The following is a 72089-nucleotide window of genomic DNA, read 5'->3' as shown; positions in this document are numbered from 1 at the left end:
GCACACTTAAACAAAAATAACTTTTAAAAGCCCCTTTCTGCCATTAGCACTGTGGTTCAGCTGGTTTTAACCAAAGGCCATGGTGGAAGCCTATAGGCACTGGTATCCTCCAACCATAATTTATGGATGGAAACACCATTAAAGTATTTACAAACATACTTTTTTTCCTTTTTTTTATTTACGTTACCTTCCTTCGAGAGCCCGTCCTCTCTCTGTTTACTCAACCCAGGCTCCTAATTGCACCATGCCCCTACCGCTCTATTTTCTAAATTCTTTTTTGGAGGGCGCTGCAGTTGGAAGGTGCTACATAGCTTGTTTCTACCATTTTTCTGTTTCTGCACACTTTATGTTTTTATTTCTACTCTTCCATGCTAAAATGATCATTCACTATGATAAGACAGTGAAGTAAAGCAGCCAAAATAGCGGCCAAGTGCATCACGGCGTAATCATGCAGATGGCAGCCATCTTGAAATGCTTTAAAGCCATTACAAGAGGCCTCCATGTGAGCACGTGCGATGCAGTGTCAGCCATTTTGGCTATTTTACATTACCATTCCAACATGGTCAATGCCTATTTCAGAAAAGAAAAACAAAGATTAAAAATAAACAAACATTTGCAAAGCCAATAGGTCAGCATTTGCCTGTAAAAGACGCAATATTGAATTTGCTGATTCTTGTTATGAGCTCATATTGGCATAATCAGCTCACATCTTCATAATGATAGGACTGTATTGGTGTAGTGACCGTGGTGTTGTTCACACCACAACCCATTTATTAGATTCAACCTATCAACCTTTGATCAGGTCTCCAACAAAGTTTCCCTTCATATAATATAACCAACCATCTTAACCATAACTACTGAGTGACTGTCAGTGATTCTATAATCAGAGTCAGCATATATGTTATGGTCAAGTTAAATACGAAAAGGGTTTTTTAAATTCTAAAACTTTTATCACCATAGGGTGAATCTGCCAAAGTATCTTCAAAAGTCTTACAGTGCACATTCAACCACCTCAGAATTGTTTTTAGTGTTCAAAGTATTATATTGAGAGCATAAACATAAGATAGTATGACATGCGATACAAGTATACGGTATGCTGTAATACAAACATTTCAAGTAAATGGTAACCTGTGCCATATAAGTGTAACAAAGAATACTTCTCACATACATATAATGATACATTAGAGTACATAAGTAAAGAAGAATTAAAAGTAGAATCTACCATCATACAAACGTAGGTGGGAGTAGCTAAGACGAGGGTTCTGCATGTCAAAGAGTCCCTACATTGTAGGATGTTTGTTCTGGAATATGAGTTAACCTACAGTATCGCTTACATCATAAGAGCACACGTAGGACGGAAAATATCAAACAGTAAGGGGGAGGAGGAGAGTGTGAGGGGTAAAAAGAGGCGATTGAGCAAGAGCAGGTGAGTGGGTCCGGACAGACCCTAAGTCGGTGGTGTGAGTAAATCATCCAACTTCAATGTTCTCCTCAATGAAGCTATCTAGAGAGCGCCAAACAGCATTGGACTGTGAATGGGGTTGCATAGAATGGGCCCCTCTAAGGTGTGAGATCCACGCCCACCAAGTTTGGTGAGAGAGATGGTTGAACGATTTCCTCTCAGAAAGAATAACTTTCAATGCAATAGTAAGGAGGGGATCTAAAAGAGCCATATCGTTAGCATGAAGATTTAGGGGCATATTTACTAGAGAAGTGGCGGAGCGTGGCGTTAGCCTCCTTGGCTTAACGCCACACCCTGCCACTTCGGAAACACAGGGCTGAACCATATTCACAACAATATGGTGCAGCCCTGCGTGTCCCCCTGCACTGTCGCTAAATTTAGCAGCCGAGCGCCAGCATAGGCACCATTGCACCTTAGTGCAAGGTTGTCTGCATTAAGAGGAAATTGGTTATGTGCAGGAAGGTGTACCATAAACAATTTTTAAATGGTGTTTTGAAACTTGTATGTGTGCTGCTTAATGCAGCACACATGGATGTTACAAAATTATTATTTTTTAAATAGATTGTTTGTGTGCAGGAAGGGACACCTTCCTACAAATAAACAAACCAGCACACATAGAAGTTGCTAATGCCGCACACATAGAAGTTGCAAAACTTCATTTTTTTTCATTGATTGTTGATGTACAGGAAGAGACCTCATCCTACACATAAACAATCAAAGGTCTTTTACTGTTTCTATGTGTGCTGCACAATGCAGCACACATTGTCCCGGCATAAACGAGGGGAAATTAAACATTTCTCCTCATTGCGCCTGTTTATGATCAGGTTTTTCCTGGTCTTAATTTGGCGTTGCGCCATATTTACGCTGGCCTTGTAAATATGGGGCAGCGTCCAAAGTCCGCCTGTTTCATGCTCAGTATAGCATGAGAGGGGGACTTATTTATAAGGCAGCGTTAAGCCACACTTAAGTGGCTTAATGCTGCCTTGCAAATAAGGCGAAGCACATATCACCGCAGGAACGTCACTGAGGGTGACATTCCTGTGGCGATAGGGGCTTGTAAATATACCCTATAGAATACTCTGAAGCCCAGGGACCTAAAGTTATTATAGGAAAATATAGGGTTAAGGGGAAGTGAAATATCTCTGAAAGCCTTTCCTGGATTGCGCGCCAATATGAACCAAAAGTGGATAATCAAAGAACATGTGTTGGTGTGTGCCAGAATGTTGGTTACAGTTCCAGTATTTATCAGAATCCTGTAAACTCAGTTTATGGAGTCTGACAGGGGGGCAATGACGTAGGTTCACTGTAAAGAATTTGGATTGTATGAGAGAGGGGGCGATTCTGTTGTGTAAAGCGAGAGTACCAATATTTCGCCATTGCTCATCATAAATGTGTTGGAAGACATCAGAAAGGAAATGTTGAGTCCATTTGTTGTATAGGATGGAAGGTTGTGCTGTGAGCGGGTCTGAAAAGAATTTATAAATTCTTGAGGCAATGTGCCGTGAGTGTGCCAACTTGCGAAATTTAATGGTGGGGATGGGACTTTGGTGAGAGTAAGTTTTGAAAGTTTATTTTAAGAAAACTATAGAAGGCGATATTGGAGTGGCCAAAACCTATCCGCCAAGGTCGAGAAGGGAAGCGGGTTATCATTGGTGTCATATAAATGTCTGATCAATGTAATGCCCCAGGAAAGCCATGATTTTACAATCTGACTGTCTCACTCCATTTTCATTTTACGGTTATGCCACAAAGAAGAACATCTGGAGTTATGAATATGTTACGACAATTTTATTTATTTTATTTAGAAATTTATAAAGCGCTCAGCTACCCCCGACGGGGGTGTCCCGGCGCTGACAACAGGAGAATGCGACGGTCAGGGAGGAAAAGCAGAAGAGGAAGATGGAGCTAAAGGCGAGAGAAAAGCCAGGTCTTCAGTTTTCTTCGAAACAGAGGCTCCGATGTCGCAAATCTGAGTTCCATCGGTAGTTGGTTCCACAATCTGGAGGTAGCCACGGCAAAAGCCCTACCTCCCATGAGTGCCAGACGGAATCGTGGGCAGAACATTAGGCGAAGATGATTAGATCTCAGATTCCGTGTCGCCTGAGTCCATCTGAGTCTATGCATTAAGTATTTAGGACCTCGGCCATTAAGAGCTCTAAAGACAAGAACTAGAGCTTTAAATTGAATGCGATAGTTCACTGGTAACCAGTGCAGTTTGGCCAAATAAGGTGAAATCGAGTTGCGATAAGGGATGTTACAGATCAGCCTGGCAGCCGAGTTCTGTACTATCTGCAAACGATTAATGAGGAACGCTGGCGCCCCGATGTACAGACTGTTTGCGTAGTCCAAATGAGAAGTTATTAGGGCATGGACTACTGTTCTGCGGGACTCAAGAGGCAGGAAAGGGATGATTTTTTTTATCATGCGGAGTTTTCCAAAACAGGAGGAGGAGACTTAATTGATTTGTGTTTTACAAGAGAGTTGGGTATCAAATTGAAAACCCAAATTACGAGCAGCCTGAACTTGTGCCGGGGGAGGATTAAGTTCAGCTGGCCACCAGATGTTGGAAGGAATGGCAGAATTCTGATTGAAGAAAAGAACCTCCGTTTTGTCAGCATTCAGTTTTAAGTTGTTGGTAGACATCCAGGAGGCGATGTTAACCAGGCAGTGGCGAAAATTAGCAAGAGAGCTTTCAGAGTGATCCTTGAATGAAAACACAAGCTCAGTATCTTCAGCATAGAAGATCACTCTGACGCCCCAAGATTCGACCACCTTCGCCAATGGCCTAAGATACACATTAAATAGGAGGGGGCTCAGGGCAGAACCCTGGGGAACCCCCCATATCAATGGTTTCTCCGTGGACACAAATGAGCCAAAGGTGACCTGTTGGAATCTGCCCGTCAGAAACGACTTCACCCAGGCCAGTGGAGTCCCGCCAATGCCCACTTCCAGGAGACGATTTAGTAAGATGTTATGGGAGATGGTATCGAATGCTGCGGATAGGTTTAGGAGGACCAGCATGGCCTCCTCTCCTCTATCCACACATTCGCGAATTGATTCAGTTGCTTCAAGCAGCGCTGACTCAGTGCTAAAGTTTGGCCTGAATCCTGACTGGGTGTCATGTAACAGATGATTTGATTCCAGGTAATCAGACAGTTGCTCCTGTACCGCCTTCTCTAACACTTTTGCTGGTTTAGGGAGAAGTGAAATGGGCCAATAATTACTAAAACATAAAGGGTCGGCACCCGTTTTTTTCAAGATTGGTAACAACACAGCATGTTTCCACAGAGAAGGAAAAAAGCCCGATTGCAACGAAGAATTCCATATTTTTAACAGAGGTTTGATCAATATCGGAGCTAATTCATTCAGAATCTGAGCTGGGGCAGGATCAAGGGGGGAGCTGGATTTACATTTAGAAGGAGGGACAAAGCGTGATCTTCAGACAGTGGTTTAAAAGAGGTAAATGTTGTGGCGCAAGTGAAGTCATTGGCTGAAGTAGTAGCTTGGGGGGTCTGTTGAATAGCTGCCGAAATGTTCACAATTTTCTCAAAAAAGAAGTCCGACAAGCCATCGCTAAGTAGTTGGCTAGGGGTGACAGAGCATGCCATAGCAAAAGGGTTTGCAAACTCCTTAACAATATTAAAGAGCGTCTTGGTGGAATTTTCAGCTTTTTTAATTTTGTCCGTAAAGTACTGTTTCATGGCAGTACGTTTGAGTTTGTGAAACTCTTTAAGAGCTGATCTATAGATGGCTATGGACTCCGGGTCATATGAGCGGCGCCAAGTGCGTTCCAGTTTTTTACATTTACTTCTGTTTTCCGGTAACAACGTTGAAAACCAAGGGGCTGATGGCTTAGAGCGTAAAGAGGAGAAGTTCTGTATAGGGGCAATTTGTTCAATGGCGGCGGTAAGATCATTATTAAAAGTAGCTACAGCTACATTGAGATCATCATCAAGAGGATCAGAGCTGTTCCTAAACAATTGTTCCAGAGCCGTATAGGTAACTTTATGCCACTTTCTACCCTGGTCTCTGATAGTCAGATTCAACTTAGGTGGTGAAAGAGTGGATATTTCAAACGGAATCAAGTAATGGTCAGACCACGTGAGGGGCAACGGTGAAAGAACCTTAAGGTCAGACCAGCTAGAAAAAATCAAATCAAGGGTGTGCCCTGCAGAGTGAGTGGGGCCTATGACTTTTTGGGTTAAATTCAGACCTTGCATAGAGTCTAAAAGATTTTTGGCACGAGTACAATCATGTACATCAATATGGTGGTTGAAATCTCCTAGTACCGTAAAGTGAGGATGTTTAAGGGAGAGATCAGCAATGGCCGCCAACAAAGCGATAATTGCGGGCTGGGAAACATTAGGGGGGAATATACCAAGGCGCCTGAAAATATGGCATTGGAGGCATCTGAGATGGAAAAATAGAATGCCTCTATGGAACCTATATTAGAGATTTTCCTCGAGGTAATGGTTAAATGATTCTGTAAAATAACCGCAATACCACCTCCAGACTTTCCTCCCTCGCGGCTAATTCCCGTTAGGCGATATCCAGGGGGAGTGGCCAGAGCAATATCTGGATTAGAGGAGTCCTTGATCCACATCTCTGTGAGAAAAAGTAAATCCCAGGACGTTTCAGAAAGTAGTAGCCATATGTCACTAGAATGACACGGTAGAGAGCGGCAGTTTAATAAGCCAGCCGTAAATAGTCGGGTAGGCATGGGAGGAGTACATGTAGGAAGAGGGCTGGATTTATTATTCATAACGGAGAAGGTGCAATGCTTGCATTTAAAATGAGGCCAGGAAGGCGAGGTCAAATTACAGCGTACCTGGGGAACACAAGCTTCTTTGTTCAAGGCCATCAGCTGGGATCTGGACCAAGGGTGTCTTTGGATAAGATGAGAACCGGCAGCATAACTGGCCCTAGGCCCGGGACTGGCACGGACGGGCGCAGACGGGCTTGCCTTTGGCGAGCCTTCGGCGCGCCCGCTGCGCCCGTCCGCTGCGCCTCCTATGCCAGGGAACCATTTTATGCTGTGTGGCGGGAGGGGCCGGGCACTAGACCGCTCTCCAGCTCCTCGCCTCACTCAAGATGGCGCCCGAAGTCGACACCTCACGCAGTACCTATTCATCTGCAATGGGCGCTTCGGGGAAAACAGAGGGTTCCAAGCAAGTGAGTAGCAGCTCAGCGTGCGCGAAACTGAATAATAGTAATACAAATCTAGCTTAGTAATAGGCGAGTAAAGTGCAAGTGCAGTTAAAAATTGAGTAAACTTAAAAACACAATCTCAACACACGCTCTTGCAGGGTCCCGGCTTCCGCCTCAGGACCGACACATTCATCTGTAAATCAACGAGTGAGGGGAAAATGCTGAGTATTTATGCTGTGTGGTGGGAGGGGCCGAGCACTAGACCGCTCTCCAGCTCCTCGCCTCACTCAAGATGGCGCCCGAAGTCGACACCTCACGCAGTACCTATTCGTCTGCAATGGGCGCTTCGGGGAAAACAGAGGGTTCCCAGCAAGTGAGTAGCAGCTCAGCGTGCGCGAAACTGAATAATAGTAATAAAAATCTAGCTCAGTAATAGGCGAGTAAAGTGCAAGTGCAGTTAAAACTTTAGTAAACTTAAAAACACAATCTCAACACACGCTCTTGCAGGGTCCCGGCTTCCGCCTCAGGACCGACACATTCATCTGTAAATCAACGAGTGAGGGGAAAATGCCGAGTATTTATGCTGTGTGGCGTGAGGGGCCGAGCACTAGACCGCTCTCCAGCTCCTCGCCTCACTCAAGATGGCGCCCGAAGTCGACACCTCACGCAGTACCTATTCGTCTGCAATGGGCGCTTCGGGGAAAACAGAGGGTTCCCAGCAAGTGAGTAGCAGCTCAGCGTGCGCGAAACTGAATAATAGTAATAAAAATCTAGCTTAGTAATAGGCGAGTAAAGTGCAAGTGCAGTTAAAAATTGAGTAAACTTAAAAACACAATCTCAACACACGCTCTTGCAGGGTCCCGGCTTCCGCCTCAGGACTGACACATTCATCTGTAAATCAACGAGTGAGGGGAAAATGCCGAGTATTTATGCTGTGTGGTGGGAGGGGCCGAGCACTAGACCGCTCTCCAGCTCCTCGCCTCACTCAAGATGGCGCCCGAAGTCGACACCTCACGCAGTACCTATTCGTCTGCAATGGGCGCTTCGGGGAAAACAGAGGGTTCCCAGCAAGTGAGTAGCAGCTCAGCGTGCGCGAAACTGAATAATAGTAATAAAAATCTAGCTTAGTAATAGGCGAGTAAAGTGCAAGTGCAGTTAAAAATTGAGTAAACTTAAAAACACAATCTCAACACACGCTCTTGCAGGGTCCCGGCTTCCGCCTCAGGACCGACACATTCATCTGTAAATCAACGAGTGAGGGGAAAATGCCGAGTATTCATGCTGTGTGGCGGGAGGGGCCGAGCACTAGACCGCTCTCCAGCTCCTTGCCTCACTCAAGATGGCGCCCGAAGTCGACACCTCACGCAGTACCTATTCGTCTGCAATGGGCGGTTCGGGGTAAACAGAGGGTTCCCAGCAAGTGAGTAGCAGCTCAGCGTGCGCGAAACTGAATAATAGTAATAAAAATCTAGCTCAGTAATAGGTGAGTAAAGTGCAAGTGCAGTTAAAAATTGAGTAAACTTAAAAACACAATCTCAACACACGCTCTGTTAAATGGTAGCGGCAGTTTCAGTCGGTATCCTTTCAAGTATTTGCCCGGCGGTAATCGCCTCTCATACCACTCGATAATTTACCAATAAAAGAGGCAGGCGCTGGAGACTGGAAGGCAGGAAACAAGGTTTTATTCCGTCGGAGCAGAACACATCAGATCAGACAGCAAGGTATCGTCACGAGGTGCTCTAACTGCATCTCTGAGACCTGGTCTCTTATACACTGGTTTATTGCTTTATTATACATAGTACATTCTTGAGATTCCCTTGATGTGCGGGGAAATATCCCCTGAAGCCCCGGCTCAGATCCGATCCCACACATGGTTACAGTAGAGGTTCCCACCCTACCCGCAGTGGGAGATGGCTATCGCGCAGCAGGGAATTCCGCTAATTCCCGGGGGTGTGTGCAACCGGCCGGGTCTCAGGGGGTAGGGGCTTTGATTCTACTGTAATCCCTTTGATGTGGGGTGTTTCCCTTACAGTAGGGGCAATAAACTGCATCCGCAGGGCTAGGTGATGGCCTGGGACCAGTTCAGACAATGGGGCGCAGGGGAAGGGGGGTTATCAAAGGAGAAGCATGACCATGTATGGGTTGTCGGTCGGAAGTGGTTCTGTAGCAGGGTCGCGCAGAAGGAGAGGGTTTATGGCCTGTATGAGAGAGCGGGGATGGCCGGCGCGCGGGGGGATGCTCGCAGCGCCAGGGTAAAGCGCTGGCGGTCGAGAGTGAGCGGGGAGAGAGAGTGGGGTGCCTAAAATGGCGGCCGTGCATTTGCTATGCGTGGCGCTGGGGAGAGGCAAGATGGCGCAGATAATGTTCAGTTTGCACGCTAAATTTCCACAGTCCTCCCTTTTAACATGTCTCGCCAGCTTGCCTAGTTTGGATCTATCCCCATAATACCCCGTACCTCCACCTCATTCAGAGCTTTCATCCGCTCAGTTTCAAAGTCCAAAGTCTTAGGGCAGATGCAGTTCATAAAAAACGAACATAAAGGTGGCAGACACTGAATCCCCAAGCAACATCCACATAGTATCATGATTGGTATGAGGATAAATGAAAACAGCCTCCATCCCCAACCTTTAATAGCGTCCCAAAACCAACTCCCCAGCGACCATTCTTCTTGTTCTTGATGGACCTCTGTGGACAGTCTGTGGAGGTGTTCAATTGCTTTGTAGACTGAGGGTGAGTTATCCGGTATGTAGGTACAACAGCTGGACCCAATGATGCGGCATGCTCCTCCGCGGTCAGCCAGAACCACATCTAGAACAAGGCGGTTCTGGAGAGCCACCAGGCGGACGGCCTGAAGCTCAGCGGTGTTGTTGGCGAGGGCGCCAGCTGTAATGTTCATTGCTGTTTCGACCGCCTGGGTTAAGTGGCGGATGGCACGGCTGTTTGCCATCGGACCCCAGAGCGGAACAAGACCCTTTACTGCGTCCATGAACTGTGCTCTGGTGGAGTCGGTTTGTACAATGTCTTTGGCACGTTTCTGTCGGTGATGGTTTGCTGGAGCCACATACGTCGGAGGAAGGACAAAGGCGATGTAGCAGGTGCCTCCCCAACCTTTCGGGAGCCAGGTGTAGGCCTTAGTACCACACACGAAGTACATATTCGGGGAGGCAACAAAGGAAGGTGGGTCAACTGAGTCCAATGTTCGGGTGATGAGGCAGGAGCTGTGGCCCACCAGCTGTGCCCCCAGGCCTTCGAGGCATACAGATCCAGTGATGTTGATGACGGACAGGGCCACTGTTAGGGTGGCGGCTGTCCGTTTTCGGAGGTAAGAGAAGGTGGGTCTGGCTGGATTGTTGAACACTTGCATTTCAATTCGTTCTTTGGCGGGGATGTCCATGTGAAAGGAAGTGTTCGATCTCAGAGGGCAGAAGAGGGCGGAGGTTCTACCAGTTTTGTTCAGCCAGAACCCATGGTAGAAGTGTGACATGGTTCTGCCGGAAGTGGCATTGTCCTTGTAGCTCTCCTGCAGGAGGATCAGCCAGGCGAGGCAGGAACCATGGACGGAAAAAGGTGAAGGGATGAAGGGGATTGAGTGCCCAGTGGCATGGGGCAGCAATCCACAGATCCAGCAGTTAGTGGCGTTGGTGGCAAGATTGTGTTGGTGGAGTAACTGCACAAAAGAGTTATTCCAGAACTCCTTACGCCTTTCTCGGAGTTGGGGTGAAAGTGAGATCAGATGGTGTTCTTTCGTGGTGGTAGTTTGAACGGTAGTCAGCAATGTCTTATGAGCGGGTGTGCTCTCCTCCATGATCCAGAAGGTGACCACGAGGAGAAGGCAAAAGAGAAGGGAAATGAAAAGTGCTATTGTCTTAAAGCTGTGCATTCGGTCAGTCTTTGAGTTTTTGAAGTGGATCTTCGGACGTCCGGTTGCTTCCATCATCTTCATGTCGGGCGCTTCCATCACCTTCAAGAGACTCGGTAGCGGGCAGAACCACAGACTTTGTTTTAGTTTCTCTCCTGGTGGCCTTTGAGGTGCCTAGGCTACCGTTCTGAGATTTCCACTTAGCCTGTGGTCTGCTTAGCCGAAGTTCTCTCCTTTCGTCGCAAGTTATACCCTTCTTTGGATGGCACAGTGGGATCGGGATATTCAATCAACTCAAGTGTCTCTGTATCCGGGCAGCGGCTCAGGGATGGTCGGTCTTTGTCCAGAAGTTCCTCTTGGGCGGTGATGTTGTCCGTGGTTGTCAGGGTCGGTGATACCTTCTTGCAGTGGTGTGCGTGCAGCCAATTGCGTTTCCCCTCCACTCGAAGAGCTGTTCGGGTGGTGATCAGGACTTGCAGGGGGCCCGTCCACCGGGGCTCCAAACTCTTGGTGCGCTGGAAGTTACGCACTAAGACGAAGTCACCGGGTTGGATGTCGTGTCCCGGGCCCCTGGAAACATCGGGAATGGCGTGCAGCACCTGCTGATGGATAACAGACAACGTTTTAGTTAGATTGTACAGATAATCAGACATGAGGACGTCCGGGACGTCGTGGATGGATGTCGGTTTTGGTGCAGTCCAAAGGTTCATGGGCCGCCCGAAGACGACCTCGTAGGGGGTTAAGTGGTGTTTGGTGGGGGTGGAACGCATTGATAGCAATGCTAGTGGGAGAGCGTCTGGCCATCTTAGTCCTGTGGTGGCGACTATTTTTGCTATCTTAAGCTTCAATGTGGCATTGTGTCGCTCAACCAGGCCTGCAGATTGGGGATGGAAGACCGCATGGAACTTCTGTTTTACACCCAACCCTTTTAAGATGAGTTGGATAACTTCGGCTACGAAGTGGGGGCCATTGTCGCTCCACAAAATTCGACAAAGGCCGTATCGGGGGAAGAATTCCTTCAGCAGTACTTTTGCAGTAGTCATAGCGGTGTTGTCATGGGTCGGGTAGGCTTCCACCCACTTGCTGAAGGCACACACAACGACAAGCACATACTTTAAACCTTGGCACCTTTCTAGCTGGACATAGTCCATTTGTAGGACTTCAAAGGGGTGATTGGGGACCCCAAACCCTCCCCGGGGTACAGCAGTTCCTTTCCCAGGGTTGTGTTGGAGGCATACTAGGCATTGTTGGACCAGACGTTTGGCTGAGTCTGATATTCTGTCGTTGTGCCAGACTTTGGAGATGAGTTCGATCATGGGGGCAGACCCTATGTGTGCGGGGGAGTGTGCCATGGTCAGCATGGGGATCAAGTATGAGTCGGGTAGTAACCATTTGTTCGAGTCTTTAGTTCGCCAACAACCGTCATCGTCCTTCAATCCCACCCGGGCCCATTCAGTTAATTCGTGTGGTGTGCTGGCTAGTTGGATATCCCTAATCGTTTCCCTAGCATCCTTCCATTTCTCAGTTTGTGACCTGGTCACGTACATGCGGGTCGTGGACCTATTCTCGGCTGTGGTTCGGGCAGTAATGTCAGCTAGTGCATTTCCCTGACCTATAATGTCTGTCACCTTCTTGTGTGCCTGGCATTTGATCACAGCTATCCGTGTGGGGAGGAGGACTGCTTCGGTCAGGGCAGAGACTAGATCTCCATGCAGGATGGGTGTGCCATGAGAAGTCAAGAATCCCCTCTCTTTCCATAAGTGCCCGAAGTGGTGAACTACCCCAAAGGCATACTGACTGTCTGTGTAAATGTTTGCGGTTGTCCCTGCTGCCAGGATGCAGGCTCGTGTGAGGGCAATTAGTTCAGCCGCCTGTGCGGATCGCTGTGTGATGCGGGCTGTCTCAACAACTGTTCGAGCTGTGGTGACTGCATAGGCAGCTGAGGTGGTGCCATCAGGGAGCTTGATGCATGAGCCATCCACCCACAGTTCTCCGTCAGGGTCCGGGAAGGCAGTATCCCGGAGGTCAACCCTACTCTTGGTTTGTTCGTCGGTGAGGGTCACGCAATCATGTATAGGGGATGCATTGGGGTCAGCGTCAGGGAGAGGTAGTAGAGTAGCTGGATTCAGAGTGGTGCATCGTTTCAATGTGATATGGGGCGCAAGCAGAGTCAGTTCATACCCAGTCAGTCGTGCGCTAGTCAGGTGTTGAGTCTTGGTTTGGTTCAGGAGGGTATCGACAGCATGGGGTACCAATACTGTGAGGGGGTTCGAGAGCACGATCCCCTCACTTTGCCGGATAGAGACAGCAGCGGCGGCTACTGCTCGAAGGCAGGCGGGCAAAGCTCTGGCTACGGGGTCAAGAGTGGCAGAGAAGTAGGCACAAGGGCGTTGCTTAGGGCCTATGGACTGGGTTAGGACAGACAACGCACATCCCTCCCTTTCGTGGGTGTAGAGGGAGAAAGGTTTAGTGTAGTCTGGGGTTCCTAGGACTGGGGCCGAGCAGAGGGCGTCTCGTAATTCTTTGAAGGAGGATTGACATTCAGGTGTCCAGGGGAGGGGGAAGGGGACATCCTTAGCCAGCAGGGAAAGCAGAGGCTTTATGGTAAGACTGAAGTTTGGCAACCACTGTCGACAAAAGGAGGTGAGGCCCACTAGGGATCGTACTTGCTTCTGAGTTTTGGGAACAGGGGTTTCTAGGATGGTTTGAATTCGGTCAGGGGTAAGTTTCCTCCCGTCTTTGGATAGTAGGTGGCCTAGATAAGTTACCTGGGGCTGGCAGAATTGCAATTTCTTTCTGGAGACCTTGTGACCGTTCTCCGCAAGGAAGCGGAGGAGGTGAATGGTGGCTGTGACGGCGAGAGGAGTGGTGTCGGCCGCCAAAAGAATGTCATCAACGTACTGTATCAACACCACTCCATCGGGTAGTTGGACTGCATCCAGTTGCCTCTTGAGGGCTTGGCTGTAAATACTGGGACTCTCAGTGTAGCCTTGGGGTGCCCTGCAGAATCTGTACGAACGGGCTTTTAAAGTGAAGCCGAACAGGTAGCGGCTGTCTGGGTGGATGGGGATGGAAAAGAATGCGTTCTTGAGGTCAATAACAGTAAAGATGGTGGCAGTGGATGGAATCAGGGTGAGGATGGTGGTGATGTCTGAGACTACGGGGTACTGGGGTATGACTACTTTGTTAACCTCTCGCAAGTCAACAATGAAACGGTAGGCTTTCTCATCCCCCTCGCCTTGCTTCTTTACAATGGGTAGGATAGGGCTGTTGCAAACATTACTGACTACTTCTTCTACCACTCCTGCCTCGACCAGGGACTCGATGATTTCCACCAATGCCTTCTCGCCTTCGGGTGATATCCGATACTGTGGAAGCTTTGGGAGCACTGCGTCCGGTCGGACGGTTATGTGTACCGGGTCGATCACCATGCGCCCTACATCTGAGTCGGTTTTAGCCCATAGATGTGAAGGTAATGTGTCGAGTAGGGACATATCAGCATCGGTTATAGAGAGCATACGCCGTGTGTGACAGGGTCTGGACAGATCTGGGTTATCGTGTAGGATGACTCGAACTCCGTCTGGGGAGCATCTGATGGTGGCTCGAAAATGCTTTAGCAAATCAAGTCCCATAATAGCATCGGGGGTGTTGGAGGAGAGCAGAAAGGTCGTGTCAGTGGTGTTGTCTTCTAAGTCAAAGGAGATTGGTGTTGATAAGGGGTTAGTGGAGGGCGTTCCGTCAAAGCCTATTGAGGTTACGTGTGAGCCAGACAAGGGTGCCCTAGGAATCAGTCGTTTAGATAACGCACTACGTGTCGCCCCAGTATCTACCAGGAATGGAGATTTTGTGCCCAAGACCTTAGCGGTGACGTAAGGACCTTGCTGGTCAACACGGAGTTCGACTGGATCCCTCCCTTGCCCCTGGCGGTCCTATGCGAAGTCATGAGTGCTCTCATAGTCGGACTGCTGACACTGGTTTTGGCGGGGGCGATCAAAGGTGTTTGGTCTGCCTGGCCTGTCGTTGATGGTGTTGTTCGTGTGCCCTCGTCCCTGTCCTCTATTTCTGGGGTCATATGCTGTGTCTCTGGGGTCCCTATTCTTGTTCATTTCCAGAAGGACCGGGCACTGGGATTTCCAGTGTCCGAACCCTCTACAGAACGCACATTGATTTCCATCTAAGTCTCTCCGTCCGTTGTAGGGTGCAGGTGTATGGTCTCTAGGGGGTAGCTTTCTAGGGGCGGTTGGTTGGTAATTCTCTTTCGGGGGTTCCCTTCCTATGGTCACCCCTTGCAACTGTGCTATCATTATTCTCTCCTTCAGTTCCTTTTTCTTCTTCTCTGATGCCCTATCGTTCTCGTTTTTCTGATTTTCGTAGTATTGGGCCATCTGGAGAATCGCTGCGGGTTTGGAGGCTGCCCAACTACTCTCGCTGGTCTGTAGCTTCTGGGAAACTTCCTGTGACAGACCCTTTACATAATTCTGGACAAAGAGGTGGTGTCCGGTTGCGGTGGTCATGTCTTGGCCACTGTAATCGGAAAACACAGTCTCGAATCGGGAGAAGTATTCAGACACATCTTCCTGGGGTTTCTGGCGGCAAGCCGTCACTATCGACCAGTCTACCTTTCTTTCTGGGATTAGAGTCTTCAGCTTTTGTACAATCTTGTCTGGGAGCTCTAAGATGGCTTTCGGGGGTTTCTGTCCTGGTTCTCGCTGTTTATCTATGGTATCGAGTTGTATCCAGGTATATCCGAACGGCTCAGCGTGGTCAACTTTCCGGATTTGTTTCCACACATCAGCCGGCAGGCATAGCCCAAAGAACAAGTCGATATCTGCTAACGTCATTATCGTTGAGCCTAAGGCTGTACCCAATTCAGTGTAGAAGGCAGTCGGGTTCTTTCTCAAGTCGGGTAGAGTCTTTCTAAAGGTCAAAATATCTTGCCGGTCCCACGGCTGGTAGACCCAGTTATATACAACCCTTCCCTTCGCATCTTGGTGGTTGATGTCGTCGTGTGTTCCCTGACCCCGTGGGGGGACCCAGTAGGGGGCAGCTTCTTTAATGGGCATCATGGCATCGGCCCTTCCTCCCTGGGGCTTAGTTGCTATGGGGGTTTCTGTTGTGGTGGTCTGTCCATGTTCTTTAAGGTGTCGGTAGACCTCGAGTGTACGAGTGAAGAGGTTCGTTACATCGCCCTCTCTTTCTTCCCCAATGTCTACCTTCCTATATAGGGCCGCTAAGCCTTCGGGACCTTTATCGTGGTACCTATCCTCATATGCATTCAGGGCGTGATAACAGAGCCGTACGACGAAGTGTCGTCTGCGGCTGTCGGCATACGAGTTATACACGTCTGTTATATACTCCTCACTTTCTTTTCGTTCCACCAGCGTCCCTACTATCTTGTCAATTCCTGCTCGTTCATCCTTAGTTAGTCGATTCATTCTGGTGGACTCTCTCTTTCCTATCTCATGGTCGACTAGCGTTGTAGTCGACGTTGGGTTCGGCACAAGAGGCTCAGCCGGCGCGGAGGCCGTGAGGGCCGAGGCCCTTGTACTGCTTTCGCTCGTGTTCGGGATTGTGGGTGTTGTATTATTGATTGGGAGGGTGCATACGGAGGGGGCATGTAAATGATCGGAGGACCTAACAGTAACTCGTCATTCGTTCGCTGCTTGGAGGACAACTCAGGGTAGAGCAAAGAAGGGGTCCTAACAGCGTACTGGCCTGAGGTTTCGGGTTCCTGTCTTAGTTTAGTTTCCCTTCTCTCTTTTATGTCTTCTTCTAACTTTCTAGCGGCAAGGTGAGCTGCCTTTCGTAATTCCTTTTCTGCTTTTACTTCTTCCCTCTTTTTCCGTTGCGTTGCTTCTTTGCGCCACATGCCGATACTGTCAAGCATAGTAGGCGTCGTCTTATTGCTACGCAGAGCTATTTCTAGCGCTTCTATCTTATGGTCGTCGAAGGATCCCATCAGTGGCCACTGACTTTCGGGGTCCGTCTTGGTATATTTATGCCACAGCTTGCTATAGGCTACGGCGACTAGTCCATATTTAGTGAACATGTCCTTATTAGGGGTGCCTTCCAGTGGAGCCGGATGGTTCACCTCTAATAAGCGGTCCGGGCAGAACCAACTACCAATCAGTGGGGAGAAGATAGGCATGACGGGTTTCAACGGGGACAAAAGTCAGCACTACCTATCTTTTCACTGCTTGCAAAGACTAGACAGAATATCTCTATTCTTCGTTATTTGTAAGCAGAGAATACCTCCAAAGAACCAATATCGAACAACTAGTGTTCGGACAATCAATCAATCAATCAATGGGGAGATAAAGATAGGCACGACGGGTTTCAACGGGGACAAAAGTCTGCGTTACCTACCCTTCACTATTTGCAAAGACTAGACAGAATATTCCTATTCTACGTTATTTGCAAACAGAGAATATCTCAAAAAGCACTATTCTTCAAAACAATCAATGTTCGGACAATCAATCAATGGGGAGATAAAGATAGGCACGACGGGTTTCAACGGGGACAAAAGTCTGCGTTACCTACCCTTCACTATCTGCAAAGGGAGAGAGAGAGAGAGTATTTCTACTCCTCCCCGTTTGTAGACAGCGAATATCTCAAAGAGAACAATCAATGAGCACAATCAATGAGCAATACTAGTATTTCCAGAGCATTAAACAATCAATCAATTATTTCTCAATTTGTCGTGTATCACGACCTTACCCGGACCGCGTGGACAGTTTCTCGTCTTCCGCCTCCAGCGCCCGATCGTCCTCTACTCTCCGTATTTGCCGCGGCACTCCTGATGGTTCCCAGTCAGGACCGTAGATCACTCGAGAGAGGTCTGCTCGGAACCAGTGAAGTTCGGATGATCGGCTGCCAGACGAGGGTCTATTGGGCAGGAGCTCTCCCGATCGTTGCAGTCGTTCACTCTGTCGTCGGGACCTCTCCCACTGGATCCACGTGTCGCTGATGGGCCCCACGTTTGGGACGCCAATTGTTAAATGGTAGCGGCAGTTTCAGTCGGTATCCTTTCAAGTATTTGCCCGGCGGTAATCGCCTCTCATACCACTCGATAATTTACCAATAAAAGAGGCAGGCGCTGGAGACTGGAAGGCAGGAAACAAGGTTTTATTCCGTCGGAGCAGAACACATCAGATCAGACAGCAAGGTATCGTCACGAGGTGCTCTAACTGCATCTCTGAGACCTGGTCTCTTATACACTGGTTTATTGCTTTATTATACATAGTACATTCTTGAGATTCCCTTGATGTGCGGGGAAATATCCCCTGAAGCCCCGGCTCAGATCCGATCCCACACATGGTTACAGTAGAGGTTCCCACCCTACCCGCAGTGGGAGATGGCTATCGCGCAGCAGGGAATTCCGCTAATTCCCGGGGGTGTGTGCAACCGGCCGGGTCTCAGGGGGTAGGGGCTTTGATTCTACTGTAATCCCTTTGATGTGGGGTGTTTCCCTTACAGTAGGGGCAATAAACTGCATCCGCAGGGCTAGGTGATGGCCTGGGACCAGTTCAGACAATGGGGCGCAGGGGAAGGGGGGTTATCAAAGGAGAGGCATGACCATGTATGGGTTGTCGGTCGGAAGTGGTTCTGTAGCCGGGTCGCGCAGAAGGAGAGGGTTTATGGCCTGTATGAGAGAGCGGGGGTGGCCGGCGCGCGGGGGGATGCTCGCAGCGCCAGGGGAAAGCGCTGGCGGTCGAGAGTGAGCGGGGAGAGAGAGTGGGGTGCCTAAAATGGCGGCCGTGCATTTGCTATGCGTGGCGCTGGGGAGAGGCAAGATGGCGCAGATAATGTTCAGTTTGCACGCTAAATTTCCACAGCTCTTGCAGGGTCCCGGCTTCCGCCTCAGGGCATATTATCAAGCCCATCATCGCCGCTTTAGCGGCAGTTTTCTGCCACTAAAGCGGCAATAATTTTAACTCCGTTTCTTGACAATATGCCCCATAGTTTTTTCTTTATTGTTTCTACTGTGTATGCCATGCCATGTCCCAGTTTGGGTTGGAATTGGTGCATTGAACAATATTGACTTTCCATGGTAATATCTGATTTCCTTTGCAGACTTCAAATATCTTCATAAATAAGGTTACCTTAAAATGAAACAGATGAAGGGGCATATCAGCAACAACCGGCGATAATTATCGCTAAGCGCACTTAGCGCTAGGATCATTATCGCCGGCTAGCGTGGATTTTTATCGCTGAGATAGCATGCTATTAGAAACGCTTATCTCAAAAGCGATAAAAGTCCTCACGCTAACTGCCTAATGTGAGATTATCGCTGGAAACCCAGCGATAATCTCACACAATGTGGCGTTAGCTTGATGATAGGGACTCACAAACTTAGCCATGATATCCACCTTCCATAGGATATCATGGCTAAGTCAGTCCTGAAGCAGGCGTAAGGAAAGTAGCGATAACAGGGGTTATCGCTACTTTTCTTGCCACTATGCTTCATAGCTTGGGGCTTGATGATAGGAGAAATGTCGCTTAGCGACATTTCTCCTATTATGTCAGGTCAGGAACGCCCACTTTGCATCTCATTAGAGATGCAAAGCTGGGCGTTAGGAATCCCTACGCTAACGCAAGTTTTCACACGTTAGCGTGAGCTTGCTAATTAGGCGATAAAATTATCGCTGCTTTTCGGCTGAAAACGGCCGCAAAAGCGGCGATATTTCTATCGCCTCGCCTTGCTGATATGCCCAGAAATCCCTTCATCTCCAGACATTGGCAGATCCTGTTCAGGGGGCCACTTGACAAGCGGGACCTTCTGTGCTTTGACCATGGGGCTTGGGGTTCTGTGCCACGGGTGTCCTGGCGCTTCCCTACTACGGGTCTGCAATCTGGGGCAAGCACAACCCTTCCAGCCTCTGACTCTCAGGGTACTAAGGGCGAGCAGTCACAAGCTTCTCAGGGAGGTAGGGGGGGACGCTCGAGTTCTCTGCTCAACAATCAACCATCAGATGCCATAAAGATAATGCACCGCCTAATGGCTATCTTTGCAAGAAAGAAAGTGCCTTACTCGCACAGTTGTACTAAGTACCACATATTTCAATAAATCAGTAAACATACGCAATCCAGTGACTGGGCGCTATCTCGTGTAGGCGCTCACCCACCCACCCCCTCTCTGCTCCCTCCCCCAGGTTCTGTATTCCTTCTGTCTAAGAGCAATCGGCAGTAGCGTGAATGAGGCGCAGGTGCAGTTTTGCTTACCCACAGTTCAAACATCCAGTCCTACCTCACTCCTTTTACAGGATACGTCAGTTCTCGAGAGTCCCTTCTGCTGCCACCGTGCACCCGGTGCAGCTTTCCTTCATCCTTGAAAGAGCCTCGAAGCGCCTTCACGGGCATCTCTGTCAGAGTTTGTTGAGGCCGGACACAGCGCGCGCTCAGCAGTGCATCCCCAGCCTCTCCTGTGGCCACGCGCCAGAGCTGCAGGGATGAGGTCAAAGGCCTGATGCTGAGGCACGTCACAGACGGTACAGCCTGATCGGACCAGAGGTAAGTGCAGTCCCTGGGGCCTCAGTAATCAGCAGTTGTAGCGCCTGTATGGGTCTGTTGTATTTGACAAATGTATTCCGGATTGGGCCTTTTGTGGAAATGCAAGTGCAGGCCTGATGGGTCCAGTTTGGCATATTTCTATTCCTAAGTGTTGTTTGCAGTTTGTCCTCCAAACACTGCCTTTGTGGAGAGCGAATCTACTCACCTCAGGCCGCACTGAGGCTGGGCCTGCAACATCCAAAACAGAGGTACAGTAAAGGTGTGAGGTTTCTGCAACTGGCTGCCATCAGCCACAGGGAAAGAATAATAAGGGACAGACAAAAGGGCAGTTCCCACCTAAGGACTTCCTCACCTTTCACAACAGAACCTACAATCCCACTCCTCGCCCCTATGGTGCATTAAAGGAGCGTTCCCAGCAAGACTTACCTGCAGCTCCTTACTAACCGAAAGGCTCATAGGATTTCCAAAGACAGCTTCTCTCCATTCCTCTCCAGCCACAGGAATGAAAGCGATCCACTGACCCAGGCTCGGAGCTCAGTCACTGCTCTCCATCCTGTGCTGGACAGGGCCAGGGATTTTCAAACGGATCCTACAGGCTACTCTCGCACACTCACATCATGAGTGTCTTACACTTTCTAAACACACACTTAACACACACTTAGGATGTCAGCAGAGACATCCATCTACTTCAACGCTTTTTTGCTGCTCTTCGTCGGGCTTCAATTCAAGGGTCTGTCTCTTTTTGTAAGAGGAGCCAAATCATGTCTCTTTGATTTTGCATGGGCCATGGCACAGGCCCCCTTCTCTGGCAAAGCCAAAGATGTAATCCAGTGTGATATATTTTATGAGGGGATGTATTCATCGCAGAACACCACCAAGTATCAAACTTCACGGGACTCTGGGGCATATTATCAAGAAACGGCGTTAAAATTATCGCCGCTTTAACGGCAGAAAACTACAGCTAAAGCGGCGATAATGGGCTTGATAATATGCTCTATGGAAATCCAATTGAAGCCCGTGTTCTGGAGTCAACATGGGCTTCTACTGGAATTCTCTGCGGCATATTATCAAGCCCATTATCGCCGCTTCAGCGGCACTTTTCTGCCGCTAAAGCGGCGATAATTTTAACGCCCTGCTTGATAATATGCCCCTATATTTTTAAAGCTGTAGACATCACAAACATCTCAAGCGACACTGCTGAGGTCCATGATACAGAAAAGTGTGTGGAGTTGTTATAGATCTTAAATAAAGGAGATAGATTCTGAAGAAGTGGCCAGTTGAAAAATGATAATCAAATGGTAGACCAATGATCAAAATCTATCATGGAACGGTCTCTGTGCTATTTTTTTCTTTAATTTTGAGGAATTTCAGATAAAGATATATTAAGATGCAGGACCGCATTCTAAATTGTACATATAAAAACCTTTCAGGTCGCTTTTTTCTTCCAATTTAGAACTCGTTAGGTCTGTCTTGCGAGAGCTATTGACATCACATGGTAGACACCAAAGCAGACAATACAGACCATGCACACTTAAACAAAAATAACTTTTAAAAGCCCCTTTCTGCCATTATCACTGTGGTTCAGCTGGTTTTAACCAAAGGCCATGGTGGAAGCCTATAGGCACTGGTATCCTCCAACCATAATTTATGGATGGAAACACCATTAAAGTATTTACAAACATACTTTTTTTCCTTTTTTTATTGACATTACCTTCCTTCGAGAGCCCGTCCTCTCTCTGTTTACTCAACCCGGGCTCCTAATTGCACCATGCCCCTACCTCTCTATTTTCTAAATTAGTTTTTGGAGGGCACTGCAGTTGGAAAGTGCAACATAGCTTGTTTCTACCACTTTTCTGTTTCTGCACACTTTATGTTTTTATTTCTACTCTTCCATGCTAAAATGATCATTCATTATGATAAGACAGTGAAGTAAAGCAGCCAAAATAGCAGTCAAGTGCATCATGACGTAATCATGCAGATGGCAGCCATCTTGAAATCCTTTATAGCTATTAAAAGAGGCCACCATGTGAGCATGTGCGATGCACTGTCAGCCATTTTGGCTATTTTACATTTGATTGATTTGATTTTATGATTTTATATAGCGCTGAATCACCCCGAGGGGTATCTCTGCGCTTGTAACAATCCTACTGCATCGGCGAGTTGATTAGAAGAGATAGATTTTAAGAAGTTTTCTGAAATGAAAGATGGTCATATCAGCACGGAGATGTTGTGGTAGTTCGTTCCAGAAAACCGGGGCCAGATAAGAAAAAACTTTACCGCCAGTACGCGATTTTTTAATTCTGGGGAAAGAGAGTAAACTTTTAGATCCTGATCTAAGAGAACGTAGAGGGGTGTAAGTAGTTATTTTGCTAGAGAGATAGAACGGGCTGAGACTGTTTAAGGCCTTGAAGACCATGCAGCCTATCTTAAATTTCACTCTTTTCCTTACTGGAAGCCAGTGGAGCTTAGTCTAAAGGGGCACGGAGGGAGTCCTGGGCGGGGCTCCCGTAACTAGGCGGGCCGCTGTGTTCTGCAGAACCTGAAGTTTATTTAAGGAGGCTTCATGGGTCGAAAAAAGCAGAGCATTACAATAATCGATTCTACTCATGATCAAAGCCTGTATCAATGTTTTCCTAGTAGCAGGAGGAAGCAAGGGAAAGATTCTCCTGAGTAGACCCAAAACATAGTAGCAGGTGCCAATCGTTCAGTTGACATGGGCATCTAAAGTGAGCTTTTGATCGATTTTCACACCAAGATTTTTGATCACTTCTTTAGGAGTAGGGGCTTTACCCAATTCCTCAGGCCACCAAGTAGGGGACCAACAGATGGTGGCACCTCAAAACAGCATAATCTCAGATTTTTCAGAGTTTAATTGGAGGAAATTACTTTGCATCCAAGAGGCAATAGCCATCATACTCTGGGAGAAGATATGTTGGATATCAGATCTGTTTTTGTCAAAGGTAAGGAGGAGTTGGGTATCATCTGCATAAGAAATGGGATTAAAACCCAAACTTCTCATAAGTTTCGCCAAAGGGGTCACATAGATGTTAAAAAGAGTCATGCTCAAACATGAGCCCTGAGGGACCCCTTTGGTAACCCGGGGAGGGGCAGATTTAAAAGGGCCCAGGGTGACTGTCTGTGTTCTATCAGTTAAAAAATCAGTCAACCATTTCAGAGCGAGTCCCTTAATTCCCAACTCCTGTAACCTCACCAACAGAATCTGGTGGGAGATAGTGTCAAATGCTGCTAAAAGGTCAAGCAGCACCAAAAGTGCTGCCTGACCATTCTCCAGTGCCATCCTGATATTGTCAGTCACCTCTACTAAGGCAGTCTCCGTACTGTGTTTGGCCCGAAAGCCCGATTGAGAAACATCAAGGGAATGGGTTGACTCAACAAACGCCGATAGGTGTTTATTAATGTGTCTTTCTATACGCTTGCTCTGCAAGGGAAGCATAAAGATGGGGCGGTAGTTGGTCAGCTCAGAGGTGTGGATTTTGAGGGTTTTACGGATAGGGATAATTTGGGCATGTTTCCATTCCGACGGGAGACTCCCAGAGCTCAAGGAGCTATTGAGAATGGTGCAGATGGGTAATGCAAGTTGGGCCAAAAATGTAGAGGATACTTTAGCGGGAATAATATCGAGAGGGGAACCAGACTTGGTACATTACAGAAGAGATATAACTTCTGTAACAGCAACAGTGGGGAAAGTGTGTAGTAGAAAGTGTGTATTCGTATGGTTAGAATAACCTACTATAGGGAGGGAGGAAGAGGAATTTGCTGAAATGATTTTCTGGTAAATATTTTCAACTTTCTGAATACAGAAGGAAGAAATGTTGTCACATAAGGATTGTGACGAAATGTCACTAGTCTCACAAGCTTTCGGGTTAGTAAAAGCTTTCAAGATTTGAAAAAGCATCCTGGAGTTATTTCCAGCTTGATCTAAAAGAGATGCAATGTGAAATTTGCGGGCCTTTTTAATATTTTTATGGTATGTGGTTAAGGCGATCTTATAGCTAACTTTGTTTTGCTCACTATGATAGAGTCGCCACATACGCTCTAACTTTTTACATGAGCTCCTTTCATCTCGCAAAGCAGGGGAATACCAATCTGTAGGAGTGGTTTTCGGAGGGTGGGTTAGAAGCTTCATAGGAGCTGCCTTATCAAGCACGTTAGAGATGAGAGAGTTGAAATGAAGAAGTTGTTGTTCAACATTATAGGACACGATTTCCCTATCCCAAGAAAGAAACGGGGAGAGAAAATGATCAGGCGTCAATTTATGCCAGGGTCTATACCAGCGGTTAGCCGGAGTTATAGGCGTGGCAGGGATACTAACAGGACTAGTAAGTTGGAAATTTATCAAGGAATGATCTGTCCAAGTGAGCGGATTGATATCACCACATTCAATGTCCTGGGAATTAGTTAACCCCTTCGATGCTCATGACGGAGCGGTTCCGTCATGAGCATCGGTTGAGCTGTGCTCATGACGGAACCGCTCCGTCATGAGCACAGCCCCTGGGGGAAGCGCTGGCGCTCCCCCCCTGGGGCATCGATCGTGCCCCCATAGAGGGGGATGGCAGCGGAAGAGTTTCCGCTGCCACCCCCGAGCCCCCCCACGCTTCCTGATGACGTCAGCGCGCACAGCGCGCGCCGGCGTCATCAGGAAGCGTTGGACGCGCTGGAATTCGTTTCTTCCAGCGCGTCCAACGGGGAGGGTGAGTGTTTTCTTGCGGTGTGGCGGGGGGGGGTGGCCGAATTCCAAGGCCTTGAGGCATCGGGGGAGAGGAAAGAGTATTTCCTCTCCCCTGATGTCTCAATGCTGGGCATTCCTGTCCCACAATCGCGCACAGCGTCGCGATCGTGGAGCAGGGATGCCCCACTAGACCCCAGGGATGTGTATTTCGGCATTTGGGAAGCGACCCCTTGGGCAAGGGTCGCTTCCCTGGGGGATATTTTTGGCACAGACTGTTCTGCCCCCCCCCTGGGGGCAGATCGGTCCACTTTCGGTCCGTTTCTGCCCCCAGGGGGGGCAGAAAAGCCCACTAGCCACCAGGGATTTCTTGATTGTGATATGGGAAGTGACCCCTTGGGCAAGGGTCGCTTCCCTGGGGAATATTTTGTGCACAGATCGGTCCACTTTCGGTCCGTTTCTGCCCCCAGGGGGGGCAGAAAAGCCCACTAGACACCAGGGATGTCTTGATATTGATATGGGAAGCGACCCCTTGGGCAAGGGTCGCTTCCCTGGGGGATAATTTTTGCACAGACTTTTCTGTCTCAATGCTGGGCATTCCTGTCCCACGATCGCGCACAGCGTCGCGATCGTGGAGCAGGGATGCCCCACTAGACCCCAGGGATGTGTATTTCGGCATTTGGGAAGCGACCCCTTGGGCAAGGGTCGCTTCCCTGGGGGATATTTTGTGCACAGACTTTTCTGCCCCCCCTGGGGGCAGATCGGTCCACTTTCGGTCCGTTTCTGCCCCCAGGGGGGGCAGAAAAGCCCACTAGACACCAGGGATGTCGTTATATTGATATGGGAAGCGACCCCTTGGGCAAGGGTCGCTTCCCTTGGGGAATAATTTTTGCACAGACTTTTCTGCCCCCCCTGGGGGCAGATCGGTCCACTTTCGGTCCCTTTCTGCCCCCAGGGGGGGCAGAAAAGCCCACTAGACACCAGGGATGTCGTTTTTTTGATATGGAAAGTGACCCCTTGGGCAAGGGTCGCTTCCCAGGGGGAAACATTTATGCTCAGACTTTTCTGCCCCCCCTGGGGGCAGATCGGTCCACTTTCGGTCCCTTTCTGCCCCCAGGGGGGGCAGAAAAGCCCACTAGACACCAGGGATGTCTTTTTTTGATATGGAAAGTGACCCCTTGGGCAAGGGTCGCTTCCCAGGGGGAAACATTTATGCTCAGACTTTTCTGCCCCCCCCCGGGGGCAGATCGGTCCACTTTCGGTCCCTTTCTGCCTCCAGGGGGGGGGCAGAAAAGCCCACTAGACACCAGGGATGTCGTTTTGTTCATTTGAGAAGCGACCCCTTGGGCAAGGGTCGCTTCCTTGGGGGGATAATTTTCTGGAAGACTTTTCTGCTCCCCCTGGGGGCAGATCGGTCCACTTTCGGTCCGTTTCTGGCCCCGGTGGGGGGCAGAAATGCCCACTAGACACCAGGGAATTAGTGTAAATAAAAATGGAATTGACCCCTTTTGCAAGTGTCGCTTCCAGGGGGCAATTTTTATAATATGTATTTGGCCCACCCGCCCCGGGACAGAGTAGCCTTTTTTTTTCCTGCTGTTTTCTGCCCCACCTGGCACATAACCCGATTGACCATTTGGGTAGTAACATAGCATGTTGTAATGTTTATTGTTATATTTTTTGTGAATTGCAATAGTAATGTTTTTTTTTTACTTTTTTGTTCTAGGTGAAGGCTTTTGCTCTTTTCAGTTTGCCGTGTTGTTACTGGTGGTTCTGCTGTTTGTGTAGTTTGGTAAGAGACTCTTTTTTGCACAATGTAAATGTGTTTGATTTCTCTGCATGAACTTTTTTTGCAAATGGTGTAATAATAGCAGTATGTTTGTTTTTTGAGTGTCAAAAACTTTTTGCATTGGTGCTCGATGTGTATTTTGTTGTCTTGTGAGTAATTTGTTTTTTTTTCTTCTTTCTAGTTTGATATCGTTGGTTTTTGCTGTGTCACTGCAGAGTTGGTTTGTGGTGAGTGCAGCTGTCTCTTGTAATTGGATTGTATAGTTTTTGAGTACATTGATCTTTGTGATAAAGGTACACATTTCTTTACTTACTGGGTTTGCACATTGTTGGTTGTTGTTGACTTGTTTGTGCAGTCTTCTATCTTAGTAAGTATAATGGCTAGCCGCAGGATTACTGCTCAGCAGGTTGTTGGTTTGCTGTTTGAGTCTTCCTCTGACCATGGTTCAGAGACTGACTCTGCATCTGGGGGAGAGGAGGCAGGGGACGATTCTGGCAGTGAGTTGTCTCTCCGTATGGAGTCATCGGATGATGAAGATACTCTTAGTGCGGATGAAGTGCCTGTGTTAGAGGAGGAGACTGATGTGCCGATAGTGCGGCAAGAGGCATCTGGGCTGCAGCCTGGGACTGCAGGGCTTCCTGTTGGTGTAGTGCGGCAAGAGGCTTCTGGGCTGCAGCCTGCGGCTGCAAGGCTTCCCGTTGGTGTAGTGCGGCAAGAGGCATCTGGGCTGCAGGCTGAGGCTGCAAGGCTTCCCTTTGAAAGTGATGACCTCTGGGTTGCCCCTGGCATGGTGCAGCCGGCATTGCCAGAGTTTACTGGTGTTCCAGGGTCTAGAGTGAATACTGAAAACTTTTTGCCGGTACATTTTTTTCAGTTGTTTATGGACGATGTGTTTTTGGCAGAGATTGTTGAGCAGACTAATTTTTATGCCGAACAGTTTTTGAGGGACAACAGTGCCAGTCTTAAGCCACACTCTAGAGCTACCCGGTGGACTCCCACAAATGTTGAAGAGATGAAGAAGTTCTTGGGTTTAACTTTTTTGATGGGCTTGCTAAGGAAGCCATCAATGTCTTCATATTGGTCTAGCAGTCCCTTGATGGCAACGTCTATTTTTCCGGCAGTCATGAGTCGTGACAGGTATTTGCTTCTGCTTCGGATGATGCATTTTGTTGATAATGGTTTAGCGTTGCCACGAGATCACCCTGACTGTGACCGTCTTTTTAAGATTAGGCCTGTCCTTGATCACTTTGTTGATCGATTTTCTGAGATTTATGCCCCTGGGAAAGAAATTGCAGTGGATGAGTCTTTGGTGTTGTTCAAGGGCCGCTTGGTTTTTAGGCAATACATTCCTAGTAAGAGGGCACGCTATGGAATAAAGCTGTATATGCTGTGTGACAGTAGGACTGGATATGTCTCTAATTTCAGGGTGTACACCGGTAAGGAATCTAGGTTTAACCTCCCTGGTTGTCCGTCCACTTTTGGAGTGACTGAGAAAATTGTTTGGGAACTTGGAAGAGGATTTTTTATATGTAGATAACTTCTACACTGGTGTGCGGTTGTTCAGGGAATTGGCCAAAGTGGACACTCTTGCGTGTGGCACAATCCGCTCTAACCGTAAAGGTTTCCCGAAAGAACTTGTTTGTCAAAAGCTTGTGTGGGGACAGTGCAGTGCGTTGCGTTGCCAGGAGCTTCTTGCTGTGAAGTTTACAGACAGGAGAGATGTCTACATGCTGACTACCATCCATGATGAAAGCACTGCACCTGTGACTGTTTGGGGTCAGGTCGCTGAAGCGCGCAAACCTGTGTGCATTTTAGACTATAATAGGCACATGGGTGGTGTTGACAGAGTAGATCAGAGGTTGGAACCTTACACTGCTCTTCGTAAGGCTTACATTTGGTACAAGAAGTTGGCTATCCATCTTTTCCACTTGGCAATGTTTAATGCTTTTGTTGTGTTCCAGGATTCTTGCCCTGAGTCAAAGATGACTTTTGCTGAGTTTCATGAGTCTGTAATAGGCAGCCTTGTTGTAGTGGAACAGGCAAGTGTTCCTAGAGTTGGAGTGGTGGAGGATGTTGCTAGATTGAAAGAACGCCACTTTCCAGATCACATTCCTCCCACACCCGCAAAAGATTTTCCCAGTAGGAGATGTAGAGTCTGTTGGCGAAGAGGTTCGCGGAAGGAGAGTCGTATGTACTGCCCTGACTGTCCTTCTCATCCTGCACTGTGTCTCCCTGCTTGTTTCAGAGCGTACCACACGCAAAAGAATTTTTGGGAGCATTCATGAGTGGTAAAGTGAACTGTCTGGTCTGTATTCTTTGGATAATTTGATTCTGTTTCAAGGTTGGTGTTAGTGCAATGTATTTAGTTGCTGATTTTCTGTTAGAAGATTTGTATCTATTTGCAATTTGTTTGTGTTTTTATTTTTTTCTAAAAAAATCCTAAATGTGATGGCGGTGTGTGTAGGCTTGTGCTTGGCTGTTGGTGTGTGTGGACTGGCACTTGGTTGGTGGTGTGCGTGGAATGGTGCTTGGCTGGCGGTGTGCGTGGACTGGCGGTGTGCATGGACTGGCGGTGTGCGTGGACTGGTGCGTGGCTGGTGGTGTGCGTGGACTGGAGCTTGGCTGGCGGTGTGCGTGGAATGGTGCTTGGCTGGCGGTGTGCGTGGACTGGTACTTGGCTGGCGGTGTGCGTGGACTGGTGGTGTGTGCGGACTGGTGTTTGGCTGGTGGTATCCGTGGACTGGAGCTTGGCTGGTGGTGTGCGTGGACTGGAGCTTGGCTGGCGGTGTGCGTGGAATGGTGCTTGGCTGGCGGTGTGCGTGGACTGGTACTTGGCTGGCGGTGTGCGTGGACTAGTGGTGTGTGCTGACTGGTGCTTGGCTGGTGGTATCCGTGGACTGGAGCTTGGCTGGCGGTGTGGGTGGATTGGCGATTGGCTGCCGGTGTGCCTGGACTGGCGATTGGCTGGCGGTGTGCCTGGACTGGCGATTGGCTGGTGGTGTGCCTGGACTGGCGCTTGGCTAGCGTTGTGCGTGGACTGGCGCTTGGCTAGCGGTGTGTGTAGACTGGTGCTCGGCTGGCTGTGTGTGAGTAGTGACTTTCTGCTGGTCACTACACACACTGCTAGCTGAGTGCCACTCCACGCAATCCATAAGCCTGTGTAGTTGCTGTGTCTGGATTGTGGGCGTGAGAAAGTGATGGGCCCTTGAATGGCGCTGTGTGCTGGTGTGAGTTTTGTTATGTGATGGGCCCGCGGCTGGCGGGTGTGAATGGTTTTGTATGTCTCACACGTATGAAAGGTGTATGAATGGCCTGTAAAGAGTTTGGTGCCTTGTCGTGGCTTTACAGCTCACGAGCTGTGAGTCAATGGTTCAGTTTCTCGCCCTTTCAATTATTACCAGTGCATTTCATTTCTGTGAAATCACTTGCTAATACAATTGTATCTACTGAACCATCACTCACCCTCGTGCCAAATCCAACCAGTATGTGTGTGTGCTTGCGGATTAGATGGCTGTGCAGTAATATTTGTCTTTCTGAAGCAGGGTGTACCTTGTCCCTTTTTTGTAAATTATGAAATGTGTTGCTTTTGTGCCTGGTGGTGCGAATGGTCTTGTTTGTATCACGTATGAAAGGTGTGTGAATGGCCTGTAAAGTGGTTGGTGCCTTGACGTGGCTTTACAGCTCACGAGCTGCGAGTGATTGGTTTGGTTTTTTGTGAATTTAATTATTGACAGTGCATTTCATTTTTGTGAAATCTCTTGTTAATAAAATTTAATACACTGAACCATGACTCGCCCTCGTGCCAAATCCAACCAGTATGTGTGTGTGTTTGAGGAATAGATGGTTGTGCAGGAATCTTTGTCTTTAGTTTCTCTGCCAAGGTACACTTTCCATGCAAGAATAACCCACCAACTGTAGATATTGTCGAAAACCCATGGGAGTTCATGGTGATGTCTCTCTTGTGAATTCAAAAAGTTTTTTTATCCCCAATGTCCTGTAAACCTCAAAATGTCTGCCACATTTTCTTTGCAATATTATTCCAAAATTCTCACGCTGTAGGAACAATAGTTAATCTGGTTTTGCAAGGGGGGTCACTTTGGTTTTTGGCCCGGTGCTCGGCGGCCATCTAGGGAAACCTACCAAACCCACACATTTCTGAAAACTAGACACCCGGCGGCTTCTGGGGAGGTATGGCTTGCGTGGATCCCCCAATGTTTCCTTACCCACAATCCCCTGCAAACCTCAATTTTTGCTGAAAAAATCACTTTTTTCACACATTTTGGGGTGGGAAAGTTGTGGCATCACCGGGCTCACACAAATTTACCACCACCCAGCGTTCCCCCAGGTCTCCTGGTAAAAATGGTGCCTCACTTGTGTGGGAGGCCCAAGTACCCGCGGCAGGCAAGGGCCCAAAACCTAGTGAGGCGACATCAAAATGGCCTATCGCAAAACCACCTGGTTTTGCAAGGGGGGTCACTTTGGTTTTTGACCCGGTGCTCGGCGGCCATCAAGGGACACCTACCAAACCCACGCATTTCTGAAAACTAGACACCCGGCGGCTTCCAGGGAGGTATGGCTTGCGTGGATCCCCCAACGTTTCCTTACCCAGAACCCCCTGCAAACCTCAATTTTTGCTGAAAAATCACTTTTTTCACACATTTTGGGGTGGGAAAGTTGTGGCATCACCGGGCTCACACAAATTTACCACCACCCAGCGTTCCCCCAGGTCTCCCGGTAAACATGGTGCCTCACTTGTGTGGGAGGCCCAAGTACCCGCGGCAGGCAAGGGCCCAAAACGTAGTGAGGCGACATCAAAATGGCCTATCGCAAAACCACCTGGTTTTGCAAGGGGGGTCACTTTAGTTTTTGACCCGGTGCTCGGCGACCATCTAGGGAAACCTACCAAACCCATGCATTTCTGAAAACTAGACACCCGGCGGCTTCCAGGGAGGTATGGCTTGCATGGATCCCCCAAAGTTTCCTTACCCAGAATCCCCTGCAAACCTCAATTTTTGTTGAAAAAATCACTTTATTTCACACATTTTGGGGTGGGAAAGTTGTGGCATCACCGGGCTCACACAGATTTACCACCACCCAGCGTTTCCCCAGGTCTCCCAGTAAAAATGGTGCCTCACTTGTGTGGGAGGCCCAAGTACCCACGGCAGGCAAGGGCCCAAAACCTAGTGAGGCGACATTTGGGATAGGCAATGTTGATGTCGCCTCACTACGTTTTTGGCCCTTGCCTGCCGCGGGTACTTGGGCCTCCCACACAAGTGAGGCACCATGTTTACCGGGAGACCTGGGGGAACGCTGGGTGGTGGTAAATTTGTGTGAGCCCGGTGATGCCACAACTTTGCCACCCCAAAATGTGTGAAAAAAGTGATTTTTTCAACAAAAATTAAGGTTTGCAGGGGATTCTGGGTAAGGAAACGTTGGGGGATCCACGCAAGCCATACCTCCCTGGAAGCCGCCGGGTGTCTAGTTTTCAGAAATGCATGGGTTTGGTAGGTTTCCCTAGATGGCCGCCGAGCACCGGGTCAAAAACCAAAGTGACCCCCCATGCAAAACCAGGTGGTTTTGAGATAGGCCATTTTGATGTCGCCTCACTACGTTTTGGGCCCTTGCCTGCCGCGGGTACTTGGGCCTCCCACAGAAGTGAGGCACCATTTTTACCTGGAGACCTGGGGGAATGCTGGGTGGTGGTAAGTTTGTGTGAGCCCGGTGATGCCACAACTTTCCCACCCCAAAAATGTGTGAAAAAAGTGATTTTGTTCAGCAAAAATTGAGGTTTGCAGGGGATTCTGGGTAAGGAAACGTTGGGGGATCCACGCAAGCCATACCTCCCTGGAAGCCGCCGGGTGTCTAGTTTTCAGAAATGCGTGGGTTTGGTAGGTTTCGATAGATGGCCGCCGAGCACCGGGTCAAAAACCAAAGTGACCCCCCTTGCAAAACCAGGTGGTTTTGCGATAGGCCATTTTGATGTCGCCTCACTAGGTTTTGGGCCCTTGCCTGCCGCGGGTACTTGGGCCTCCCACACAAGTGAGGCCCCATTTTTACCGGGAGACCTGGGGGAACGCTGGGTGGTGGTAAATTTGTGTGAGCCCGGTGATGCCACAACTTTCCCACCCCAAAATGTGTGAAAAAAGTGATTTTTTTCAGCAAAAATAGAGGTTTGCAGGGGATTCTGGGTAAGGAAACGTTGGGGGATCCACGCATGCCATACCTCCCTGGAAGCCACCAGGTGTCTATTTTTCAGAAATGCATGGGTTTGGTAGTTTTCCCTAGATGGCTGCCGAGCACCGGGTCAAAAACCAAAGTGACCCCCCGATAGGCCATTTTGATGTCGCCTCACTAGGTTTTGGGCCCTTGCCTGCCGCGGGTACTTGGGCCTCCCACACAAGTGAGGCACCATTTTTACCGGGAGACCTGGGGGGACGCTGGGTGGTGGTAAATGTGTGTGAGCCCGGTGATGCCACAACTTTGCCACCCCAAAATGTGTGAAAAAAGTGATTTTTTCAGCAAAAATTGAGGTTTGCAGGGGATTCTGGGTAAGGAAACATTGGGGGATCCACGCAAGCCATACCTCCCTGGAAGCCGCCGGGTGTCTAGTTTTCAGAAATGCATGGGTTTGGTAGGTTTCCCTAGATGGCCGCCGAGCACCGGGTCAAAAACCAAAGTGACCCCCCTTGCAAAACCAGGAGGTTTTGCGATAGGCCATTTTGATGTCGCCTCACTAGGTTTTGGGCCCTTGCCTGCCGCGGGTACTTGGGCCTCCCACACAAGTGAGGCACCATTTTTACCGGGAGACCGGGGGGTACGCTGGGTGGTGGTAAATTTGTGTGAGCCCGGTGATGCCACAACTTTCCCACCCCAAAATGTGTGAAAAAAGTGATTTTTTCAGCAAAAATTGAGGTTTGCAGGGGATTCTGGGTAAGGAAACGTTGGGGGATCCACGCAAGCCATACCTCCCTGGAAGCCACCGGGTGTCTAGTTTTCAGAAATGCATGGGTTTGGAAGGTTTCCCTAGATGGCCGCCGAGCACCGGGTCAAAAACCAAAGTGACCCCCCTTGCAAAACCAGGTGGTTTTGCGATAGGCCATTTTGATGTCGCCTCACTACGTTTTGGGCCCTTGCCTGCCGCGGGTACTTGGGCCTCCCACACAAGTGAGGCACCATTTTTACCGGGAGACCTGGGGGAACGCTGGGTGGTGGTAAATTTGTGTGAGCCCGGTGATGCCACAACTTTCCCACCCCAAAATGTGTGAAAAAAGTGATTTTTTCAGCAAAAATTGAGGTTTGCAGGGGATTCTGGGTAAGGAAACGTTGGGGGATCCACGCAAGCCATACCTCCCTGGAAGCCGCCGGGTGTCTAGTTTTCAGAAATGCATGGGTTTGGTAGGTTTCTTTAGATGGCCGCCGAGCACCGGGTCAAAAACCAAAGTGACCCCCCTTGCAAAACCAGGTGGTTTTGCGATAGGCCATTTTGATGTCGCCTCACTACGTTTTGGGCCCTTGCCTGCCGCGGGTACTTGGGCCTCCCACACAAGTGAGGCACCATTTTTACCGGGAGACCTGGGGGAACGCTTGGTGGTGGTAAATTTGTGTGAGCCCGGTGATGCCACAACTTTCCCACCCCAAAATGTGTGAAAAAAGTGATTTTTTCAACAAATATTGAGGTTTGCAGTGGATTCTGGGTAAGGAAACGTTGGGGGATCCACGCAAGCCATACTTTCCTGGAAGCCGCCGGGTGTCTAGCTTTCAGAAATGCGTGGGTTTGGTAGGTTTCCCTAGGTGCCGGCAGGGCTAGGGTTAAAAAACTACAGCTAGTCACTTTGCCAAAAAGGGGTCATTTTTCACTGCAAAATTGAGGTGTGACCACGTTGCGTTTTGCGCCGTTTCCTGTCGCGGGCACTAGGCCGACCCGCACAAGTGAGGTACCATTTTTCTCATAGGACTTTGGGGAACGCGGGGTGGGTGGTAATTTGTGGATCCGCGCAGATTCCAGAACTTTCCATCCCAGAAATGTGGGGAAAATGTGTTTTGTTTGTCATTTTTTTACGTTTGCAAGGGATTCTGGGTAACAGACCATGGTGGGAGGCAGTCAAGTCACCCCATCCTGGATTCCCCGGGGTGTCTAGTTTAAAAAAATGTATAGGTTTGCTAGGTCTCCCTAGGTGCCGGCAGGGCTAGGGTTCAAAAACTACAGCTAGTCACTTTGCCAAAAAAGGGTCATTTTTCACTGCAAAATTGAGGTGTGACCACGTTGCGTTTTGCGCCGTTTCCTGTCGCGGGCACTAGGCCGACCCGCACAAGTGAGGTACCATTTTTCTCGTAGGACTTTGGGGAACGCGGGGTGGGTAGAAATTTGTGGATCCACGCAGATTCCAGAACTTTCCATCCCAGAAATGTGGGGAAAATGTGTTTTATTTGTCATTGTTTTATGTTTGCAAGGGATTCTGGGTAACAGACCATGGTGGGAGGCAGTCAAGTCACCCCATCCTGGATTCCCCTGGGTGTCTAGTTTTCAAAAATGTATAGGTTTGCTAGGTTTCCCTAGGTGCCGGCAGGGCTAGGGTTAAAAAACTACAGCTAGTCATTTTGCCAAAAAGGGGTCATTTTTCACTGCAAAATTGAGGTGTGACCACGTTGCGTTTTGCACCGTTTCCTGTCGCGGGGACTAGGCCGACCCGCACAAGTGAGGTACCATTTTTCTCGTACGACTTTGGGGAACGCGGGGTGGGTGGAAATTTGTGGATCCATGCTGATTCCAGAACTTTCCATCCCAGAAATGTGGGGAAAATGTGTTTTTTTTGTCTTTTTTTACGTTTGCAAGGGATTCTGGGTAACAGACCATGGTGGGAGGCAGTCAAGTCACCCCATCCTGGATTCCCCTGGGTGTCTAGTTTGCAAAAATGTATAGGTTTGCTAGGTTTCCCTAGGTGCCGGCATGGCTAGGGTTAAAAAAAAGTGTAAATTTTCAGTGTGAAAATGTGGTGCGTTCACCTTAGGTTTTGAGCCACTTCCTGTTGTGGGCACTATGCCTACCCACACAAGTGAGGTACCATTTTTATCGGGAGACTTAGGGTAGTTCAGATTTGTAAAGCAACTGTTATTACCTATTGATTTTTGATGCATTTCTCCTTTCCAAATGAAAGACATTGTGTGAAAAAAAAGTCATTTTGAAAAATGACCAATAATTGTCATGCAAGTATGAGTATTCCCAATTTTGAAAATGTGCAAATATGCACTGTTTCTAAACTCTGTAATTTGTTCCCATTTCAGAAATACATAGGTGTCTTTCATACCGATTTTTCCATGTATACATTTCCCCACAATAATTGCTACATACCCGGAACAAAAAAAAAAAACATTACAAAATGCTGCTCAGTTTTTTACTCTGGGTTCGTTGGGCTCTTGGTGAACCTACAAGTCCTATATATCCCCACAACCAGAAAGGTCCACCGGATGTAACGGTACATTGCTTTCAAAGAGATGTCATAATTCGAAGAAGTTACAGGTGAAAACGTTGACTCAAAAGGCTGCTTTTTTCAACAAATTTTTCATTTTTCCTATATTTACCTGTTAGTTTCTATAAAGAAACCTTGATGGATCTACACAAATGACCCCTTGCTGAATTCAGAATTTTGTCTATTTTTTTAAAAATGTATAGCTTTCCAGGATCCATTATTGCTTTTCTACCCATTTTTACCATTATCTGGAAGGAGGTTCAAAGCACAAAAAATAGCAAAAATAGGGTATGTCCCAGAAAAATGTCAAAACTGTGTAAAAAATGTTGGATTTCTGACAAAAATCTGTCATTCCCTAAAAGCTGGAGAAATTGTGATTTCAGCCCCATAAACCCTTTTTTGATATCATTTGCAGAGAAAAACCCAGACGCTTTCATTTGCAGCCACTTTTCCCCATTTTTCACACAAAAAACAAAATGTTGCTGTATTTTGACTAATTTCTGGGAACCCTCTAGGAGAATCCACAAACCCTGGGTACCTTTAGAATCCCCATGATGTTGGAAGAAAAGGACGCAAATTTGGCGTGGATACCTAATGTGGTCAAAAATTTACAGGGGCCTAAGCGCGCACTACCCCAAATAGCTCAAAAAAGGCTTAGCACAGGAGGGGAAAAGGCCTAGCAGCGAAGGGGTTAAAATAAGATCTAGAGTGTGACCAGCCACAAGAGTGGGAGCAGAGTTAATTTTTACAAGTCCAGAAGCGGCCAGATCTTGCAAGCATAGCATTGCGTCCTGGTTATGAACATCTTCACTATGGATGTTAAAATCTCCTAACAGAAGAAAATTGCGAGTGGCAATTACATGTGGAGAGATAAAATCTTGCAATTGGCTAGTAAAATCCAATATCGTGCCAGGGGGCCTATACACCAGAGCTCCTTTCCAACTACATTGTGCAAGAAGATCTATTCTAAATATGAGGCATTCAAATGCCTCTGTACACACTTGGTCAAGAATAGTGATGGATAGAGCATCTTTATAAATTATAGCTATACCACCACCAGCTCGGCCTATCCTGTCAAGTATCAAAATGCGATAACCCTCAGGAATGGCCATAGTAATGGCTGAGATGGAAGAGGGTTTTATCCAGGTCTCAATAATAAAGCCTATCTCAGGCTTTAGATCAGTTAAGAGATCCCATATATTAACAGCATGCTTAGGGAGAGACCTAACATTGGCCAGGAAACAATTTCATTTAGTGTTGTTTGATGAAGATTGATCTGAATCAGAAAGGATGTTATTAAGTGAGTCAGAAGTTTTATTAGGGTGAGACTGTTCTAAAGAAATCGAAGGAGGGCAGAAATAAACAGTACTCTGAAATCTGCAGGCCAGACATGAAAATGGGCCATCAAGTAGGCAATGCGAATGAAAGAACAACTTACAAGGGACAGGTTTAATATTTAGTAGTTGGTCACGCTTATAGCTGTAGAGTAGGCTAGGGGTCTTTAACGTGATTGATTGAAAACTACCAGGGATCCTGGCTCTTGGCGATGGACTGGCGCGGACAGGCGCAGACGGGCTTCCCTCTGGCGTGCCCGCTGTGCGCTTGCATCCCCCTTGTTTAAATAGCCCCAGCCACTAGAGCGCTAACCAAAATGGCGCTCCGTATCTGGCCCTAACCTGATATGATCCCTTGTTTGACTCGCTAAGTAGCGAGATGTGATTCAAATTTTAAGGTGCAAGTGAGTGGGCAATACAATGTTTAATAGCTATCAAATATAAGAAATCTAAAATAAGCATCCAAGATAAAAGAAATAACTTGCGCTATTACCTACCCTCGTAACAATGAGAGGGCGCGGTGCAGCAGTGCGAGAGGTAGAGAACAAGCAAGTTTTTTTAAAGTAAAATACAGCGTTCACGATCAGCAGTAATCGTCCGTTGGTCCAACATGGTCAATGCTTATTTTAGAAAAGAAAAACAAAGATTAAAAATAAACAAACATTTGCAAAGCCAATAGCTCAGCGTTTGCCTGTAAAAGACGCAATATTGAATTTGCTGATGCTTGTTATGAGCTCATATTGGCATAATCAGCTCGCATCTTCATAATGATAGAACTGTATTGGTGTAGTGACCGTGGTGTCGTTCACACCACAACCCATTTATTAGACTCAACCTATCAACCTTTGATCAGGTCTCCAACAAAGTTTCCCTTAATATAAGATAACCAACCATCTTAACCATAACTACTGAGTGACTGTCAGTGATTCTATAATCAGAGTCAGCATATATGTTATGGTCAAGTTAAACAACAAAAGGGTTTCTGAAATTCTAAAACTTTTATCACCATAGGGTGAATCTGCCAAAGTATCTTCAAAAGTCTTACAGTGCACATTCAACCACCTCAGAATTTTTTTAGTGTTCAAAGTATTATATTGAGAGCATAAACATATAATAGTATGACATGCGATACAAGTATACGGTATGCTGTAATACAAACATTTCAAGTAAATGGTAACCTGTGCCATCTAAGTGTAACAAAGAATACTTCTCACATACATATAATGATACATTAGAGTACATAAGTAAAGAAGAATTAAAAGTAGAGTCTACCATCATACAAACGTAGGTGGGAGTAGATAAGATGAGGGTTCTGCATGTCAAAGAGTCCCTACATTGTAGGATGTTTGTTATGGAATATGAGTTGACCTACAGGTCCGCTTATATCATAAGAGCACACGTAGGATGGAAAATATCAAACAGTAAGGGGGAGGAGGAGAGTGTGAGGGGGAAAAAGAGGCGATTGAGCAAGAGCAGGTGAGTGGGTCCGGACAGACCCCAAGTCAGTGGTGTGAGAAAGTCATCCAACTTCAATGTTCTCCTCAATGAAGATATCTAGGGAGCTCCAAACAGCCTTGGACTGTGAATGGGGTTACATAGAATGGGCCCCTCTAAGGTGTGAGATCCACGCCCACCAAGTTTGGTGAGAGAGATGGTTGAACGATTTCCTCTCAGAAAGAATAACTTTCAATGCAATAGTAAGGAGGGGATCTAAAAGAGCCATATCGTTAGCATGAAGATTTAGGGGCATATTTACTAGAGAAGTGGCGGAGCGTGGCGTTAGCCTCCTTGGCTTAACACCACGCCCCGCCACTTCGGAAACGCAGGGCTGAACCATATTCACAACAATATGGTGCAGCCCTGCCTGTCCCCCTGCACTGTCGCTAAATTTAGGAGCCAAGCGCCAGCATAGGCACCCTTGCACCATAGTGCAAGGGTGTCTGCATTGAGAGGAAATTGGTTATGTGCAGGAAGGTGTACCATAAACAATTTTTAAATGGTGTTTTGAAACTTCTATGTGTGCTGCTTAATGCAGCACACATGGAAGTTACAATTTTTTTTTTTTAAATAGATTGTTTGTGTGCAGGAAGGGACACCTTCCTACATATAAACCAGCACACATAGAAGTTGCTAATGCTGCACACATAGAAGTTGCAAAAAGGTCTTCTTTCCATTGATTGTTTATGTGCAGGAAGAGACCTCTTCCTGCACATAAACAATCAAAGGTCTTTTACTGTTTCTATGTGTGCTGCACAATGCAGCACACATGGAACTGGCAAAAATGAGGGTAAATTAAACATTTCTCCTCGTTGCGCCTGTTTATGATCAGGTTTTTCCTGGTCTTAATTTGGCGCTGCACCATATTTACAATAGCCTTGTAAATATGCGGCAGCGTCCAAAGTCCGCCTGTTTCATGCTAAGTATAGCATGAGAGGTGGCCTTATTTATAAGGCAAAGAAACAATGAACAGGAGTAAACCCGTTTTCCCAGCAGAGACCGGGCAATGGTTTTTAACACAACAACAATGTCTCAACTGGATATCATTTAAAATAGCAAGTTTAAACGCAGTGATATAGATCACAAAGGGAAGGGGAAAGAAGGAAGGGAGACCACGAGAAAATTAAAGAAAGGGTATATATTGTAGGTAGTTAACAGCACTACGGTACAATAAAAGTACAAATGACCAAAAGACACACAAGTGAGCACTGGGCGTGCTGGTGATAGTGAACGGCGCAGTGACACAATGGGTGAAAACAGAGTGAACGGCGAAAAACAATTATAATGACAATGTGGTCAAGGGAAATGATTATATACAGTCTGGTTTGAACAAATTTTAAATGACCACAGAAAAGCCAAAGTTCTTTGCTGAGGATTGTCGACGGCATTTCAGCCTGATGTAATTTCAGGCCATCATCAGGACAATGGTCATAGTTTAACGTGTGCTGTAAGGGCAAAGGAAAGGTAAAGGTTTTTTTAAAGATTGTTCTCAGAGAGAAAAAAAGGAGTGAAAGTGACCCAAAAGTGAAAGAAGGAGAGAGGTACCTGGGCGTAATACAGGTAAGTGCAGGGAATCCAATAGAGGTGGAATATACGCAGGCATAAATCAGCGCAATGGTCAGCGTCAAATTGTGCTGTGGCCGGGAACCATTGTTCCCGGCCACAGCACAATTTGACGCTGACCATTGACTGCTTAAATCCTTGGTAACTACGAGATCATTATCCCCCCCCCCTTTTTTTGTCATATGATTTAATTTTATAATTTTAGTAACCGTGCTTTCCCCTCCTTCTTTCTCTTCTTCCTAGATCTTGTGCTGATTTATGCCTGCGTATATTCCACCTCTATTGGATTCCCTGCACTTACCTGTATTACGCCCAGGTACCTCTCTCCTTCTTTCACTTTTGGGTAACTTTCACTCCTTTTTTTCTCTTTGAGAACAATCTTTAAAAAAAAACCTTTACCTTTCCTTTGCCCTTACAGCACACGTTAAACTATGACCATTGCCTGATGATGGCCTGAAATTACATCAGGCTGAAACGTCGTCGACAATCCTCAGCAAAGAACTTTGGCTTTTCTGTGGTCAATTAAAATTTGTTCACACCAGACTGTATATAATTATTTCCCTTGACCACATTGTCATTATAATTGTTTTTGGCTGTTCACGCTGTTTTCACCCATTGTGTCACTGCGCCGTTCACTATCACCAGCACGCCCAGTGCTCACTTGTGTGTCTTTTGGTAATTTGTACTTTTATTGTACCGTAGTGCTGTTAACTACCTACAATATATACCCTTTCTCTAATTTTCTTGTGGTCTCCCTTCCTTCTTTCCCCTTCCCTTTGTGATCTATATCACTGCGTTTAAACTTGCTTATTTATAATGCAGCGTAAAGCCACGCTAAGTGGCTTAATGCTGCCTTGTAAATAAGGCGAAGCACATATCACCGCAGGAACTTCACTGAGGGTGACATTCCTGTGGCGAGAGGGGCTTGTAAACATGCCCCATAGAATACTCTTTGAGGCCCAGGCACCTACAGTTATCATAGGAAAACATAGGGTTATGTCGAAGTGAAATATCTCTGAAAGCCTTTCCTGGATTGCGTGCCAATATGGAACCAAAAGTGGATAATCAAAGAACATGTGTTGGTGTGCGCCAGAATGTTGGTTACAGTTCCAGTATTTATCAGAATCCTGTAAGCTCAGTTTATGGAGTCTGGCAGGGGTGCAATGAAGTAGGTTCACTGTAAAGAATTTGGATTGTATGAGAGAGGGGGCGATTCTGTTGTGTAAAGCGAGAGTACCAATATATAGCCATTGCTCATCATAAATGTGTTGGAAGACATCAGAATGGAAATGCTGAGTTCATTTGGTGTATAGGATGGAAGGTTGTGCTGTGAGCGGGTCTGAAAATAATTTATAAATTCTTGAGGCAATGTGCCGCGAGTGTTGCCAACTTGCCAAATTTAATGGTGGGGATGAGATTTTGGTGAGAGTAAGTTTTGAAAGTTTATTTTAAGAAAACTATAGAAGGCGATATTGGAGTGGCCAAAACCTATCCGCCAAGGTCGAGAAGGGAAGCGGAGTATCATTGGTGTCATATAAATGTCTGATCAATGTAATGCCCCAGGAAAGCCATGATTGTACAATCTGACTGTCTCACTCCATTTTAATTTTAGGGTTATGCCACAAAGAAGCCCATCTGGAGTTATGAATAGGTTCCGACAATCTTTTGTCCACCAATTTCAGAGCATTGATAGTCTATAAAGATTTGTTGGGAATGAGCCACAGGGAGTTTTGACATTGTAACAATGGAGCAGGTACTAAAGGGTGAGCATATACTTTGCTCTATCTACAACCACAGAGGGGGATGTTGCGTTTCCATGAGTAGCCAAAACGCTCCTTGGGAAGCCAGGAACGCAGATTGGTAAAGATTCCAATTTGGGAGACTCCATCCTCTGAGGTGGAGAGTTTTTTCAAAGAGATTTAGAAGAGATCCTTGCCCTTTTATCGCTCCAGAGGAACTTTGAAGTAATTTTATCAATTTTTTAAAGAAAGAGTTTGACATTTTTTGTGGAAGCATAGAAGATACAAAGTTCACTAATTGAGTGATCATCATCTTGAGGGTTTGAAGCCTCCCCCACCAAGAGATGAACTTCGGTAATAGTGATTCATTGTATTGTGATGTTAGAGTTAGGTTTCCACAAACCCGGATACCTAGGTATTTGAGACGTTTAAGTTGCCATTTAAGACCCGAGTTGCCTAAGTGCAAAGGGAAGCATATCGGATTTAAGGGGAAGACCTCCATCTTGTCTCTATTTAATGTGTATCCAGAAACCTCAGAGAAAGAATGAATAATATTGACAATGCTCAAAAGTGTAGTTTAATATCTTCAGAGAAGATGAGAATATCCAAATCGGAAACCTCAGCATTGAGTAAACGGAGTAAGGGGTCCAATCTTCCTAATCTTCCGTAGTTGGAAGAAGCATTTAGAGAGCACAGAGCCAACCTGAGTTTTCAGAGACATATCGCTGTTAAGGGTGACTCCCAGTGTTTTGGCTGAGGTGGAGGGGGAGGGTGGTGGTCCTAGCTCTGATGGCCAATAGTGGGGGACCCAGAACTTATGGCTACCCCCGTAAGAACTAACTCTGTCTTACCAGGATTTAACTTGAGGTGATTGTGATCCATCCATTGTTAGATATGCCGCATGGTGGCCTGAAATTCGGTGACAGAGCTGGGTGAGTTGTCAACTGTTAAGACCAATTGCAGGTCATCCGCGTAAAGACCGTCACCTTCCTGTCTATAAGGGACTGGATCAAGGGGACAATGTATAGATTGAACAGGTGGGGAGAGGGAGCGGAGCCCTGTGGGACACCACAAGTGGTTTTACATGTCGGGGCCAAGAACTGGCCTAGACGGAAGGCCTGGGACCGATCCTCCAGAAAAGAGGTGAGCCAGTGCAATGCCACACCATGGATGCCGGCATGTTTGACACGGTTGACCAGAATAGTGTGGTCGACCGTGTCAATTGCGGCGGAGAGATCCAGTAGCACCAGTGCTTGTGGGGAGCTGTTATCGGCGTTGTTACGAAGAGTGTCAAGGACAGCTCAAATTACAGTTTCGGTGGAATGAGCCGGTCTGAAACCTGCCTGATAAGAGTTGAGGTATTTAGATTCCTCTAGAAAATGGGACAGACATTTAGCTACGTGGGCCTCTAGTACTTTTTCCAGGAACGGGAGTAGGGAAATGGGACGGTATTTGGGCAGAAGCGCGGGATCAGCTCCAGGTTTTTTAAGGAGGGGGACACTATGGCTTTTTTGAAGGCTGTAGGAACTTGGCCGGAGGAAAGTGATTTGTTTAGTAAGGCAAGTGCAGGGCCTGGGTGGGATGAAAAGCATTCTTTGAGTATGTGAGGAGGGCAACAGTCAGAGGGGGCTCCTGATTTAACTTTCGCTAGTAGTTCCTGGAAGGTCTTGGTACTGATGGTGGGGAAGCAGCTGAGTGTGTAGTTGTTTCTGTGCATGGTGGCGAGGTTCAGCATGGGGGGGTGCTTTGGAATGCTAGCTTTGATGATGGTGATTTTCTCAATGAAATAGTCATTAAGCGAGTGGCACAGTGCTTGAGAGGGTGTAACCTTTGAGAGGATTCTATCAGATTTGGATAGTTCATTCAATATGGTGAATATTTCTTTGGAGCCTTTGTTGGAATTGAGAATACGCGTGGAGAAGTGAGCAGTTTTAGCTGCGAGAATGGCCTTCATGTAATCTTTCCGGGCAGTGGAGTACAGAAGTTTCTTGTCAGGGGAATATTCTTGTCACCACTGCCCCTCTAGTTGGCATACGGCCAGTTTCTGAGTCTTAAGTTCGGTAGAGAACCATCTCTGGGCGTCAGCTCGTCGAGCAAGTTTAATTTTCCTAAGGGGCGCGTGTTGGTTGCTGGCCTCGAGAAGCCATTCATAGAAATTCAATTCAGTAACATTGATGTCGGTGCCAGGGTCCGGGCCTGTGCTGGTCAGGGTGTCGAGGAAATCTTTTTTATTGATGGCGTTCCATTTCCTAGCATATCCACCTTCGACTGTGCTAGTTTTCTGAGTGGTAGGAAGTAGGAGTGTAAATTTTACTAAATGATGGTCAGACCAAATACATGGGGCGATAGTGGGGATGGGTGTTGTCAGGCCGTTAGTCCAGACTTGATCCAAGATGTGCCCTTTCAGGTGGGTGGGGGATAAGACCTGCTGGGTAAAGTTTAAATTAGTCAGGAGATCTGATAGCTCCGCAGATTGTGGTCCTTTGTGAGGGTCATTGTACCAATAATTAAAGTCGCCCACAAGGAGGACCTTGGCATGATCAATGATGAGTTTAGCCATCTGTTCGCTCAGTGATAGGGGAAAATGAGACATCTGATGAGGTGGCCTGTATACTAGAACACAGACAAAGGTGTCGATGTCGGAGTCAAGTTGAATTACTATGTTCTCCACCTCCTTGAGGGAAAGACAGGTTAGGGAGCTGAACCTTAGTTTAGTGTGGATGAGGGCTGCGACCCCCCCCCCCTCCAGTTTACCTGACAGACGGTTGGTATGAATAATATAGTAGTCAGGGGGTAATGCTACCAGCATATCCGGGCGGAGTCAGAGGTGGGCCATGTTTCGTTCAGCAGTCGGATGTCAGGTTTGTTCAGTGAGCAGGAGGAGGAAATTATCAAGCTGGTGCGTGACAAGGGAACGGGTATTAATATAGTAAATTAATAGTGGCGCAGACTCGGGTTTAGCCCTGCAATGCGGAGTTTGCCGGGGGGTGGTAGAATTCAATATTTCAGGGAATGCGGACATGATACTTTATCAAAAACCTTTTTGGCATCAAGAGCGATCGCTGCTGTGGGGAGTGAGGACATATGGGACTTTTCTAGTATGTGGCACAATGTGCGGGTATTATCTGCGGCCAGACGACCCTTAACAAAGCTGGTTTGCGAATTATGTATCTAATTGGGGATAGAACTTTCCAGTCTATTAGCTAAAATCTTGGTGGAATATTTTTGCTTACATATTTAAGAGAGAGATGAGCCAGAAATGTTTAGGATCAGAATGGTCTTTTCCCTACTTGGGAATAACCACAATTGTGGCCTCAGAGGCTGATCCCAACACTTTGCCCTGGAGCATAAAATGGTCTAACATATTAGATGTGATGATTGCGGGAGTGTAAGCCTTATAAAATGCAATGGAAAAGCAATCCAGCCCTGGTGCGTTACCCGCCTGCATAGATTTTATAGCTTTAATGATTTCCTCTATGTCAAATGCTTGATTGAGCCGTGCCCCATCTGAAGCAGAGACTGAGGGCATAGGAAGGGTATTCAGAAATTCTGAACATCTCGATTTATCGCACGGCGTCTCTGGGGTGTAAAGTTTACTATAGAAATTGTTAAAGAGAGAGAGTATCTATTCAGTTTTTAATTTCTGTGAGTCATCACGAGCAAAAATGTGAGAAATTTGGTTATTAAATTTAAGAATGGCAGCAAGCATTTTACCGGCTCTGTTACGAAACAAGGGGCCATATGTACAAAGAAGTGGTGGAGTGAGGTGTTAGCCGTCATGGCTTACAGCCTCTCTCCGCCACTTCAGAAACACATGGCTGCACCATATTTGCAAGAATATGGTGCAGCCTTGCGTTTCCACCTGCACAGACGCTAAGTTTAGTAGCTTAGTGCCAACGCAGGCACCCTTGCACCATAGTGCAAGGGTGTCTGCGTGCAGAGGAAGATTGTTTATGTGTAGAAAGGTGTCCCTTCCTGCACATAAACAATCTTTAAATGTAATGTTTTGTCACTTCTATGTGTACTGCTTAATGCAGCACACATGGAAGTTATATATATTTTTTTTAAATAGATTGTTTATTTGCAGAAAGGGGCACAAACAGCACTAAGCAGCACACATGGAAAAAGCAAAAACGAGACGAAATAAAGCATTTCTCCTCATTTCGCCAAGTTAAGACCAGGTTTTCCCTGGTATTATTTTGGCCCTGCCTCCTATTTATGACACCCTTGTAAATAGGGGCAGTTTCAAAATCAATGGACGTTGTGGTGGAACGTCCACCGCAACACCCACTGCCCACCCCTTTCACGCTAAGTGGCTTAACGTTGCCTTGTAAATAAGGTGAAGCCCCTATCGCCACAGGAACGTCGGAAAAAGTGACTGTCCCGTGGCGATAGGGACTTGTACATGTGTTGCTTAGATTTTTGGGCGTGAACACTGAGATATGCCCTTTTACTGACAGTGGTGTTATAGGAGTATTTCATGTTTTTATTCTCATCTAGTAAGGATTTGTCGTTAGAGTGTCTAAATGTCTATTCTTTGATGTTAAATTCGGACTCTAGTTTGTGTAGTGATTTCTTAATTTCACCGTTTGTGGCAGCCATCCGTTTTATAATGTGACCCCTGATGACACATTTAAACGCATCCCACAGGATTACCGGGGTCTAAACAGAGTGCTCATTTTCTTTAAAGAAGTGAACTATTTCAAGCTGAAGATCTTCAAAATGGTGTTGGTTCTCTAGGACTTCTGTATTCAGGCGCCAAATGTTGGCAGTCGTTGTATCGGACACTGATTTCACTGTCATGGAAACTGCAGCAAGATCTCAGATAAGGATGGGATGGATTTTGACATTAGTATTGTTTTTAAGAAGTTAGTCATCCACCAGGAGATAATCTATGCGTGAAAAATTGGAGTGAGGAGGGGGGAAAAAGGTAAAATCATTACACTTAGGATGGTGTAGTCTCCATACATCTAAAAGACGGTGTGAAGTGCAGAGATTAAGCCCTAGGAGTCCTGAATTTAAAAGCTGAGTAGCAATCTAAAATAGGATCCATAGGGAGATTAAGAGCCCCACCAACTATAGATTTTGAACCTCTTGGGATATTTTTGGTTTTTTTTGTTAAGAGTATGGCAAAACAGAGGATCGGCTACATTTGAGGCATATATGTTCATGATACTAATATCGTGAAAACTATTATTTAATCTAGTAAGTGGCCATCTGCCATTGGCATCGTGTTCAGAGGTGACTACAGTTCGTTTGAATTTCTTCTAAATTAGGGTAAGAACACCATTTTTCTTCCCATGTGCTTCAGAACAAGTGACATCGGAGACCCAGCGATTCCTCATCAAGAGGACATCTATATAGCCAATTTTGTTTTCTCCGAGTAGCACTATGTCCCCATGAAAATCTCTATAATGGTTCACTGATAGAATATCTATGTTAAAAATATCCATGTTCAAATTATCGAGGAAAAAAAATATAGACTACAAAAATATCGACTCCCATACCTACACAGGTAAGTACAAAAATATTGAATCAAAAATATTGATGTAAAAAATAAAGATGTAAAAAATATCGATTTAAATATTTGTATAAAATAAAATAATATATATTAAATATATTAAATATTAATATTAATTTTAACAAAATAAATTACATTTAATATACATTTTTACAAAACATTACAAATAAACTCAATAAAAAAGCCACCCAAACATAATACATTTTACAGCTATATATTTACTTTAAAATAATTAATAAACTATTATCATTTATTTATTTTAAAACTTTCACATTACATAAAAATAAAATATATGTATATATAATATATATATATGCAAAAAAAGAAGCAGAGAACTCTGGGTAGTTCTCAAGTTTAGGTGGAAAGCAGCTCCTGTATAGAGCACTCTCAACACCAGCGACACTCTAGATCTGCTCACCTCAAATGTCTGCTTTTCTAACAAAGTCTTTACACATAGGATTAGCACAGTGCTATCCACGCTGAGATAGAAACGGACAAAGTATTTTGCCATTTCTAAATAATGCATAATGTATTCATCACTCTATGCCTGAAAGGGTATTTTTTTACTTATACTGGGTGCTCCCTTGTGTCTGGGTCTTCCCTTGTGTCTCTGAAGTGCTCTAATTAGAGCTAAACACTGTGTCAGTGGTTGCTTTTATTCATTTCAGGTTGCGTTGGTTGATATTTTACCAATTCAAAGCTGTAATACTGTGCCTGGGGTGATAAATGGCTTTTGTTATTTTACTGCTCGGCAAGGACAGCACTGTGCTAGTCATATGCTTAAAGACTGCTGTAGAAATGACAAAAGGCTTTGTCCATTTCTATCTCGGCGTGGATAGCACTGTGCTAATCCTATGCTTAAAGACTTTGATAGAAAAGCAGACATTTGAGGTGAGCAGATCTAGAGCGTCGCTGGTGTTGAGAGTACTCTATACAGGAGCTGCTTTCCACCTAAACTGGAGAACTACCCAGAGTTCGCTACTTATTTTTTTTTTGAAGCATATATATATATATATATATTTTTTTTTTTGTCCAACAAAATGCCCAAGAGCTCTTAGGGGTGCACTCGCAGCCAATTTACCATCCGGCTTTCTCACAGGGAAGAACCACTCCTTGCTGCTCCCGGTTTCAATCTGCTGACCTGACGCGTTTCAAGGCCGTCCGCCTCTTTATCAAAGGTCTTCATGTAATGACACTCACAGGCAATTTCCACAACATTCAATTTTATTAGCAAGCCTACTAAAGGAGATGTTTGTCTGTTTCCCAAAGGAACTACTAATCCCAGAAAGCAAGACGTGCACCAGCGCGGCCCACTGAGGGCATGGCTTGCTAATAAAATTGAATGTTGTGGAAACTGCCTGTGAGTGTCATTGCTATTCCCACTGCAGTGAGTGCAACAGTAGGGAAAGTGTTGGATAGCGGAGGGGGTACAAATTACTATTCCCACTCCAATAAGAGCAACAGTAGGGAAAGTGTTGGATTGCGGTGCGGTACAAATTACTATTCCCACTCCACTGACTGCAACAGTAGGATAAGTGTTGGATAGCGGAGAGGTAAAAATTACTGTTTCCACTCCAGTGAGTGCAACAGTAGGGAGAGTGCTGGATAGTGGTGGGGTAAAAATTACTATTCCAACTCCAGTGAGTGCAACAGTAGGGAACGTGTTGGATAGGGGAGGGGTAAAATGTACAATTCCCACTCCAGTGAGAGCAACAGTAGGGAAAGTGTTGGATAGTGGAGGGGCAAAAATTACTATTCCCACTCCAAAGAGTGCAACAGCAGGGAAAGTGTAGGATAGCGAAGAGGTAAAAATTACTATTCTAAATCCAGTGAGTGCAACAGTAGAGAAGGTGCAGGACAGCGGAGATATAAAAATTACTATTCCCACTCTACTGAGTGCAACAGTAGGGAAAGTGATGGATATCGGAGGGATAAAAATTACTATTCCAACACAAGTGGGGAGAGGAGTTGGCCTAACGGTTAGGGTGCTCGACCTCGGACCTGGGGGAACTGGGTTCGAGTCTCGGTAACGACGCTAAACATTCTGTGATTCTGGGCAAATCACTTAATCTCCCTGTGCCTAACAAAAAAAATAATTAATGTGTGTCCTCATGTAACGTAACTGGTGGTATGTAAAGCGCTCTGATACCTGGTTGGATTCGGGTCAAGTTTGCGCTATATAAAACTCTGCAAAAAAAAAAAGTGAGTGCAACAGTAGGGAAAGTGCTGGATAGCGGAGAAAAAAATACTATTCACACTCAAACACTTAGCACAATATATATATATATATATTATCTACTGGCGGTCGCCAGTAGATAGTTATAGTTAGGACCGTGTTTCCATAGGAAATCTGCAACATTCTATTTGGAATAACTTTGGCGCCGATTGATGAATCCTCGCGAAATTTTCAAAATAGGTGGGGCGCTCCGCTCCGCTCCTACCCTAAAAGTCTCGGGGGGATTCGTCAAGCAGGGGCTGAGAAAAAGGGGGTCTCAAAACGCGTTTTTCCCATGCAATTTTCCATAGGGACCTTTAGTCCAAGGTACAGCCCAAACGGCTGAACAGAATTACTTTAAATTTGGCAAAGAGGTAGTCCTCAGGTCAGGGATGTGCCTTTTGCATATCTGGAGTCAATCTGTTAAGTAGTTCCTGAGAAAATTGCAGTTAAAAGTACATACATATCTATAGGCGCGCACCGTACGCGCACGGTGCGCGCACGGTGACGTGCGCGAGCGCAATTCTGATTGGTTGTTAGATGTCAGTAAACATTCGAATCGGTCGAAATCAGGAAGTGTCGGCCGCCATTTTGTCTCTCGCAGTCTGAGGCAGTGAAAAACAAAGGTGGAGAACGTGAAAATGGTGCAGGGTGGACAGTTCCTGACCTCCTAGCCTTTGTCAGGGGGTCACTGAAGGACCCCCAAGGGTGAAAAAAACATTTTTTTTTTTCAAAAAAGTGCAACGTGCGCGCACCGTGCGCGTACGGCACGCACAACGCATCGTGCGCGCACGGTGAAAAACCTGAAAAAAAAAATATTAATAAATACATAACTTAGCATTTAAAAAACCGTACAAATTCACTTAAAAAATCATAGGTTTCACACACGTTATAGTTAGGAATTAGCATTTAAAAAACCTTGCAAATTCACTTAAAAAACCATAGGTTTCACACATGTTATAGTTAGCTGTACATTTCCCTCGTAAAAAACCAATGAAATTCCCCCATTATAGTTAGTGCAGGCAACTATAACTCACGCGACCGCAATCCTCTGCTGATGACGTCAGATATTACATCGCTGATGACATATGTGTCTTTCTGAAAAATAAATATTTGTAATATATGTATAGCTAAAGATTAATGGAAGAAGACATGGGTAAATAGGTGTCTAAATACAGTGATGTAATATCTGACGTCATCAGCAGAGGATTGCGGTCGCGTGAGTTATAGTTGCCTGCACTAACTATAACGGGGGAATTTCATTGTTTTTTTATGAGGGAAATGTCCAGCTAACTATAACATGTGTGAAACCTATGGTTTTTTAAGTGAATATATATATATATATAATATTTTTTAAAGAAAATGAATAAACAAAATTGAAAAAATAAAAAATTTAAATATTAAACATATAAAAAGAACACTTATTATAATACTAATTACATATAACAAAACCGACAAATAGTATATAAAATAAAATAATAAACATATTTACAATGAAATAATACTTTTAAACTAGAAAATATTCACAAACAAAAACATTAATAAAAACATAAATGTATTTGTTTTATTTCCTAACCCTATAACACCACACCACTAATTAAACACTTCAACATTTTCAATTAAATGTATTTACATAATTAACATAATTAATAATGAATTACAAAAATATTAATAATACAGAAAATGAATAAACATTAATGGACTACACACCCTTTAACACTATAATATCCACAACACACACCTACATTAAACTATAAAATATTAAAACACAATTAAAACTTATTTTAAAATTAAAAACTATTACTATTAACAAGTAATAATTAAACAATTAAAATGTATTTAATATCCACCCTTTACCCATTTAAAAGTAAAAACAATACACAGAAAAATAAACAATTACCCTAAATACATATCAAATAATTAATATTAATTAACAATTATATATAATTAATCAAACACAAATTACTTCCCACCCTTTACTCCTCTAAAAACAACAACACACACCAAAAAATTAATTACACAATTACCATAATTGATAACCAATTAAATAATTAAAATTTAACAACCAATTATTAATTCATAAATTAAAAATAAATTTCTTCCCACCCTTTACACCTATAAACACTATAACACACCTAAAATTATTTACACAATTACCATAATTAATTACCAATTAAGTAATTAAAATTAATTAATAGCCAATTATTAATTAATTAATAATAAATTGCTTTACACATTTAACACTATAACATATCAATTAAACAAATAGTAATAAATAAAAATTAAGCAATAATTTTAATATAATTAAATTACTTCCCACCCTATTACCCTATAACTCCACAACCCCTACGGAACGAAAAATGCAAAATTCAAATAAAAGTTTTTAAGTGATTTAATACAATTTAATTACTTCCCACCCCATTCTCCTATAAACCCACAACCGGCTACGGAACTAAAAGCGCAAAATTCAAATAAACAAATTAATAACTACTAAAAATGTAACACATATATTAAAAAAGCAAACAATCCTTATACAAAAAAAATCATACATCACATACATATAAAATATATACTAACATACATAACAATAATAAAATAACATATTTTTTACAACTATATTTTTGCAAACGATATTAAACACTAAGATATTTCTAAAATCGATATTACTTACCTTAAGTCGATATTCTTGACCATGATATTCTTGCTGTCGATATTTCTGACCCACGATATTGATAGCTCGATATTTGTGCAACTCGATATTTTTTACTCGATATTCTGTCTTTGCACCCTTTACAATAGTCTAAAACCTTGGTTCTTTTGACAGGGTGGTTTAGCCCTCAGTGTTCAAAGAGACAACATTTAAGGATGACAATAGGACATTGTTTTATATACTAGTAAGAAAACACTCTGGTGTAGGGTAAGTTGGATAACCCACCTTGGGATCAATTGAATAGCTCAAAGGGGAAACAAGGAAAAGTGTAAGGAAAGGTAATCGGAGCCTAGGGGGGCCCACATAGACTGCATAGAGATCCAAAGCTTTGAAGGGGCCCCATCCCACCAAGGGCTGTCTATGAAAGACATGATGCATGGGGGTAATTGTGATAGGACACGAAAAGCAGCAGCGGGACCCAACATTGCCGGCTGGCTGGAAATAATCAACAAGCAGAAAGTTCCTGCAATGAGCACAAAAAAAAATATATTAACAAACTGTCTGCAATATGCTGTGAAATACTTTAAAGCAGTGGTTCCCAAACTTTTGACTTCTGGGGACCCCCACTTAATCATTACTGGGAGCCGGGGACCCCAACTGAAACATTATTCGATTCCAGGGACCCCCACGAGTCATTACTGGAAGTTGGGGACCCCGGCCTAAGCAATGTTGATTTGAACCACAAAACAATACACAAATACAAAAAAGCATTCATCAAAAAATACATGAATAACACATTTTATTTAATTAGAAAACATATAAATAAAGAAGAAATCAAAATGTAATTTTAATAGAATGGTTCGAGCTTTTCTAAAGTCAATTGAGGCCGCTCATCATCCATACTATATTTAGTTTGATGCGTTGCACTGCTCCCGCAAATCAATCTGAGGATACTAATTTCATTTTTAGCCTCCAGTTTCAAATTACTTCACATTTACAGTATGTTTTAAAATGTTCAATTGTACAGTTAGCCTCTTTATATAGCTACACTTTATTGATCTGTTAATATTATTCGATTTTCAAAGTAGTCGCGGACCTCCTGAGGAGGCTTCGGGGACCCCCAGGGGTCCCCGGACCCCAGTTTGGAACCACTGCTTTAAAGCACAACTCAGGCAAATAAATGTCCTAGTGGGGTATAATGGAGAGTACTATAAATAAGTGCCCCTATTCAGACAGTTATATGACCATAAAGACCATTGTCAGAGTTATCAATGAGACTAATAGCATGAATAGAAACGACAAGCATCAGTGAATATGAACATTACAGAGGTGAAGCTTATAAGGGTAAATGCAAAAGTAATTAATACATACCGTAAGACCAGTAATAACAGATAACCCAGGCAAAATCTGAGCGAAATATTTAGACCCATAAAGGGAAGGCGCTTACGGACAAAAATACAAGAACATGTGGTACATACAATGAGATCATTGATATAGTGCCCCTATGGATACTCCAAAAAAAGAAAAAAGTCGGTACACATGGCATATATAGAAAAACAATAGCAATATAGGAGTGCAGAAGCATAGAGACATATGGCAAACAAAGTAGGTTATTCCAAATTGGAGACAGTAATCAGGATCTGAATTATACTACAATAGAAACCCACTGGCAAAGGTGCATGCAATCCAGTGTTACATACGATACCTGCAAAATGTTAGAAGAAGCAGGGGGATGCACAAGTAACTAGTCTCCAAATGTGGATACAGCTGTCTGCTCATAAGGATAACACACGTATAGTAAAGATAAGCTGAGGGGGAAACAGACAAGTGGGGCCATGACAAAGTGCTGGGAATCGATTCAAAGTCCATATGGTGCTCCGAGTTGATATTCAACAAAGTTTCTAGATCCAGTGGCTCTGTGAAGATTTTTGGTTGCCCATTGAAAATGATACAGAATTTGGGTGGGCCAGTAAATGAGAAGGGAATCCTCATATCTGTCAACTGTTTCCTGAGATTCAGAAAGCCTTTGCGACAAATGACCCTATCGCGTGCAAAGTCTTGTGAAATAGAAATGTTGTGATCCTGCCATTTTATCGTCCTTACTTTCCGCATGTGCGCCAAGATTTGTTCAGTATGTTGATGGCGCAGTGACTTGAAAATAGAAGTCTCCGGAGGTCATGTTGTTGGGTTTAAAAGACAGGACTCTATGTGCTCTTTCAATCTCAAAGTTCTTAGTAAAGATGATTTGAAGAAGATTAGGTATCCAGGTAGGTAGAACGTCCGCAACTGAGTTGGCTGAATTTTCAAGACCTTCCGGCACTCCGAAAAGGTGAAGATTGCTCCTGCGACTACGATCTTCCGCTCTGTGAGCTCTCTTTCCAGGGCAGAAATGGAGCATTCGAGAGTATGAATTTGCTTGGCTTGTTCATTAGAGTAGTCCTGAGCCGTACTAATTCTTGTTTAAGCATCAGTAATCCTAATGTTTAGATCGTAGAAGTCCTTGCGATTACCAGCAACCTCTGCCTGAAGCAGAGCTGTATTTGTCTTGGTGCTTTGAGTGATGTCATATACCGAATTTAGCTTAAGGAGTATGGCCTCTAGAGTAAATGAGGAGTCCGGGCTTCCTTTCACCGGAGATTCAGGAACCGGCGGTGACTGTTTAGAGCGTTTTAGGTTAGCTTTGATGTCCCTTTCCTTTATGGTACTGTCCCTGGAGTCCGACATATCACAAACTCAATACAATAAAGACAGGCATGGTATGGATATTAAAGAAAGAGACTTTTGAGTCCTTGTTAGTGTATGGTGAGCTCTTATTAGGACACTTATCAGGGGAACACTTATTGGTGGAGCACTTGATGGTGGAGTGCAAAGGTAAGAGGGCAGCACACTGAAGGACCTAGGAGTCCGAAGGCACAGTTGATCACCACAGGAAAAATAAGGATGGCACAGTTGGAGGGAAAGTACTGGCATCAACTGATTGCAAGCCTTACACAGGGCACACTAAGGCTTCAAACTAACACCAGGAGCTGGTGCTACAACTGCAGAGTCAAGGGCAGCATGAAGACACTACAACCTCAACCTTGGCCGCAGACAAGAACCAGGGCTTGTGAGGCCAGTGTATAGATGTATTGAGCAAAAACCGCACATAGATGGTAAGTACAGGCAGCAGATGTATTGCACAGCGCCATGAAGAAGCGTGAAGAGGCGCTCTCACTGCTACCGCTCTTACTGCTATCTGAAGGGAAGCACGGGAACTTCAGAGAAGGTTAGCAGTGACCCCTGCAATGTGTATTGGTGTAGTCGAATGTGGAGCACAGTTCTTACTAAGATATAGATGGATGCCGCAATCTTGAACAAGCCAGTCACGAGTATGAAGCAAGCAAAAAATGCCCTCACGGTGTCCTGTAGGGGTGCTGCAGACTTTTCAGCACGTCAGCTCACCCACCGCTGCTGGGGAATGGTCTTGAAGATTGGAGATGGGTATCTGGACCGTAAATACCTCCGTATCTTAGTCGCGGTGCACCAGTCTCGTCAGAAGGAAACTGGACGCCGCCATCTTGTGGGAAACAGTCGCAGGAAAAGACGTCCTCGTAGGCGTTCTCAGGAGAGTTTCAAGGTGTCATAGTCATACTATCATGCTCAGCTTACCTTCAGCCACTTGTAGAAATTAAAAGTTGCTTTATAAATTAACCCGGTCTGGTTGGCATGCCGGGGATGTAACCAAGCTCAAAGGTCAGCCGCCATCTTGTCCGCGCGCCAAAGCACGCCACTCATCTCTGAATCTTTTTGCCAAATTTTGTGCACATTGGCCAAGTTGAATCAAAGTTTTAATTGTGTAGGGGGAAGGAGCGGGAGGGAAAGGCAATTGTTGCTTTTTCCTGTCCCAAATAAAAGAGGATTTTTTTCCTGCAACAGCGCGCAAAGCTGCATAGATATAAACAAAGATTAGCTTGAAGAAAAAGCTTGTGTAGGTATTTGAACTTTTTGTGATTTGCTTTAATATGATTAGTGCATTTTAAGGGAAGTCAGAGTGGCAAGGAAGTGCTGAAAGGGTTGATTAACTTATTACATCTTTACCGGTGGTTGATGTATTTTGTAATTTTATAATTCTCATTGATGCTTTGTGACGTGCTAATGCCTCAGATTGGTGGACGAGGAATGGGATATTTCTCTCCAATCCGCTCTACGTGGTGCACAAATCACTGAGGCAAATTCAGGAATCTCATTCAACAAAAATATCTTCAGTGGCCACATGGGCTAAGATGCCCACGCCTCTACAAAGTAAATGAGAGCAGCCAATGATGGGTCGATGTGTGCCCTATTCCATCAAAGAAACCATTCAGCACAAGGCCATTGAAAATCTGTGAGATAAGGGAAACTCAGGGGGTTGTAGAGTGGGCCAGCAGCTGCATAAAGGCCCACTCTGGTGGCCAGCGTGCACTGGAGTAACATACAGCTCACTGGAGATCTATGTATTGGGACTGGGCCCCTAGCGGCTCATGCCCTGTTTATTTGTACCCTCAGGCAGCGCCCGCCTGTTCGATTGCGTGGGGTCATGGGAACTGCTGTGACGAGCCGGGTGGCTTATTACATCCCCTTCAACGTTAGTTCAGGATGCCGTCTTCAGCCGAACTCGTGGCACACTCAAATGTCTCGAAGTCTGGCTGGGGGCAGGATTTGGGCGCATACTGTACCTCAGAGTGCATGCTGTCACAGGAGCCGCATCGGGCCCCTGAGTGGGTACCACAACTAACTCCCATGCAGGCAAAGAGTCTGTGATGTGAGTGGTATCAGTTGGGGTATCATGTCATGGGTGTTGGACTTCTCTGCCATCCCCAAAACCCAATGTGACCATTTCTCCAGTTGTCTTAGTCATTCTCCCAGAGTTCTTCCTCGCGCTGCTCAGTTCTGACATGCATTTTCTTGAACCAATACACATTCCTGGCCACTAGGTCGAGACCGCAACGAGCTAAGACCAGGGTCCCTTTTCACATCAATAACAGTCCACAGCCCTTATTCATAAGTAGTGCAGAACTTTCATACAGAGTTCACATCACAGATGAGTACGCGGTCCTTGGAGCCAAGTCAGACACTCGCTGATGGCCGCTGGCCCAGTTGGTAGTGTCCCTCCATCTTTCTTGACTCCTCAGCTGGATCTAACACTATGGCCCACTACTAAGGCTCATTGGAGTGGTGTCGCCTCCAGGCCTCCCTAGCATCATAGCAAGAGGTGAGCACCTTGTTGTAAAGTGTGGTGTGCTTCTGTATGCTCACAGGAATCAGTGTAACCTGACCTCTGGCTTGGCTCTGTCATTAGCAGCAAAGCACATAGTATTGTTAAAAGTTTGCTTGAATCGTTCGACATCCCCATTAGCTTGAGGCCATTGAGGTGTTATCTTCCTGTGACAGTGCCCTAGATATTCAGGAAATCCCCTGAACTCCGCTTACTGAAAGAGAGGTCCATTATCTGCCACCTTTTGCTTCATTGAAAGAGGTGTCTGCTCTTCTGCCTATGCCCGGAGAACCCCTCCCTCCTCCTGACTTCACCGGCTGGCAGCAACTGGTTCAGACTACATTTGCCAGCAGCCCCGGAGGCAGGGATAGCTGGTAAGACCTTTTACGCACCTCCAGCGCAGGATTTAGTGGTCTAGTGGCTCCCGCATCGCGGGAAGCTGCCTTCTGCTCCATTGAAGGAGGTGTCTGCTTTCCTGCCTACGTCTGGAGACCACTTTCTTCCTCCCGACTTCACCGGCCGGCAGCGACCGGTTGGGCTACATTTCCCAGCAGTCCCGGAGGTGGGGCCAGCTGGGAAGGCCTTTTTGCACCTCCCGCGCAGGATTTAGTGGGCCTGCAGCTCCATCATCGTGGGACGCGTGCGGGCGGTGCCCATCACAGCCTGGAGGAGACTGGGCTACCTGCAGTCCCTGTCCCTGCACTGCCTGCTGTCCCTGCCCCTGCGATGCCTGCTGTGCCTGTGTCGCCTGTTGTCCCTGCGCCACCCGCTGTCCTTGCACTGCCTGCTGTCCCTGCACTGCTTGCTGACCCTGAGCTGCCTTCTCTCCCTGCTGCGCCTGCTGTTCCTGCACCACCTGCTGTCCCTGCTCTGCCTGCTGTTCCTGTCCCTGCACTGCCTGCTGTCCCTGTCCTTGCATGTTGTTCCTGCGATGCATGCTGCCCTGTGCCGCCTGCTCTAGCACCACCACCAGGACCTCTAATGGAGGCCACAACACGAGCACACAGCGGACACACTGCCAATGCACTGCTGGTTGTACAATATCCAGTGCCAGGACCCCTGGCCCTTCGGCCACCCGACACTACACTGCTAAGGAACTCCTGGACCTGGACCCTGGATACCGAAACAACTGTGTCTCCTCCTCCCCACAATCCACCAAAGGACTTTTCACCTGCAGACACTGCCACTTCTCCTGCGACGCAACCTATGAAAATTCCTGCACCACTCCTGTCCACAAGACCAAGAACACCCCGCAACTGCTCCACTGTATCTTGCTCAGCACCCGCTCACTCTGCAAACACCCCACGGAAATCTGGGACACCAGCACTTCCCTCTCCCCAGATGTTGTCTTCATCGCCCACACGTGGCTCCACTCCTCCTCGAACCCCAACATCACCACCGCCACTCCCGAAATCTACAAGATGGTACACCCCGACTGCGCCAAGAAACAAGAAGGAGGCATTGTCACCATCGTCAAGGAAACCATCAGATGCACCATCACCAATGATAACCTCAAGTCTCCCATGGAAAACCTCAACTTCCTACTACAAACTGACGTGATGACCCCGATAAGAGGTACCCCTGCCTACAGATCCACGGAACCCTGGGCAACATTCTGCGACGCCATCCCCAACATCATCGCTCCCCTAGCAATTGACTCACAATACTACATCCTACTCGGCGACCTCATCTTCCACATCGACGACCCCAGCGAAACCAGCTCCATCACCCTCCTGGAGAACCTGTACAACATCGGTCTCACCCAACTGGTCACTGAACCCACGAATAGCGTCGGACACACACTAGACCCCATCTTCACCTCCAACGACAGAATCCAGTTCAGCCACACCACAGAAGTCACCTGGACTGACCATACCATTGTACACCTCACCATCGCCTATGCCCAGCACACCACCACCAGGCAGCAGATCTCCTCTCATTGCAGCTGGAGCAAGGGGGCCAAATCTCAGTGGCCACAGACCTTCACCATCTCCCTACCCGAGGCGTCATCAGACCTCAACCATGCCATACAGAACTTCACTGCCTGGATCTCCGACATAGTTGCCCCTCTGAAACCTACAGAAACCAACAAGAGCTCCAAACATGCCAGCTGGTACACCCCTGAACTCAGGACCACCAAGTGGAGAAACGATGGTGCACCACCCCGAACCCCGCCGACAGAGCAGCTCACAAAACAGCCCTCAGCAATTACCACTGGCACATCAAAGAAGCCAAGAAAGCAGCCATCACCACCCATATTGACTCCATTGCTAACCACACAAAGGAACTTTTGAAAAATTCTCTAACCTGACAGCCTTAGAAAACACCATCCATCCCTCCCAACAACTCTGTGACACCCTCTCACATTACTTCCACAACAAGATCACCAACATCTACAACAATTTCACTACCAGGTATTTTTAACACCTGTCGACTATTACCAGAGATAGGCATCCACCAGGAAAGCTTCTAAAGTCCAGAGTGTTATACAGGGATTTTCTGTGGTCACAGGGGCCGGCACACTAATTTTACCAATGAACTACTATGCCAGGCAGTGTGTCACAGTGCGGTTGATGGTGTCATCAAGTCCTAGAAACCACACTTTCTCTCGTGTCATGGTTTTAGCTGTTCCTTGATGATCCTCGTGTGCAAAATCTACTACTGGTCGTACAGAGCCAGGGGTTATGATCCAGTTACCTCTCAGCAGCAGGCCACCCAGTGACATGCTCAGCTTGTCCCTTGCTCCCAATAACTGGGACAGGTGGTCTTTGTCCTTGGCTGTCCATTAATTGGCATTCTGCAGGACAGTCAGAATTTGGTATAGACCTACTGAAGGCCATTATCATTCTACATGGCCCTGCATATCTCCTCAGCGGTCAGTGACTTCAGGCATGCACTGCAGGCTACCATCTGCGCGTATTCCTAGACTGGAGTTTCAGTGAAAGGACAACTGTCCTGTGGACTCACTGGGTGATGGGACAGGAAGTCAAACATATTCTTTGTTCCGTGTTAGTACGTGACTGTGAATCAGTTTTGCAGCTGTATGACCCATCTTTCGAAGCAAGGGGAAGGGTGAGATACAGTCCATCTGAATTAAATGAGCATAGGCTTGTGATTCATAACCACTTTAAACTCCCTATCGCAAAGGTACTTATGGAACATACCCCCATTTGATGGCCAGCACCTCCTTCTCAATTTGGGCATACTGGGTCCCATTAGCTTTGAGGGTTCTGCTTGCGAATGGTAGGGGAGCTCACATGCTTGGCTCCTGTTCTTGTGTGAATACTGCCCATAGGCCAGTGGAACTGGCATCGACAATCAGTACTGTAGCCTTTTTGGTGTCAAATAGGCCATCGTAGTGTTGGTCAACAAAGTCCAATTGATGTTCTCAAATTGTGTCTCTTCCTTGGGGCCCCACTCCCACGTGGCCACAGTCTTCGTCAGCGCCCTCAGCAGCTCTGATAGGGCAGCCTGATTTGGAAGGAACCCCTAACAGCATGTGGCCATCCATGGAAACTACACACTTCTGTAGTGTTGCCGGGTGCTAGAGTGTGCTGGATGGCTTCTATAAGACATATCTAAACAACTCAATCTAGACACTAAAAATGAACACTTGTTCCTGTGCAGTGTGAGTATGTGATCATTGAGGCACTGCACGGAGGGTAATATGCAATAATGGGGTCCTGGAGAGTACCCAAGTAGATTAAGATATAGTCACTGATGTTCATCACCTCTTGCATGTCTGATAGGGTCTCTTGAACACCTCTACCACCGATGAGATTCCAAAATTGAGCTATTGGTTTTGACGCAAGCCTAGGTAAGTCTTGGTGCAACGCCTCTTGGGTCTAGAAGCAGTTGATGGTAACTGTCTTTGAGGTCAACTGGGCATCGTTGAGAGCTGCTATCATGTCATCCATGGTTGGGGTGATGTGCCACTCCCTTTTGATCACTCTGTTGGGGAGGTGCATGTCAATGCACAACTTGATTGCCCCTGGCTGCTTGGGCTTTTGTTCAATCACCGTTGGGGAGACCCACAGGGTGGGCCCAGAAACCTTTTGATCACATCAAGGTGTTCAAGCTCTTCTAGCTCCTGTTTCACAATCGGTGTGAGATGAAAATGTATTTCCCGGTGTCGAACCGCCATTGGTGTGTAGATTCACAGGAGCTCCCTTCAAGCATCCTAGCCCCTGGAATAGTTGTGGAACGCACACAAGGATTTTATCTATTTGCAGTGCACGGACAGACTGCATGACGTAAGACTAACTCGGGATCTTCTACTGTGTGACATTCTAGCAGCGTCACGTCAATTCCTTTGTGACATGAAGCTTGAAAGGTGATCCTCTCTGACCATGCTGCACCACTATGTCAAGCACTTCTGTTGGCGACAGTGTCAGTCACGGCTTCAGGCAATTGTTTTGCCTCAAGCTCATGACGCTCACGGATGCTGCAGTGTTGATGAGGGCTTTGACTGTCATACCAGCAATGCGGCTAGAGTCACCTGCTGGTGAGGTGTAAAGTATAACACAAACCACAGAAATTAACTGAGAAAACCGTACTTAAAAAAAATGTAAAAATTAGGTTATGCGCTAAGCACTAAAGCTCTTTGAAAATGGTAATTTATGTCACTACAAGAATCATAAGACATGGATGGGCAAAGCATAATAGAAAGATTCCTGGTTTTGTAGTGAATGTTAATTTAAAGCCTAAATCAATCATAATATTTGAATGAAGGATATGGCAACCTACCCCTTGCTGAACATTATTCTGGTTCCATTTACAGCTCTCTGACATTGGAGATGAACAGCTAAAGGGAATTGGTGAGTGCCAGTCCTGTGTTGAGTGCTGCCAAAAGGAAGTTTCTACTTTTTGCATAAAATGGATACCGGGCCTATATGCACCACAGGGAGATGACCCTTGCATTAACATGCTGCTTGGTGAACAGTTAAAAAGGCTCTTGTCTTTAACTGTTATGCTGCAAACAAGTTTGGCAATCAGTACTTGCTGCTCCACCTCAGAACTCATGAAGACCAAAACATGCCTGTGTGTCTAAGGAAATAAAATATTCGAAAACATGAATAGTTATCAAGCTTTGTAAATCAAATATTGGAAGAAATGAAGATCCATACTTATCTTCCTTTGCCAAGTCCATATATCGTTGCACCTTTAGGCTCGTCACTCACTTCCTATCAGGAAAAGGGGCATTGTTAAGACTTTCTGCCTGACACTTAAATCCCTTGATGGATCTGGCCCTAATTATTTTCAGGACTCTATCCAATTTTATGCACCTCACAGGCCACTGAGGTCATACAACTCTGGCTTGCTAGCGGTTCAGTGAATCCACCGCACCAGCTGTGGTGGTTGTGCCTTGTTTGTTCTTTCTTGCTACAGAAAGATGGAATGAGATGCCCTTTCACCCAAGACAAGAAAGCAGTTTCTTGTTGTTCAAGAAGAAACTGAAAACTGACTCTTTACTGCTAATTTCTGAAGCTTTTCTCCCCACCTCCTTTTAGTTGTGGCGCTAGAATGCACTTTTTAGGTCTCGCCTAGGCAGCGCACATGCGTTGCTCTAGGAGATGACCTTTAGAAATTGGTCAGCTATTTCTTTAGCACTTGTGCTTGTGCTGGCATCCACCATGCGGGAGCGGGCAGCGGCCCGCGTGCTAATTGAAAACAGATGGCCTGTGCGACGCTGCTCCCGCTAGGGGCAAGCTAGCACAAGCACGAGTGCTTAAAAACAGCTGTTTTCATTAGGTCAAGCCTAGCACCGGAAGTCCAGAGGACGCTGCAGCACCTACACTCCATCACGCTTTCACTTTCGCTGCCACACAGGGGCTGCAGCTACCCTTCCTCCTTCTGTGCCGGGGACCTGTAGCCTCCGGCCGCGTGGCCGCATATGTTTTTTTTATTCTGTTCCCCCGCTAATGCCTGGCTCCTGTTGCCACACAGGGGCAGCAGCAACCCTTCCTCCTTCTGTGCCGGGGACCTGCAGACTCCAGCTCCCCTCTCTGAGCATCAAGCGCCGTTTTGTTTTACCAAATCCCATGCTCATGCTGCCGCCTGGTTTGTCTACATGTGCACTAATGCACACAGGCAGGCTTAGGTCGAGCCTAGATCCAGAAGTTCAGAGGACGCTGCAGCGCTTTCACTCCATCACGCTTTCACTTTCGCAGCAGCGTGGCCGCAAATGTTTTTTTATCCTGTACCCCCTCTAATACCTGGCTCCTGTTGCCACACAGTGGCTACCGCTACCCTTCCTCCTTCTGTGCCGGGGACCTGCAGCCTCAAGCTCCCCCCCCCCTCTGAGCATCAAGCGCCGTTTTTTTTTTTACCAAATCTCATGCTCATGCTGCTGCCTGGTTTGTCTACAGGCTCACTCGGTACAAATTGACTCCTGTTCACTCGCCAGTACGGTCTTGCGCCGCCCCACCTTCCCCGGGCCAAATACATTAATTCCAAATACTGCTTATTTTCATATCAAACTGACTTCTCACATCTGGGATAGCAGGGGCACCTTCCACAGTGACTAGTGGGACGGGTATGCCCAGACATGGGTCCCGTGCTCTTCATGCCACTGGAATCAAGCTATCCTGGCTGAAGAGGGGTGAAACCCCGAAACCGGTCCTAGGATGCTTGTTTCCAGTCCAGGGAGGACCTGGCTTGGCAGTTTGGGCTGGATTGTTCCCATGAGGCACAGGGTCAAGACTGAATTGCATATGGCTCGGTTCAAACTGGAATGATGGATTTAGACCCAGATCTCTGTACTGGGGTGAATGTATGACATTGTTCTGCAGTCTGTCCATCAACTGTTGTTTTTTCATTTGTCACCTCCAGTGGGACGAGTATGCCCAGATGTGGGTCACGTGCTCTTCATGCCACTGGAATCAAGCTATCCTGGCTGAAGAGGCTTGAAACCCCAAAATCGGTCCTAGGATGCTTGTTTCCAGTCCAGGGAGGACCTGTCTTGTCAGTTCGGGCTGGACTGTTCCCATGAGGCACAGTGTCAAGACTGATTTGCAAATGGCTGGGTTCAAACTGGAATGGCATGGTGAGCAAAAAAAGATGGATTTAGACCCAGATCTCTGTACTGGGGTGAATGTATGACATTGTTCTGCATTGTGTCCAGCAACTGTTGTTTTTGCATTTGTCACCCCCAGTGGGACGGGTATGCCCAGACATGGGTCCCGTGCTCTTCATGCCACTGGATTCAAGCTATCCTGGCTGAAGAGGGGTGAAACCCCGAAACCGGTCCTAGGATGCTTGTTTCCAGTCCAGGGAGGACCTGGCTTGGCAGTTCGGACTGGACTGTTCCCATGAGGCACAGGGTCAAGACTGATTTGCATATGGCTGGGTTCAAACTGGAATGGCATGGTGAGCAAAAAAACGATGGATTTAGGCCCAGATCTCTGTACTGGGGTGAATGCAGCGCTTTCACTCCATCACGCTTCCACTTTCACGGCTGCGTGCCGCAAATGTTTTTTTATCCTGTACCCCCGCTAATACCTGGCTCCTGTTGCCGCACAGTGGCTACAGCTACTCTTCCTCCTGCTCTGTCGGGGACCTGCAGCCTCCAGCCGCGTGGCCGTGAATGTTTTTTTATTCTGTACCCCCTCTAATGCCTGGCTCCTGTTGCCACACAAGGGCTGCAGCTACCCTTCCTCCTGTGCCGGGGACCTGCAGCCTCCAGCTCCCCCCCACCCCCCTGAGCATCAAGCGCCGTTTTTTTTTTTTACCAAATCACATGCTCATGCTGCTGCCTGGTTTGTCTACATGCGCACTAATGCACACAGGCAGGCTCACTCGGTACAAAATGGTTCCTGTTCACTCGCCAGTACGGTCTCGCACCACCCCACCTTCCCCGTGCCAAATACATTAATTCCAAATACTGCTTATTTTCATATCAAACTGACTTCTCACATCTGGGATAGCAGGGGCACCTTCCACAGTGACTAGTGCTTCACAAAAAAGAATGCTCGGCTAGCGCTCAGAAGCCTTGAAGCTTTGATTGGATGATACCGCACCATGATGCCCCGCTCGTCTTTGATGCTATGCGGTCCAGACACTGATTTTATAAGACTCACTTGGAGCTCTAAACTGTGACTTGATCTTTATTTTGGTCATTTCGTTGGCCCGGAAGAACTAACATATCTGTGAAACCCTCTTCTTTTACAGTTTGGGCATCGTCTGTCAGTTTAGCAGGATAATACCATATATTTGGTCACATTAGTATCAAAATACAAATATCTGGGAGGAGCAGAGAACAGATCTCTGCGATGTTGGGCATTCTCCTATTATAAAGGAAGCATTTTGGTGGGGCCCGTGGGGTCTAACGCATCATTTAACACTATATCCGTGGGCACCTATCACAATAATGTATGGGATGAGTTTGTTCCGTTCCCGTTTTTTAATTTGATATAAAACTCGAATCACTGCCATCAGCCTGTCTGCAAGCGCTCCCCATTTGTTGGTGTTAAAGGATACGAGTTTATAGGAGGATAAAAGAATTCGCCCAAGGTCACACAATTTGCTCAAAAAATGATGCTGAGATTTGATTTTAGGTCCGTTGTCACAAATTAGGCACGCATCTATACCTTCTATGTGTTCATGTTTGCAAGCTTCCCAGCAGTGAAATACAGTTGGAGTGCCATGGGTCAGGCACATCTGTCTGCCATTAGTGGCATATGGTATATGTGTGCCCTTGGAACAAATATACCATTGCTAGGGTTTTTGTAGCATGCCCATTCAAGACTTGGCCCCATGAAGCATGCCTTCTCGTGAACAACAACCCTTGCTAGGATTGTGTTCAGCAGGAAAATGTCTCTCTGTGCCTCTCGGACACCTAACAAAAGAGTTCCCGTGGTCAGCCAGCATCGGTCCATGCCCGGGTATGTCAGGGGACCGGGGTCCTTGCACTCGTTTGATTTTGACAGCCTGGATTAGCCTGAGAACCTTCATCTACTTTGCTATTTAACCACCCTTTGAGCATCTTTGTCCTTCACTGCACCACACTAGCACCAACAAGGCAATTAGCGTCTGTGGTTGCTGACAGTTTTTTTCTTTCTGAAGACTGCTTAGATTTTAAGTTGACCCATGTCTGATGATGCGCTTCTTCCACTTCTGGTATTTATAACCAACCTCGCCTGTTGACTTTTCTTCTTATAAGATTGGCCCTCATGGTCCCAGCATGCTATGTGTTGTTGGAGTGTGTAGGCATGTGAGTGGGGATAATGTGCTGCATGGCTAAACACTTATAAGGTCCCAAAGGCGAGACCTATTTGCTATGCCAATGCTTGTTTGAGTAGCTGAGTGGTTTATAAATTTAAATGACAACATAATATATGATTTGTGTAGCCTGCGCTAGCTAGACAGTGTCAGGGGATTTGAGTTTTTTTCATAGCCATAACTTTCCTTTAACTGTAGTTTTTCACATGATGAAACTATAATTGACCCATAACAAAGTTTTTACTTTGAACTTTTTTTTTATGTACTAAATCCACGTAGTAAACAACCAACCGTTGCTGTAGATGGCTTCTATCTTTTAGTCATGTACAGGAGAGCCACAGAGCTGGCATACGGCCAGAATCTGTGCCTAGATTTTCAGTAGGCCTCACTCAACATCTCACTGCCTTCAGCTGTCATAGTCGGAATTTGCTGCTGGACTCCCAATTTCTTGTGCATCAACCTCCACTGTACATGGCCTTCGGCTTCGGCTGTGTGGAGCAGGAGTTGGCTGCAGGACCTGACTTTCTTTCTAGCCACCCCCGCAATCTCCTGTCCACCCACTCTTTGAAGTGTGGTAGAGCGAACTGCATTTGTCCACATATAGTTGACTCTGGGTACAAACATGTAATCTCTGTGGTGGCTCCTCCGCACTGGCGGAAGAGTGTCGCCCCACTGCCTAGCCAAATGAATAATAAAACTATGTTCTAGCATCTTTTTATTTTTCATTTGTTAGCTCTGAACCAGCTTGTGCAGGGAGGGGCGGGGCATAGGAGGGGGAGGAGGAGTGCTTGTGCACTCCCTACGTGCGCATATGTGTATGACCAGCCGTCTCAGGGCAACCAAAACACACATGCACACTCAACTATCTAAAACGATGAGGGTCAAATATGTGTGCACTGATGAATATGCAATTAATACAAATAATACTAAACATATATGTTCCACTCCACCTCCAGTGGCCCACAGTTAAAACCACTCACATACAAATAATATATCAATCAATGGAAGGAGTGGATAAGTAATCAATAAACAATCAATTATTGTAGTCCAAAAAATATTATTTGTAGTCCAAGAGGTTTCTTCCAAATAGATTCCTTTATTCTTTCAAATTATTTTCAATATTATGCTCCAACACATTATTAGAAGTCCAAACAAAACTTTTTTTACATAAACACAGCCAACGCGTTTCGTCCCCCTTGGGACCTCATCAGGGCTGTAAGAATAGAAAAGAGAATATCACTAGTACATACATTATACATCTCTATTCCCAAGAGTCATGCTGACATCCAATATATATTGTTTAATACATATACAATACCCATAACCTACCTATATAACAATCTGGAATATAAAACATTTACCCAAAAACATCAATACTTTACGTTGTGTATTTCCCATTTCATTTTTAAATGTTAGATTAACCAATCACATTTCCCGCTTGCCAGCTCCTTAATTAACATAAATTGCTTTCTATCCGGTCCGTACAACATTCAAGTTAAACATTTAGGGCCCGATTCACAGAACTAATTTAAGACAAAATCCTAAACTTACTACTTTTGGTATTCACAGATGTTAGGATTTTGTCTTAAATTTGTCTTAAGACAAACTTAAGACAGACTTAAGACAGACTTAAGACAGACTTAAGACAAACTTAAGACTGACTTAAGACAGACTTAAGACAAAACTAAGACAAACTTAAGACTGACTTAAGACAGACTTAAGACAGACTTAAGTTAGGATTTTGTCTTAAGTTTGTCTTAAGTTTGTCTTTAGTCTGTCTTAAGTCTGTCTTAAGTCTGTCTTAAGTCTGTCATAAGTCTGTCCTAAGTTTGTCTTAGGACAAACTTAAGACAAAATCCTAACTTCTGTGAATACCAAAAGTAGTAAATTTAGGTTTTTGTCTTACGTTAGTTCTGTGAATCGGCCCCAATGCCTGTCCCCTTCTTGCGTAAAGACAAATGAATCCTGTCCAATCCAAGGCGTTTCTCAAGTATTCCATTAACCAATCCTGTTCTCAACTAGCTAGCCCTTCAATTTACTTAATTTACGATTGCTTCCTTTCTGGTCCGCTCAATGTCGACCAATCAAATTTGACATGTTACATATGCAATTCTTTCAATGAAACAAACATATTATCGCCTCTCTTTCTATCGTAGGCATGTATATCTTTCGTTTGAAACTTATAAGCGGTCTATTAGACATACATCATCGTCTACCAACACGGAGGCAATTACTTTTATTTATACTTATATTACGAAAACGCAAATACTTTACCGCTTTGTTAACCAATCATAAGCATTTTTGCCCATTCATTATATACGCTTAGCTACTTCCATCTAAACGTTCCGTTATCCACCACCACGTGTTTAGCCACTATCGCCCGAAAACAAATTCATCATGCAATCTAACTCCACATATATTTTAATTAGTATTTGCAATCATTATATTCTCCAAATAACGTTGAGAATCCTAAATGGTCCTGACTAATCGAACTACATCTACATTCTATCTGCATAACCCAAGTTACTATCCAATACAAAGTTGTACTATTCACTCATTCCAGATATCATATTCAGACATCTCTCTTCACAAAAAATTAATGAAATTTATATCAGTGAGGACAATGACGTATGAAGAATATTCTTATATTTTATTTTAAAATGTATTCTTTACGCAAGAACGGGACAGGCTAAATGTTGAACTTGATTGGTTGGTAGCGTACGGACCAGATAGAAAGCAATTTATATTATTTAAGGAGCTGGCAAGAGGGGAATGTGATTGGTTAATCTAACATTTAAAAATGAAATGGGAAATACACGACGTAAAGCGGTGATACCTAAATGACAGTGGAGGCGACTAGGAACTCATCGATGTAGAGGACAAGGTATGTTGATATAAACGAGTGTTCAGTTCATAATTTGACAGTGTTTTGACAATTAGGTTCAGGAAGGAATATTGACTCGGTCCTTCCGTGTTATGTTGTTATTTTTTAGACTTGCATTGAGACAGGGGTCTCTAGCGCTTAGGACTCGATACGTGGAGGACATTATATAGAAGAGGAGAACGGATACAGATTTAGGTGAGGACAATTAATTTGTTATGAAGAATGCAAAAGTTAATAGTAACTTGGATATAAAATAGGAGACTAATCAACTACTATGCTTTATTTATTTAGAAAACTTATAAAGATATTTGAAAAAAGACCTTGATGAGACTGGATATTCAATGAAATTAGCATCCCTCCATGACTGACATTTTATACTACCGCGTCATTATTTAGGAGGTATGTGAGAGGTTATTATACATAATTATAATTAGAGACATTAATACCAAAATTAGACGGTCAATTATAATAATGCTCAAGAACAGTGGATATATTTTGTCCTGTGATAATTAATAGGCGAACTAGCGGTAAAATTATTGGGGTGAGATTATATTTTTTTATACATAGTGCAAACTGTCATGTCATCTTTTTCTAGTATTGTGTGATTATGTTTTTGGGTAAATGTTTTATATTCCAGATTGTTATATAGGTAGGTTATGGGTATTGTATATGTATTAAACAATATATATTGGATGTCAGCATGACTCTTGTGAATAGAGATGTATAATGTATGTACTAGTGATATTCTCTTTTCTATTCTTACAGCCCTGATGAGGTCCCAAGGGGGACGAAACGCGTTGGCTGTGTTTATGTAAAAAAGTTTTGTTTGGACTTCTAAGAATGTGTTGGAGCATCATATTGAAAATAATTTGAAAGAATAAAGGAATCTATTTGGAAGAAGCCTCTTGGACTACAAATAATATTTTTTGGACTACTATAATTGATTGTTTATTGATTACTTATCCACTCCTTCAATTGATTGATATAACACATGAACACTCCATGACCTCAGCAGAGCATCTTTTCAGCCCTCTCAGGCCAATCTCTGCATTGCTCTGCAGCACAGGGATTGGTTGGGAGTCTGTCCCAGGGGCTGCTGGGACTAGGAAGAGGACAGTAGGAGCGACCCGACGCAGGAGGCTGCCGGACGCATCAGGTACGTTTTTTAAACAAAATTATTATTACTAACATGCAACCCCAGTGTGTAAATGTAAATGTAAATTGATACTTGTATAGCGCACTACTCACCCGCAAGGGTCTCAAGGCGCTTGTACGAATACCGCTGTGGAACCCATCCTGGCTTTCCCTGTGAGGCGTCCACTCCTGGGCACCCCCAAGGTGGAGGCCAGGCATCCTTAGCGTTGTGGGGGCCGTTGTGGAGATTAAGCAAGCTATTGCCCAGAGTTGCAGAGTGGGACTCCATGATTGGAATGGCACCGACGCGAGAATTATCAGGTCCGTGGAATTTTTTAGCCCAAGAACCGCTGAGGCGGGGAATTGAACCCTGGTCCCGGGCTAGACCTCTGCATCAGGGTCTGCCGCTCTAATCATTGAGCCACACTTCTCCAGTGTGCGCTCCCCCCAACCACATGCTCCCCACCACCCTTTGTTAGTGGCAGACGCCACTGTGTCATCTACCTATGTGCCACAAAGCAAATCCATATGACCATTTTGGTGTTCATGCCTACCTTGGGCCCAGCTGAATTGAGTCCATGCACTGTGCCAGCCTCTGTGCTGTGTGAGGTAGACTCTGGGACCAGGGCCTGGTCTGTAGTGCAGCCCTGCACTGACCCTAATGTCAAGCAGCTGTGGATGGCAGTTGGCCAGACCCTGAGCCAGCCCCATTGTGCTCACTGCACATGTTTTTTTCTATGCATAGTTGCATTGTGGATTTTGTTGACTGAACTTTTTTCTAAATTTACACAAAATTTGCTGAATTTCTTTTTTTAATTCACTTATTTACCTGGGAATGTTTGCTGACCTGCAGGCTTACATTTTAAATACATGTATAGCACGAGAAAATGGGGACATTTTTTAAAAGCTTTGTGGGTAGCATCTGTCCCTCTTGATCCCCCCACATTCTCCTAGGGGTCAGGGGATTCTCCTGCAGCTCCCTTCTGGCTCTCGATCAATTGTTTTGCATGATTCATGACTGGCATCCTGTAATGGCTCCCAAAACAAACAATTTCAAATTCTCCAAGGATCTGCAGATCTGTCAGCTTCGATGTAAGTAGATGCCCAAAAACCCCTGGTACTCCAAGTCTCTACACCTTCATTAAGACATAACTTGCTGTCTCCAATAGGAATGCAGGGAA

The sequence above is a fragment of the Triturus cristatus genome, chromosome 3_1 (genome assembly GCF_964204655.1).
Source record: "Triturus cristatus chromosome 3_1, aTriCri1.1, whole genome shotgun sequence".
NCBI classification, from domain to species: domain Eukaryota; kingdom Metazoa; phylum Chordata; class Amphibia; order Caudata; family Salamandridae; genus Triturus; species Triturus cristatus.
This window is presented reverse-complemented; position numbering follows the sequence as displayed.